Source organism: Momordica charantia (assembly GCF_013281855.1).
Source record: "Momordica charantia cultivar OHB3-1 chromosome 3 unlocalized genomic scaffold, Mcharantia_2.0 BLBB01000003.1, whole genome shotgun sequence".
In the NCBI taxonomy this organism is placed as follows: domain Eukaryota; kingdom Viridiplantae; phylum Streptophyta; class Magnoliopsida; order Cucurbitales; family Cucurbitaceae; genus Momordica; species Momordica charantia.
The window spans coordinates 17,474,426-17,535,843 of NW_028275161.1; the positions used below are offsets into that span (position 1 = coordinate 17,474,426).

At 35.5% G+C, this 61,418-nt stretch overlaps 5 protein-coding genes across 11 annotated transcripts; all 5 read right to left on the reverse strand.

Moving 5' to 3' along the window:
- Positions 1–2,264: 2,264 nt before the first annotated feature.
- PSAF (photosystem I subunit F) lies at positions 2,265–3,706 on the reverse strand. Its single transcript, XM_022286714.2, has 2 exons — positions 2,845–3,706; positions 2,265–2,432 (listed from the first exon to the last, which is right to left on the reverse strand). The coding sequence occupies exon 1, from the start codon at positions 3,537–3,539 to the stop codon at positions 2,859–2,861; it is 681 nt and encodes a 226-aa protein (XP_022142406.2). The 5' UTR covers positions 3,540–3,706; the 3' UTR covers positions 2,265–2,432; positions 2,845–2,858.
- A 1,090-nt stretch (positions 3,707–4,796) lies between these two features.
- Positions 4,797–17,807, reverse strand: LOC111012579 (Cyclin family protein). Of its 2 annotated transcripts, none has more exons than XM_088121574.1 (8): positions 17,650–17,807; positions 17,458–17,522; positions 15,364–15,680; positions 8,758–8,839; positions 7,471–7,605; positions 6,999–7,174; positions 6,799–6,899; positions 4,797–6,410 (listed from the first exon to the last, which is right to left on the reverse strand). In XM_088121574.1, the coding sequence occupies exons 3-8, from the start codon at positions 15,588–15,590 to the stop codon at positions 5,368–5,370; spliced, it is 1,764 nt and encodes a 587-aa protein (XP_087977700.1). In that variant the 5' UTR covers positions 15,591–15,680; positions 17,458–17,522; positions 17,650–17,807; the 3' UTR covers positions 4,797–5,367. The 2 variants fall into 2 exon arrangements, with proteins under 2 accessions (XP_087977700.1, XP_087977699.1); XM_088121573.1 differs by having other exon boundaries at positions 6,748–6,899.
- A 2,458-nt stretch (positions 17,808–20,265) lies between these two features.
- LOC111012580 (Vacuolar sorting protein 39) lies at positions 20,266–30,739 on the reverse strand. Of its 2 annotated transcripts, XM_022286769.2 has the most exons (14): positions 29,370–30,711; positions 28,712–28,987; positions 27,996–28,192; positions 26,951–27,092; positions 25,181–25,453; positions 25,008–25,080; positions 24,366–24,414; positions 23,073–23,349; positions 22,783–22,838; positions 22,350–22,418; positions 22,138–22,249; positions 21,407–21,496; positions 20,966–21,136; positions 20,266–20,763 (listed from the first exon to the last, which is right to left on the reverse strand). In XM_022286769.2, the coding sequence occupies exons 1-14, from the start codon at positions 30,651–30,653 to the stop codon at positions 20,671–20,673; spliced, it is 3,162 nt and encodes a 1,053-aa protein (XP_022142461.1). In that variant the 5' UTR covers positions 30,654–30,711; the 3' UTR covers positions 20,266–20,670. The 2 variants fall into 2 exon arrangements, 1 of the variants encoding a protein (XP_022142461.1); XR_015789874.1 differs by lacking the exon at positions 20,266–20,763 and having other exon boundaries at positions 21,087–21,136; positions 22,327–22,418; positions 29,370–30,739.
- An 874-nt stretch (positions 30,740–31,613) lies between these two features.
- Positions 31,614–53,125, reverse strand: PEX1 (peroxisome 1). 5 transcript variants are annotated; one of them, XM_022286761.2, is made up of 17 exons: positions 52,558–53,123; positions 51,511–51,684; positions 45,871–45,970; positions 44,790–45,272; positions 43,274–44,011; positions 42,741–42,832; positions 40,204–40,277; positions 39,445–39,667; positions 37,883–37,976; positions 37,613–37,767; positions 35,750–35,980; positions 34,715–34,915; positions 34,106–34,231; positions 33,966–34,027; positions 33,644–33,788; positions 32,431–32,715; positions 31,614–31,887 (listed from the first exon to the last, which is right to left on the reverse strand). In XM_022286761.2, the coding sequence occupies exons 1-17, from the start codon at positions 52,759–52,761 to the stop codon at positions 31,849–31,851; spliced, it is 3,426 nt and encodes a 1,141-aa protein (XP_022142453.1). In that variant the 5' UTR covers positions 52,762–53,123; the 3' UTR covers positions 31,614–31,848. The 5 variants fall into 5 exon arrangements, with proteins under 5 accessions (XP_022142453.1, XP_022142454.1, XP_022142456.1 ...); XM_022286762.2 differs by having other exon boundaries at positions 33,644–33,761; positions 52,558–53,122; XM_022286764.2 differs by lacking the exon at positions 52,558–53,123 and having other exon boundaries at positions 45,875–45,970; positions 51,511–51,546.
- Positions 53,126–53,654: 529 nt separating this feature from the next.
- Positions 53,655–57,994, reverse strand: LOC111012738 (alpha-glucosidase-like). Its single transcript, XM_088121501.1, has 5 exons — positions 57,770–57,994; positions 56,262–56,971; positions 55,559–55,789; positions 54,742–55,388; positions 53,655–54,630 (listed from the first exon to the last, which is right to left on the reverse strand). The coding sequence occupies exons 1-5, from the start codon at positions 57,991–57,993 to the stop codon at positions 53,749–53,751; spliced, it is 2,694 nt and encodes an 897-aa protein (XP_087977627.1). The 5' UTR covers position 57,994; the 3' UTR covers positions 53,655–53,748.
- Positions 57,995–61,418: the final 3,424 nt, after the last annotated feature.

Genomic DNA, 61,418 nt, shown 5'->3' on the forward strand with positions numbered 1-61,418 from the left:
TATGTATTTTTCATGACTTGGAATCAGACATGATTTTTAGAGTTTTCCACTATAACTAGGGAGCACCTGCTCCTACCGCAAGGCCCGGATTCAAGAGGCATTAAGAGTTTTTTTTTATTAAACTTACTTGAAAGGTTCGAACTTGAGACTTCTAAATCGGTGTGACCAAGCTCTTGGCCAACAGGGTTGCTCCTTAAAGGGTGATATATTTTTCTTTCGTTTCTTGGATGAATGAGAAAAATAGTTGTTTGTCTTGACAATGAAGTGCATTTCTAACGACAACTCGTCTTGTTTCCATTCCATAACATAGCGTTTGGAAATTAGATATAGTCAAATCTTTTTGCCGCTCTGGTTCAATCTTCATATGCTGTATTTCTCGATTTCTCGTTTGGTAGGGAGGGAGATAGGAGAAAATTGAGGTCAATTTTCATTTTTTGAGTGGCAAAATAAAGCTATCTTTTTTGGAGTAGAAAGTGCATATGTAGTGAAAGTCCTTGCTTGTTCGGAGGCAAAGAAAAAGGTCAAATAAAAGAGGGGAAAAGGTCAAGAAATTTGGCAATGATTTGTGTCATTTCTTGTTATCAATGTCGGCAAAGACATTCATTTTCATGGCATAATTACTGCCATGCCCACTGGTTTTGGTTCTGTGCTTTTGGAATTTGAGTGTAACTAAACAGATTAATTTGGGTGAAATTTTAAAATTCAGAATTGTTAGAGACAAGAGGTCGTGAAGATTTTTTCTTTAGTTGAAAAGGCGGATATTCGAACCTCTGATCCTTGAGTTGAAGATATATATTTTAGTCAATTGAACCATACTCAATAAAGATATACATCTTAACCAATTAAACTATACTCAAGTTGACAAGTTCGTTTGGATAGTATCAAGTGAATTATGGGAAAATGCTTCGAATTTTGATGTATGCTTCATATGATTGTAGGAGTGTGTCATTGAGTTGGGCCAATATTTGAGCCCAAAAATATGGTGATGTTTATGTTGTGGTCTTGCCGTTTTTGTAGGCTATCCTCTAAGAGGCTTTATGAGTATTCGTGGTTGGGTTTGATTCGATTTTAGAACTAAACCACATAATAAAAAATAAAAAATGTTAAACCGAGTTGGACTGCCAAAGAGAGGAAAATCGAACCAACCCGAATCGTATAGGATAGAGTTGTTGTAGAGGTAGATTTTGATGAAGGCAAAGTTCTGATTTAGTTCACGACTCACGTCATGTGTTATGTCACATGTGGAAAATTTTCTGGTACGAAGTGAGTATAGATACTTCTTCCATTCACTATCTACCATATTAATATGATATTAAAAATGATGTGAGTCTACGAACCTTCAAAATTATTTATAAAGTCAAAATCATATTATGAACAAAAGGAGTATGGTACTCTTGTAGTACTATAATTTTTCTATCGAGAGGAAAGCAATCTTTTTTTTATTGCATGACTAGAGCTAAGATATTACAAGTAAATATATCAAAAAGGAAATCGATTTAGTTAAATTTCTAAACCTCCAAACGACCAAATATTTTTGGTTTCTTAAACAAGATGAACTGATTTCCCGTTTAAAACTGACCAAACCAAGAAAACAATTCGATTCAGATCGGTTTCATTGATTTGGTCAATTTTGTTGTGCACCCCTACTAGACTTGAGTTCACGTATTATTTGATGGTATAAAACTTCGAATCATTTATATTTTCAAATTAAAAAATTGAATGGTAGTGGTTTAGATTTAAATTTATATATTATATTTATAACAAGTACAAGAAAATTCAATTTGGATAGAAATGATCTAACATGATTTATAATTAATTAAGGAGAAACTATCGTCGTAAATACAAAATGATATCTACCAAGTTTCATCTTTAGATTGATAGAACTCAAGAGAAAGGGCGAAAAGGGAGTTTGAGGTTTCAACATTTTTTAAAAGAGTAACACGTAGTAATAAACATTTGTAGTCGCACTAAGTTGCAATTCTTATAGTTTAAGGGCATATCGAGATTAACTTTAAGTTCTAACTGTTTTTTTCTTCTTTTTCCTTTTTGAGTACAGTGAGTGGGAGTAGAAGATTTGAACTCCCAATTATACTGAGCTAAGCTTTTGTTGTATTCTAACTAATTTTTATTAGGTCTTTTTCTTTTTCAAAGTTTAGGATTTTAGCATTGTTATCTCATTTCGTAGCATCCACAAGAAGAACTTGAACGAAAGTTTCTTACGGTTAAAGATAATGTTAGAAATTCTAAATACAAAGAATGGGAAGTGAAAAAATAGATTTGCCCTTTATCCAACACAACCAACCATTACATATACTCATGTCAAGTTTCCAAATTAAATACACAAATATTTCACAAACCCCATTCCATTTCCATTTCCATTTCCATTCCTCAACATGGTCTAAAAGCCAATCCCTCTTCCACTTTCCTAATCTCTGTCAAAACCACAACAAAACCATATCAAACAAATCAGAAAACTATCCATAGAAATAGAGAAAATGATCGCAAAGAATTCAAACATAAGACCTCCTTCTCTAATACATGTTAAACCACTATCACTAATTTAAAAGTTTAAGTCGATTGATTATAGTATATTTGATCATTGGTGCATACTTTTAACACTATTCTTCATCGGTGGGCTTCAAAATTACCAAAAAGTGACCATCAAAAGTTTAAGCGGATAGATTAAACATTCAATCTATAGAATTTGTTGATATCAAACAAATCAGAAAGATGTCAATTGAAACAGAGGAAATGCTCTATGAATTTGAACACGGGACCTATTTCTCTGATGCCATATTAAATCATCAATCTTGACATGGTTAAGATAGCAGAGCAGAATAGTACCTGAAGGAGGTGAATTAGACATCCTTGGCAATGAGTTCGCCGTTGACAAACTCTCTGTAAGCAGCAACAGGCCAGCTGAAGCCTCTGAAGACCAAGCTGGTGGCCAATGGCACATCAATGATAATCTCCTTCTGGGTCGGCTTCTTTTCGTCTCTAATGGCGATCAAGTAGCTTCTTCCAACCCACCCAATCCACCCAGCGATGTAGAGGAACAGAAACCCAGGAGTGATGAACTCTCCCCAGTGCCTCTGGTCGCCGCTAACGATCAAATGGGGCAGCCCATCGGCCCCGCACAGCAGCCCCTGCTTCCCGTAGAACGCGAATCGCCTCTTGGTCTTCTCGATTGTGGCGTTGATGGCCAGCGCGGGGGCGCTGTCGGGGGCGTACTTGCTCAGCGAGGACTCCAATTTCTTGATCTGCTGCTTCTCGCGCTTGGCGAATTGCTTGGAGTCCTTGCAGGGGGTGAGGCCGGCGATGTCGGCGACGGCGGGGAGAGGGGCGGAGAGGAGGATGGAGGAGAGGGCGAGGGCGGCGGAGAAGGCCTGGAGAGAGGAGGAGGCCTTCTCGGGGGCGGGGGCGGGGGCGGAGGCGGAGCAGAGGATTGAGGAGGATCTGGCGGGTTTTGCGGCCATGGGAGACCTCAATTTGGGCTGCAACAGGGATTTGGAGAGATTGGTGGGGATTGTGAGAGACATTGTGAGGGATTTTGGGGCTGAATCTCTTCTGGGTTGTCGAGATTTGGGGTGGAAATGGCGGATTGAAGCAGCAGCAGAAGAAGATTTGGGGAAAGAGTGTGGAGGGAACGGTTTTAGATTCGATTGGTGTGTGGAGAATGGAGAAGAAGGTTTTGGATAAGATGATTGAGGAAGCTGAGTTGGAGTTGTGTAATTGGCAGAGCCATTCTCTGGTTTTAGCTTTCTGATTCTCTCTTCTATCTTGGATAAGAGAATAGCCCACTTCATTTGTCTTTCTTTTTTTAATTTCTCTTTTGGGTATGTGAATTTTATTTTTCTCCTTGATTTAACGACATGTATTATGAACTAAAAAGTTGGTGGTTCGAATCTTCACTCTACAACGTATTGAACTAAAGAAAAAAAAAAGATTAATTTGAGTTTTTCTTTTTTGCATGAGTTAAATTGATATTTGTCAAGATAGTCGATCATTGTAACAAGTTTATAGTATAAGTTAAAACTTTATCTTTTTTTTTCTTGGGTATTGTCCCCTTGAGTAAAAGGAAAATCTCTAGAACAGCATAAACACAACTCAACCGTAATTGACATCTACTCCTTTTATTGAAGTAAGAAGTTCAAACTTCATACCTCCAAATTTATTGTACTAAAAAAATGGAATCTCTAAGTTGCATCCAAATTGTAATAAAAAAATAAGAATAAGAATCCAATTAGAGTACTAAAACTTCTCAAGACCACTTATTATAAGGTGCATTGGGCACGAATCCAATAGCTAGTGATCACACATTCTATCACAATCATTTGAAAAAATAAAATAAAAATAAACAAACAAGAGACTAAATACACTAGCAAAAATTTAATTTCTTATTTGCCCAATGTGATATCAAAAAATTTAAGCGATAATCTTAATGATGTATATATATTTTTAAATAAAGATAGCTCCTACACTCTACTTCAACAAGTGTATTGAAAACATTATTTTCATTTTCTTTCTCGATCAAACAATTTTTCTAAAAATAATATTACATAAGGACGGGCATGGATACAAAACTAGTATATACTAAGAGGGAGAGATGAATTTCACACAAATTTTGCCATTTAAGTTTGTATGGTTCCTGTTTTTGTCTTTCCCATCAACAAAAGTTAACTAGCTTTACATGACACATAACATCAAAAATGAGTCCACATCTAAAGAAAACAACCATCCTAACATATTTTAGAACACAAAACTTGCCTGTTTCTGTTGGGTTTATACACCAAAAATTCACAAAATGGGCAAACTCCCAACGGCATGCGTTCCCAGCAAATCCTTGATTCGAATACAATGAGATTACAGTTTTCCTTTTTCAAAGTTAGGCAAAAGATATACTGATAAAAGCTCAACTGACTGAGATACAATTGAATCCTAGACCGAAAATACACATCGAACTAAGAACGAATACTTCAAACCAAATTACATTTATAACTAAGGTAGAAGCGTCATAATATAATGATCCTAGAGTACACAGTTGAAACATAATATTAATTTCGTGGCTTCCTTGCATGAAAAATGGCAGAAGCAAACTTACGTCTGTGCTCAAGTTCTTGATCTCGGCCACAAAGCCTATGAGCTTTACAATGTCGGGAAGTAAACAGTCACCTTTAAGTGGTAAAAATACCCCAGTTCCCAGGTTCATCAGGTGAAGCATCCATCCTTAGTTCTTCATCTTTTAAGGCTCATATTCTGTGGCTTCTGGTATACTCCTCACTGCAATGACTTGTCCAGTACATGGACTACCCAGGTAAAGACATCCTACAATACAATATAGAATTGGATCCTTGATACCTACTATACTTATAAGTGATTCTCATGGGCATGTCTTTTAGGCTCCCTATCTGCATAAACAGACCAGTTCTTGCGGTTTCCATCTTCCAAACCATGGTAATGGTTATTAGGCGCAGGATCGTTCCACTTCTTCCCCTCAGAGTGCCAATCAGGTGACCTTCCAGCTTTTCTCTTGCGGCTGTTCAATGCTGGGGAAGCATCATCTAGCATCTCCCCCTCTTCTACTACTGCATTCTCTGCTTTCGTCCCCCATGAAGTGTGGCTCTTGGTTCCTGCATGATGCCCACTTAACAATTCCTCACGAACCTTTCCGTCGTCTTGATTATCAACCTTAGACCCGCTTTGCCCCCTCTCACGCCTGTTTTTCTCATCCTCTGCTGCCAATTCTATACCATCTTCTAGCTCTCTCTCAATGAGATCATCTTCATCCATCACATCTTTCTTCCTGGACATTTCTCCACGTGACTTTCTTCTTTTCTCAAGTGCTGCCTTGACCTTGTCTCTATCAATCATTTTGATGGCTTCTTTGGGTGACTGCCCAACTGGACCTTCACGAACCTCAACATTTCGACCCACTATACCACTAGACTTGTGAGATACACCATCATCCCTCCATTCTCCTGCTTCTGCAGTCTCACTTTTACTATTATTCTTTTCTTTCTCTTCACCTCCAACGTGCTCCACTACAGGTCTTGTTCTGTCTGAAACATCTCTGCTGTTCTCCTTGTAGGACAATTCGTCGGTATGATGATGACTATCAGTTTCCAGGTCCACCTTCTGACCAGTAATTGCACTACCCACATCTGTAGTAGTCCCGTTGTTCTTACCAAGATTCTGAGCAACTCTTTGAGGTACCCCATGATTGTCGGCATAGGAATGGTCGGGTGCCGAACAAGATGATACTTGCTTTGAACTATGTTCCTCAGTCACAGCTGTAGTTTTTGCTACATTGTGATGACTAGGACCCCCACCAGTGCTTCCATCTACTTCACTTCCCTGAGCTGGTGGCACTCGATTTTGCTCATATAGTTCTAGCATTTGATTGCTTACCTCTGCAGCAAAATATAAACAAATGATTAGTTCAAATTTCTAACTGATCAACTCAAAGACTGCAGAGAAACATCTCAGTCTGAGACAGCTATACTATCGTGGATTAGCCACTCTTAATCTTGAAAATCTATGACCCAAATCAGATGGATAATATATTACATTCTTAATCATTCTTCATAGAATTCAAGAAATGATTTGTGAAAAGCTAAATCATCTGGTTCAGGTTAGTTTTTCACAATTCTAAAGGGACGAGAATTACAAATATCAGAGCCACAAACAGCAAAGGCTGTCATTTTTGGTCAGAGATTATCTCAACTGACAAAATGAAGGGACACCAACCCTCCAATTGGCGAGGGGTGACATCAAATTCTTGCCACCAAACCTTCTCACCATCCGATGGAAGCTTCACTTTGAGAAACTTGGCAGCAAGAAAAATGGCACCTGCTGCGATGTGATGGGGCTTAAACTGCAGACAGAGTGATGTCCTCAACCTGCCCCAAGAACCAATGTAGGAAGAGTGAATAAAGAAAAGAGGCCACCTAATAGGAACTACAAGATTCATGAACAAACATTTTGTCTCTTGATCTTACCCATCATTGACAAAATTCCATGCTACTTGAGCTAGTGCGTTCTGGGCAACTTTAAATTTTTTTATTGCTTCAACAAGTGGTTTATAAGGATGATGAATATTCAAGTCAAATGCTAAGGTTGCAAGCACGACTCTCTCACCAAGTAAAATTAACTCCTTCTGTTGCTCATAAACTTCCTGAATATAAGAGATTAATAAGAAAGTGAGATAACAATATTAACACAATCATAATTCGGAAAGGAAACAAAATGCCATTAACTATGAATTGTGTGAGAGTGTGTGTGAGAGAGATTTCTGCTACGCTGCCAAAAACACAGAAATATTGGGGGAGCCAGTGACAACCTAATAATTATTATTTATTTTGTTTTTCTAAGAACCCGAGCTTTTATCGAAAACCTAATAGTTACTAGGTCGCTATCAACTTAGAAAACAAACAGATTAACAGGTTCTAAACAGCATCAGTAAGAGATGACCTTCTGTTTGATCCTCTGGGCCGCAGAAGGATTTTTCATGTGAATAATCTCATAAGATACAATGATTACATCCTTTAGCGGACGAGGCGTCTCTTCAACCTTCCCAGCAAGGAACATACAGACAGTTGCAATGGTCTGCAGATCATATTTAAAAACATAAGTCTAAATATCCTAATAGTTTTCTCTTTTTTTTTTGGATAAGAAACAATTTCATTGATGGTATGAAATTACAAAAAGGGACCATGCAAGTGAGTTACAAAATAAGTCTCCAATCGGATAAAAGGTTTGAAAAACTATAATGATGGAAAAGGGGAACATTTACACCATGATATAACTAGTAAGACTATATCGCTCCTTGTCTTTGAAGATTAAGTGATTCCTCACCAGCCAAGTATTCCAAAAGAAAGCTCTAACAAACATACTGATAGCCACTAAATATCCCTCCCTGCTTATCATCTACCATTTTTCCTGCTATTACCTTCTACTTGCTATATTGTCTTCTGAAAGACAGAAGTAATAGTCATTTCACATGCTACCTTATCTAATTCTGTTAAATACATTCCATGGATATGAATTATAAAAACAAATTGAGAGCACAAGATTAAAATTTTAAATTCACAAAGGACTTTAAAACTCTCGAACAAATAAAAGTAAAACATATTAATTAATTTTTTGAAAATTATCATTGACTAAAACATATTTATTAACAAATGAAACATCATATATTTTTTATAACAAAATCGTTTTTTTTTTCTAATCTAAAAGTGAACACCAAAGTATTTGTGATTTATTTTTCTAAATTTACTAGAAATTCACTATTTGTAAATATTTGGCAAACTTATTAAATAAAAACCACTTACAAATTAAATGATTGAATCATATGCAGCCTATATGATAAACTACTAACTATTTATGAATAAAATAAATAATTAAAAAAAACAAAATAAAACCAAACACTTGACCCGCAGAACACCATACCAATTACTGCATAAAAGGGCAAGATCCATTATGAAATATTTCAACTAAATACATAATAAATGAGATACACATTAGAACAACAAGATCCTATGTTCATGTAAATATAGCAGTTGTGTCAGAGAATTAAACCCAACCAGAAGAAGAAGAAAAAGAAGCAGCAGCATTCAAAATCAAGTATTAAGACAATAACCATCGAGGTGGATATGTCACCCCCACATAAGCAAGATTTAAACCAATCTTAGATTGACACACCATGAAAAAAATACAGGCACATAACTTTGTTATGATTAATCTAAACAAGAAACATACCCTCCTGTCATTCTTTGCATGGGATTGACGAAGAAAGAATCGATGACAGAAAATTATAGCTGTGGCTATGGTTACTTGAGGCCTGCATTAAATATGATTTTAGAGATATACTAGTTAGGAAAAAATTCAAACCTTATAAATGATAATTAGCCAGTGTTTTCAAGACGCAAGGAGAACCTCAAGGCGACAAGCCCTTAGATTGCCTAAAGGCAAGAGGCGACAAAAAGGCGAAGCTTGGCGAGGTGCACTTTAATAAATTAAAAAAATAAAAATATATATATCGCATAAATTTATAAACTAAACATGGTTGAAAAATGTCAAAACTATAAGAGATCAATACTAAATAGTGAATTCATCAAAATATTAACAAGAAACATAAAATAACCAAATTCTAATGGTTCACAAACAACATTAAGAAATAAGAACAAAAGTAAAATATCAAACAACATTAATGCTTATGTTTTGGCTCTACTCCCATCCTATCATAATTGGAAGATTAACAAAACAAATAAAAGAAAGAAATTAACTCTTAGTGAAGTGATCTATGATTAAAGGAAAGAAATGAAAAGACATGAAAGTGAAAAATGAAAACAGAGGCGACATGACTTCAAAACAATTAAAAAAGAAAGAGAAGAGATGAAAAGAAAATAACAGAGGAGAATGAAACCTTTCGAGGAGTCTAAGAAGGAATAAGACAAAGGTGAGCAATGCGAAGGAAGAAAGAATGCAAAGACAAACGACGGCAAACACGAAGCCACCATCAAAGAAAGTAGTTGCTGGCGATGATTTCTGGCGAAGAACAATGAGGAAGACGCTGGCGAGACGAAGAAAGCAAACGGAACGATGGAGGAGAATCGCGCAAATTTAGGGGTTTTTTTTGTTTGAGGCGGGACTTAGTTTTAAGTTTAAATGATTTTAAATCAAAAAAGAAGACAATGCACTCGCCTTCAACTACGCGCTCGCCTCACCATATGGCAACGGCACACCAAGGCAAGCGGCTGACTGAAGACACTTGCCTGGGCGTTGTTCAAGGCACGCCCAACCCAAAACGCCTCGCCCCTTGCAATAGGCAAGCACCTGGCGCACCTTGAAAACACTGTAGTCTGTAATTATCCATTATACGATGCAACTCTATAATATTTCTTTTGTGTATAATAGTATTAACCCATCCTTTTTATACCCAATCATTTTTTCCTTCAATGTATTAACACAAGAAATATTCTAACTTCTCAGTGAATTCAAAACAACGATGTTTTTGTAATAACAAACACTACATAGGAGAAGAGAAAAGGGATGAAAAAGAAACTAAATTGAACCAAACCAACCAAGAACGTTTGTTTGTCTAATCCACAAGGCCCAACAACACACAGGAAGACCGTCTGACAGAACCAATATTGTTAATTCTCTCATAGACAAACAGCCAAGCAATTGACCTTCTGACAAATTTTAATTTTCCGAAACGAGGAAAATAGAGAAGGAACAAAAGGGCCAAAGGCCACAGAGAAAAAGAGGATATATAAGAGAACCCACCTGAAGAATTGGAGTCCAAATACAAATATCTCCGGACTCGAGACAAAAATGAAACCCATGCAATGGAAAAGTAAAGAAGACACGTCAAAATACTCCCTTTTAAGTCAAAATTGAAAACATATGAAAATGAATCCCAACAAAAGGAACTGGCAGAGTAGAGTTCCCTCATGTAAATTTTAGGTTGTAAAAAAAATTGTAAAAGTCAAGTTGATCTTTCCAACGAGTGTAGGTGGAGTCTTGGTAAGAATGGGATCTTCTCTGCTGGAGCTCCAGGATCAAGTACTCCCTCAACATTTTTTAAGGCCTTACGAAAGCACAAATGTCCTAGGAAATGTAAGGTTTTCCTCTGGTATCTTGAGTTAGATGGCTTAAACACAGTGAACGGAATTTAGAAAAGGAAACCCTACCTAGCATTTAGCCCCTCTTCATGTGTTTTTTGTAAATGGTAAGAACTTGAACAAAGGCACCAACCATCTCTTTGTTTCCTGCCCTGTGTCAATTTGCTTGTGGTCACATCTTCCCACAACCTATCTGACCTTATAGCATTTTTTTATTTCTTTCAGCCATGTAGAATCACAAAATGAGAGGAAGCCAACTTGCCAAAGCACACAACCTTTCCTTCCCAAAGGAGGATAAAAAACAACTTCCTCCATCATCTTACTGATGCTTGACCTCTAAACTATAGATATTCTAACAGTCTGCAACAAACCTTAAACTCTGGGAGTAAAAGGCATAACCATGAAATATGATTAAAATCCTCCCCTTCCCCTCTTGACAAGACACACCAATAGCTTCCTCCATCATCCTATGAATGCTTGACCTCTAAAATAAAGATAAGCTAAAACTTTGACACGGACGATTCAAAACTCAAGGAGTAAAAGGCATATAACCATAAAATATAATTTAGATAATCTATTCGCTCTCCCACAAAACACACCAGTTTAGGCCAAGAACAAGATTGGAGGCTCCCTGCCAAACGTCTACTGCATTAATCCTTAGAAGGGCTACAAGCCAAGCTAAGAACCAAATCTTCTTCAAAATTTTGACTTCCATAAAGAATTATTTTTTAAGAAAAAAAGGTGGGGAAATAGTCAAAGACGAAACCAAACGAAGACTTACAAGAAAAATCTACCAACTCAAGAGACCACCAGTCTCTACAACCAGGAAAAATAACAATCAACTATTAAAAAAAATACTAGAGGGAGGCTAGCACCTTTAATCTCTAAATCATAAAGGGCCCTACCCCATCAAAATGAAAATAAAAAAAGGAGGCCCTCCCCTCAAATGGATGAATAAGGAGGTTGGACAGTTAGGCCATAGAGTAAATAAGTGAAAATGTTTTTCTTATAAGAAACAAAAGATATATTATGAACAAAAAAAAAAGAAGACAGCCTAGAGGCAGGCCGTGGAGCGCCCCCCCCCCCCCCCCCCCCCCCCGAGCTACCGCATTACAGCTTGCCAATCTTGTTGAAATAAGACTATACTGTAATTAAAAAAGAATTTTCCATGAGTAAGGCACCAAGAGGCCGTAGTAATCTGTACGTTCTCACAAAAAATGTTGAAGGATAAAGCGGTGTTGTTGAAGACTCTTTGGTTTCTTTCCTTCCAAAGATTCCAAAGTATCACTCGAGCCACAAAGGTTGTGAAATGCGGATTTAGTGGAGAACATCTTTCCTCCTTCAAGGTTCCACTCATTCTTGTCCTCCCCATTTCCAAACCGAAAGAAAGCCAGCAAATTCACGAGCCGAATCCAGTTAAATAAGTGAAAATGCATATTTGAAGTTAAGGATCATCCCATACTGAACAATATTTCAATCCCCATGTAAAAAAGTGATATAGGATAATAATGTAAAAAGAGTGATATAGGATAATAAAAACTTGAAGAGTTAAAGAGAGATCGTCTTCCTCACGCTTCTAGAAGCGCCCTAAAAGACTTTATAATAATCCCAGTCCTGGGGTTATTCTCATACCAGCGTAAATGACTTTTGGCACATTATTCCTATCACAAGATTGAACAAATTCATTCCTAAGGTCCTTTCTGAAATATCAATGTGTTTTGTCTAACACAATTACTAGCAATCAATATGCCTGTATCTCTAATATATAAATTGTTGATGCCATTGTAATAGCCAACAAACCAATCAAAGATTGAGAGAACAGATCCTCGACACACAATCTAGGAAGAGCCTATAGTAAGGTGGTTTAGGATTCTGTGTATTTTTTTATGCCAAGTGGTTACAACAATAAGTGCATTTCTTACAAAATTTTCAACAGGTCTAATGGCATGCCTAAAAGTGAAGTTCTGGTGGGGGGACTAAGATAGGATGACTCGGTTTCTCCCTTACCCTTTTCTCACAACTGATGTGTTGGGCAACTCAATCAACAGAAGGATAAACATTTAATAGGCACCATAAACGACCTAGGCCAGGATCAAGTTGCCGTAAGCCATCTCCTATGTGTATATGATACAATTCTGCAATTCTTATATGACCCAAGAAGCCAAGATTCATGTCTGCACCCAAGATCCATGTTTGTCCACTAAAATATGGTTCAAGCTCCAGGATGCTCCACTCAAGATCCAAGTTTTTCCATGAAAACTCACTACACGGCTCAAGCTCCAGGCTGCTCCAATGAAGCTCACGACTACACAATTTTGAGTGCCTTTTTTATGTAATTTTTTGGATGAGAAACAATTTCATTGATGATATGAAATTACAAAAAAGGGGAGGACCCCAAACAATGGAGTTACAAAATGGGTCTCCAATTGGATAATAGATTAGATAACTATAATGATCATAGTTTTTATCCTTGAATTTGCATCAAGCCATCAATTTTAGAGTTCTACAAGGAATCAGGGGTAGCTAATGGCTCCTTGTGTGGCCTAGAGATTGCCCTATTTGTCTTTAGAGGTTTTTCCTTTATTATTTTAGTGCTTTTTTGTCGACTTTTCGATGTACATTGTGGGCTATTTAAAGCCTTGTTTTGAGTCTTGTAACACACGTTATTTTGAGAATAAAACTTCACTTACGACCTTACTTGAACAGATCTAGTTGTACCTGTGTATCCTAGAGTTCTAAAGAATACAACTTCACTTTGCCTCCCCTTCCTCATGCAATTCTTGGGTAAGTTTTTCATGCCTAGTGTAAGTTTTGATTGATCACAAAACCTCTAGAGTGTTTCAAACTTAGGATAAAAACTTGTTTCTTATCTCTAACCAACCCCTTGGTTTGTTCTGTTGTTGGGAGGTCTGACGTTTGTGAGTTCAGGGTTCCTAGCTCCAATTCATCAAGATTTTTTTTAAAGGAAAAATCAATCTTTCATTTGAGAAACATAAATGAATATACAAAGGGAGTAAAATAACTAGCCCCACAAGAAGAGCCAAAACCCTAACCAAGCAAAGATGGACTTCAATCCAAATATATTAAGCCCTAACTTATAATTGCAAAGATCGAGAAATAGATGCCAAAACAAAGAGGTATTAAACCTAACAACCTCCTACACCTTTTTTCAAAGTCTTTTTATCCTTCTAAAAGTTCTACCATTCCTCTCAAGCCAGTTCCAAATACCCCACACTGACACCACGACAAGAAAACAAGCGTGCCAGAGGATTATGCACTTCTCTCATAAGGAAGCGTTCGAAAGAACCTCCTCGACCATACAAAAACAATCTCTATTATGCACCTAGCAGATCCCAAAAGTCCCCAATGAGGGATTCCAAAGAGCTTTAGAAAGCTCACACCTCCAAAGGATATGATTAAAATCCTAAGCCTGTTTACACAGAGCACCATTGCATGCCCAACACAAAGGAAGAGTGCCTTTGATTTCTAAATACAGTTCAAGTGTTCACTCTCCCAAGTAATGCCTACCACACAAATAATTTAACCTTCTTGGAGATCTTTACCTTCCAGAGATGGGCAAAAGAGGGCGAGGAGGCTCCCAGGGGGAATAAGGGACACAAAGGGCCTAGAACAAGGAACTACAAGAAAAATCACCAAATGGGTTGGGGTTCAAAAACAAAAAAAAAGAGATTAAAGGAGATACTATATAGAAACTTCAAAGGAAGTGAAGACTTAAGCTACAATACAAGTGCACTACTGCCAGTTTCTATGTAGTATCTCCTTTAATTAGAAGACTATTGTTAAATGGTCAAATGCATGGGAGGCTACTCATCAAGTGAAATAAAATCAAAGAATTTTCTACAACAAGATCTCAATTGATACTTGGGAAGAGATTAGAATTATAACTTCAACTTAGAGTTATCTGTCCCCCCAACCCATTGTTGTAATCATGACAGTTTTTTACTTATTCGGACGCAGATGCTTAGTTTTTGTAGGGTGAGTAAAAAAGCACTTCCAAAAAATGCTGTTTTTTGACTCCTCGGGACAGAGAGAAAGAATAGAAATTTTAAAATTCAGTGTAGAGACTATTTTCCAGATTAGAGAGAGTCTCTCTTAGACAGCTTTGCGAAGTTATTCTTCTCTACTATTTTTTTGTTCATTTTAATTGGGGTTTCCTTTCACAATCCCCTAGCTAAGGGTTTAGGACACGGTGTTCATATCTCCCAAAAAAAAAAGAAGCTACCAGGGGTGTTTTCCCCATCATATTCAAGAATTTCTAATACAAATTTGAAATTACTTGCCTCAATTCGAAAAGCATGAACTTCATGGTGTCACTATTTCCAAAATCTGGCGTGAGAGGAACCATAGACTTTTTAAAGGGACGTTTAACCAAGCAGTCAACTGGAAGATATTATTTTGTATATAGTTTCTAGAAAATAACTTTTACCCAAACTCTTCAGTAACTATTTGACTCTAGTAAGGCGGTAGATTTTTTTTATCTTCCATGGTTCTATTGTATCTTTTCAAATTAACATATGTTTTTAACTTGCATATAGTTTCAAGCTCAAAAATGAGCACTATAACCTATGATATTTATAACCAAACTGCATATGAACAAAGTTATAAGATAAACGAGCACCGAGACACTTAAAAACCAAATACACACTTGACAAGCACAACAAATTCTCCATTTACAATATATATAATATTTAGGTAATACCAAATAGCAAAATCTTACACTTTGAGCCTTATGCCCAGATCTTGCAAAAATGTGCAGTATGACTTCCGTAAATAAGTCTCCTTCTTCAAGTCAATGCCATCTCTTCTTGATGGTGAATTTTCTTCAATTTCCTTTCTGGACATATACCAACGACCTGCTTCTTCTTGCATGTCTTGAGAACCTTTTGAGGACCCGCCATCAGATGTTCTATGATGTGTTGACTCGAATGCTAGAAATCCAGACATGTGTAGCTTCTAAAAATCTAGAATAATGGCAAGTTAATCGAATGAAATCCCTTATGCAGCTATTTCCTGCTATACTTATGCAGCTATTTCCTGCCAACAAGACCAATATGAGTAAAAATTCAGACAAAAATCACAAAAAACCTAAGAATTGACAAAGTAAGTGGGACCCACAAAAAATGCTAACAAATAAGATGCATGCTTATGCAGATTTAGGGGCTGCTTTGAAAACCATTCTGCCTCTGTTTTCAGAAAAGTTAATGAAAGTTGTGATGGAAAGTTAATTTTGGAATGAATGACTTCATTTGAATAAATAAAAAGTCATATGTGACAACACACTAAAAGAAAACAAAGCAAACGCAATTGTTAAGAAACAATTATCCCAACATGAGAACAAACTAAGTTGGGTCGCTATACCCCTAAAATGCCGACAAAACCTGAAAGAAAACAAATTATCACTCCTTCATACCTCTATAGTCCTTTTCCTATGGGTACCTTGAATTCCTCCACTCATACAAACTTGGGGCTGTGTTCTGCCACAAGTAGGGGGTGTAAATGAACTTGAATCCATGACATGGATACTTAGTTGAATCTAAGGGCATCTACCGTGCCACTATACCCAATCCTTATTACTTTCCAAATGCTTCTCCAAGTGACAAGATGTTGAGACCCAGACCATGGTTCCCAATTAGTTTGTACTTCATTTTGAAGTAGTTCAGGAAATATTAGGACTCACTCCTATTTATAATTTTTTTTTTTTGGGATAAGAAACAAAGGGAAAATATTCCAAAAACAAGACCCAAAAAAGGGGAAAGACAACCTAAAGGCAGAGGTAGAGAGAACCCTCCCAAAAAGACTATACAAATACATCTTTCCAATCTTGTATAATCAAGAGAAGACCATGATTACAAAAAACCTTCTTGTGGATAGAAGCACACCAAGAAGCCGAATGCTTAATATTCACACAAAAAGAATCCACCGAAGCAATTTTCTCATCAAAAAGTCTACTATTCCTCTCTTCCAAAGGAGCCAAAGTAATGCCTGCACCATACAATTCCAAAGGATAGAAGCTTTTCCTTTGAGGGTGGTTCCACCAAAACCTTCTAAAATAAAGTCATCAATTCTCCTTGGAGGGCAGAAGGAGATATCCAAAAGGCACGCCACATAACTCTACATTTGAGAAGCAACGAGCAATGCATAAATAAATGGTCCACGGTTTCAGAATTCTTCCAAGTTCCAACATATACCACAAACGTTAGGGGAGAGAACCCAGAAGCTTTCTCTGAACTTTGTCGGCCGTGTTACTACCCCTACAGAGAAGGGTCCAAAGGAACACCTTGCCTTTTTCGGGACCCTAAAACTCCTACTTATAAAATGTAAAAGCAAAAAATCTCATAACGAAGAATAAAAAGCCATGTGCTAGGAAAACTCTACTCGGTAGAACACAACCCAGTCTCCTGTAATTCAGAGGTTTTTTAAATACAACCGAACGCCAAGGAGAATCGTGTTCAACTGGAATACTTCAAAGCCACTTCGGCATATTTTCTTCCAGAATTTATGCTCCATGTACCCGAATATGCTCCTTATCTTTCTTCCATTCCCTAGCATCGAGTTATTATCCTCTGATGAATTTCACAACCATAGGTCATGGATGCGGATAATTAGAAAGCTTACCCAATTTGCAACCCTCTATGGGCAAAAGCCCTTCCAACTCTCCCCTATTCCTTTTTCGCATACTTCCAACAATTTCTTACCAATTAAGCAAAAAAAATTAACTGTGTCTCGAAGATGTAGAGCATATGAAGAGATGGAAAAAAAACCCACTTAAAGAAAAGCCCGAAAGACGAAAATACAAGCTTTCGATCTTTACCTTTGCATTATTCACTCTTTCCACGAGATAAGCTCAAAATTCGCGAAATCTGAGAGCTTTTCTCCCTGAAAAACAGTAGAACGATGCCATGACCGAGACGGAGGAGTGAAATCGAGGAAAACGGATTGAACCCAGAAAAAAAAAAGAACAAAAATTCAAAAACCAAGAGATTAGAAACATGTAATACAATACCGGGAGTGCGCGAGGCGGCGAGAGAGATTAGAGAGAAGCATGAATTTGTGGATGGATTGGGTGGTGCAGAGCAGTGCTGTGTGGTGTGCCCTAGACGGAAGCTGCCATGCGAGAGAGAGATTGAGAGCGGGGGGGGGGGGCAAACACTGAGAACTCTGTCAAGTCCCATATGACCTTCTGCAAATATTATTAATATTTTCTCTCTCCCTCTTTTTTTTCTTTTTCTTTTTCTTTCTTTCCTTTTTTTTCATTTTCTTTTTTAAGGGCAAACAAATATTTATATCTTATTTATTTGTGAAATTTATTAATGGCTAAATATGTGTTGTAAATTATAATCCTTGTCATATTGGGTGCCTTTTTAATTTAACCCATGTTTTTAAAAAATTCCAATTTAATCACTATGTTTTAACATTTTACCTTTTTTTAGGTAATAATATTTTACCATTTAGTTTCTTATTATTGTGTACTTATGATAAAACATGATATTCACCAGAGTTAGAAGAAGAAAAAAGTCACTTAGATAATAAAACTTGAAATTTTTTAATAATTTATTGTAAATTTTATTCTTTATTTTTTCTTCTTAAAACTTTTTTTTTAATTCACTGAGTAACATATATTGGTGAGAGTTCAATGATTATGTGAGTGGTTCAAACACTCTCAATCAACCCCTCCTACGATAGAAGAATAAATAATGACTATTTACATATTTTGATTTATTATAAATTTGACAAGGAAAATTTCGTCGAGTCGCATAGTTACATAAAAATCGATGACCATCAGTTTCAATAAAATAATATTTTCTACCAAGACATTAATCAATGATACATAAATCATTTCGAAAGAAAAGTATTCAGATGAAACTTTAAATGGAAGGATATAAATTAATTTTAGATTATTTATTTATTTATTATAATTTATAAGAACAAATAAATTATGTAAATTTTTTCACAAACTAATTTTAATATAACTTCTAAACTATATAAACGAAATTAAAAGAACATTCATGTGTATGTATATAAATTTAGTACAACATATGGAGGTGAGAGTCGAGCTTACAACCTCTTAGTTGGGCAGAACACACGTATTTTTTTTTGGACTACAAAATATATTTAGCCTGCATTTATTTATTTTAGGATATTTTTATCTTTATAATTATCCACTTTTCTAGCTTGTAGGATAATTGAGAACCAATTTTTAAAAAAAACATTTAAAATTTTATATAGATGAAAGATGAATTTCAAACTTGACACGTGTGAGGCAGCATAATTGTTCGAATACATGCATCTTCAAACTATAAGTCACGTGATCATATTGTAATTCGGTCGATTGTACTTTTCTTGTATTGGATGAAAATCATCCAATTGTACCGCTAACAAGTAAGCAAATTAATCATGCATTGAAGATCTCGCTGAGAGGTTACGTGCGTGATCTCTAAGCTGTTGCAGCTGATTTCTTATCTTTCTTATAAATACCAAAGGCAAGACAAATTAAGATAGGCGCAAATTTAATCATGAAATTCAAATTCTATAAGACTAAAATATGACTCGATGAAATTTTTCTGGATCCAATTTGCATGCTGAAACATATATCATTTAAAATTTTCGGCCTCGATTGATTTGAGAATTATTTATTTTGTTTGTTACGACATCATCCTTTATCTCTTATATCATTTAATTTGTTTGCAATGAAATATAAAATCATTACTTAAGTTTAAATTTTAAATGTATACATATCAAAATACATAACAGTCACATTTTTCTAATGTTGTCAAGCAATTGGTCGGTCTATCCATAGTTTAGTTTTTTTTTTTTTAACAAATATTTATTTTTAGTTTCTAAATTTATAAATTTTACAATTTAATTTAAAGTTTCAAAATTATCTCAAAATATTTTTATACTGTTATTTTTTCATCGACTACAGTAAGAGAAAGCTGATGTGGTAGGAGTAGGAAAATTTTAATTTTTGATTCGTGACATTTATTTTTGTATACTATTTGGTTATTAAATTTAAGAAATTGGTTTAAATGGTTATTTAATTTCCCACAAGTTAACATTAAAGTAAGTAGGTTTAAGTAAGTAGGTTTGGATATTGTTTACACAATATTAATTATGTTGACGTCATATAAGAAATTATTTTATATTTCATTACTTGTGTGTGGTAAAAATGGTCTTTCTTTTTACCATTCAATATTATGAAGTATGTCAAACAAACCTCTTAATGTTTAATTCCTTAAACCTAAATAAATTACAACCATAATATACTATTAATTGAGTTGTTTTATTTCAGACAAGTTGATTTTTTTTAGCCATGTTAAATATTGATTAGATAAATTACAATCATAATACACTATTAATTGAGTTGTTTTATTTCAGAGAAGTTGAATTCTTTTAGCCGTGTTAAATGCTGATCAAGTTCATATGCTGAACTTGTTAAATGCTGATGAAGTTCATATGATATTGAATTGAGTTGAATGTATGTATATTAGACGCTGAGATATTATTGGTCAGTTTATTATTTTTCTAAGGTCATCGTGAGGAACTAGATCATTCTAAACTTTAAATTAGATTAGAGTTTACAGATAAGGACTATATCATTCTAAACTTTAAATTAGAAAAATTAAATTAAACTAAATCGTATTAAATTTGTAAGTTCCAGAACCAAAACATTACATATTCGATCCAAATAACGTTAGTAAAAGTACTGAGTTCCTCAAAGCCATGAAATTTCTCACCAAATTATGAGCTTTATGAAAAAAAATATACATCTCAATGCGATTACAATCTTAAGAACAAGTGCAACACTGAAAATCTTTCATCATTTAGAAGAAATTCAGATGTATGCTACAAGATCATAAGCTGGCAGGGGAGGATCTTTTACTGACGACAAGCTTTATAAATATGCCTCTTAGTTATTCTCTTGAGCTCCAACATAATCAAAAATTGATTTACATTTCCAGCCTCACAGGCTTTGGACGAAGGTAAATGACTGCCTCAGCCAGCGAGTTTCGTCCGGTCTTCATCGTCATTCCATTACAAGCCAACCGGGTTTGATCAAGATATCTTGCTTGAAGTTGCGGCCTGTGACCGAGGTGGACTCGCCCTGACGACGGTAGCACTGCACGAGGAAAGAGAAACGTATTCATATGCGAAAAAATGCAGCTCTTCAAGACTCCAAGAAAATAACAGGTTCTGTTTTAAGATTGGAGAGATACAAGAGACAGATGGTACTCGGCGATCGTGTGCAAAAGCTTTCAAAACCCGAAATCTTACTTCTTATATATACTTCTAATAGATGGCAGAAGAGCCGTGTTACCAACCTTATAACAGACAATTGTGTCATCTGGGTACATTGCAAACAACTTAGTTCCAAGGCGTGCATGACAAGAATCGCAGAGGCTCTCATCATTGATCTGCACGTGTCTTGATCTTTCCTCCAATCTAGCCAACCTTGCCTCGATGTCTAGCGCACGGGAAACATTATGTACAATCTGAAAAAAGTGAGAAGTAATTAAGCTTCTGATCATATATTGCAGGGGTGTAAAACTCACAAATCAAGTTGGTCCACTCCACTCAGATTGATTTGTAAGGTGCCAGTAGTTCACAAATTTTTCAAAATTTATTGATCAATGCATTATCGAAGAAATCGTCACCAGAAGACAAATATTTTCGTGTTCTTTCTTCCTTGAGATACAACAAAAATATCCAAAGGAGTTGATCACCACTTTTTTCAAAAGATATGATAGACAGAGAGAGAGAACCTGTCCTTGACAGTGATGATGTAATCGAGCTCTCAACATTCTTAATATTGTCTCTGAAGCAATTTGAAGTGGTACATCCGAGGACAAAGCCTGCACTTGAAACCAAATTTTGTTAAGAACACAAAAAGATATAATATAATTACTTACATACCATCAGATGGGGAATAGAAAGAGCATTTACAATGGGAGGAGTGAAAATCAAATGGGTACAAAATACAGTTATTTTCACAGGATAAAATGATTCATAACAAAAAATCCTCAATCTAATCTTTTTTTTTCATTTAATTTTTTAACTCTCTGTTTTTGAATTTTGGTTTTTTAGGGAGAAATAACATAATGATACAGAACAAAAATACACTAAAGGGGGATGGTTAGATGCCCTATCACCTCTAAAGGACAAAGAAAATAACAAACCAGTGACATTAGATATAACAGCTGGATATCTCTTGAAGAATTCTACCATTTATCTCTCAACTCCCAAAAAGTAATAAATTACGTTTAGCTTTGCTTATGAATGAATTCATTGATTCGAGGCCAAAACAGAGATGGTAAAGGAGATCCATTGTTTCTCAAAGAAATTACCTTGGTTTATAAAAATGTATTCAAACCACCGACCTTTTGGTCAAAGGTATATATCCTAATTAGTTAAGTTATGCTCAAGTTGGCATGTATGTATATAAATAAATAAATAAAGGAAGAGGTGCATGCTTGAGGGATGGAGTATCTGATACCTCTAAGACTTGCAAAGGATCCAATGATTCTCCATGGTTGTGAAGAAGGCGAACAGCAGCTTTGAACATAGGCTCCTTACCATTTTGAGGATCCAAATACATATCGAGTAACCTACAATTAACATGTTGATCATACACGTCATTGAAATTGGAGAGTTTGGGCAATGAGAAACTGAGAGCGCAACAGACCAAACAAATAGAAGGAAATTAACTGCATGTAGGCATCTGATCTGCCAATTTCAGCACAGTACTGCTCAGCAGCTTCACTGTCTTCAAGTTTCCTGACATGTTATACAATATTCTGTGAAATAACTGATTATGTTGACGTAAAATATATATTCCATAGGTTGAATGATGCTCCAGGAGTTTGTACATTATAAATTCACACGAGAATATATTCAAAATGCAACAAATTTAAGCTTCCAATTCCCCAATGAGAATCTTAGTTTAAGAACTGGTAAAAAAATTAGATTAAAAAATTATCTAATCGGAACGGTTATAAATGCAAATAATTTTGTCACCAGGTGATTATAAGAATTGCAAAATCTGTCCTGCGATGCCCCCAAACTACATTCTGGATTAGTGATTCGTATTTAACATCTTTTTAAACTTATATGAACTGTTAGAATCCCATATGAAACTTACAAGGCTAGAATCCGGAGCACTATTGCCTCTTGCCCTAGTTTCCGGTATAGAATAGCCTGTCCAGTCATACAGAAAAAAAAAGCATTAGATGAAACACAGACATAAGTAAATAAATGCCAGCCGGACATAACCGTACATTGGAGTAAAGTCTGGCATCTAACAAAGTTTAGAGCTTACTATGGCATCATGCATAAAGATTTAAGACAGGCACGTGTAGAAAAGGAATTGAAAGAAAACCTCAAATAGAGAATCCATATACAGGATAATCAATAAAAGAATATCAAAACGACCTTTTCCAACCATAATTCTGATCCTTCAATCAAGTCTAAAACCTCTTCTGGGTCATACAAATCCGAAGACTGTAAAAAGATCTGTAACCTTTCATGGATCGGCTGTTCAAAAATTGATTTAGTTCTCAGATCATAAATTTTTGTGTCCTCTGATCCTCCTGGATCCAGGTTTTGAGTACTTTCAACTTCGATTGCTGATTTAGCCAATGAGAGAGCATACAGTGAGTGGAATTGAGGATCGCAAGATTCTTGGTCTTCAATCAACCACTGAAGATACCTAAACACATGTGGATATCAACCAGAAAATATTTTTATAAGAAACAAAATATGACCAAAAAGAATATACTTTTTTTTTTCTGTTTGAGCTCGAGTTCTATTTGATCTATAGTTTAAAAACCAACCATTCCACCCATGTAGTTTAGTAAATAATCGCTTCTTATCAATGTCATAGTTGAAAGAGGTATTGGGTGATTCTTGTCCATCATATTCCAAATTCCTGAGAGTTTTAGGGTTCAAGTATCAAGGGGTAAGAACAACTCACATTAGAAAAGCTTTGCTTTCGAAAGGGAGTATTCTCATCCAAGTTACCTTATCTAAAAATTCCTATAGGTTATCTTTCCATCTTTAATGCTCATTCAAAACCAGTGCTACAAGAAAACTTAGGCCTGCATTTTCAATGTGGGAGAGAGCAGACAAGTAGAGTTGTGGGAAGACCTCCAACTGCATAACAATGACTTTTATCTGATGTATTGTTTTCCTTAGGTTGTACACCCTTGTTGGCATCCATATTAAATGCATACACAATGCTTGCTAGATTTTGAGTTTGAATTTTAGATCTTTTAAGTGATAGAGCAATCATTTCGACGTCAAAAGTCAAAAAATTATAAATTGTAGGTAGAGCCATCTTTTAAAATTAGAGGTGAACAAGATAGGAACTTAACTTAACATGTTTCCTCGATCTCAATTACTAGAGATTAAAGGAATACTTCCACTTTTTAAATTCTAGATTATTATGGGCCAGGTTGGGAATGGATCTCTTAGTCCATCTTTGCAGCTTCATCTTTTCATACAATTACATGAACTCCTAACTCAAAAAAACCTTTCCTAACAATTCACCAACCGAATCCACAAACCCATGGCAAGTCATCTCATTGCATTGTACTCTATGAGAGATGATTTTCCATCAAACTTTCCTAGATTAAATATCTCATGAACCACCCTAAACAGAATCAGGACAAAGAAGAAAAAAAGTACTTGCAAAATTATTGATGCTGAAGTAAATTTAAGACACACCTTTGAAGAATTTCTACCTTCCTGGGATCAATAGCCCTTACTATGTCATCTGAAATTTAGGGGAAAAAAGGGATGCATTAATAGATTTAAAACTATTACATCAGAGATAATATATAGAGTTAAGGATGCAAGTGAATAGAAAAGCTATCTTTACAGGTAGGAAACTTAAGGATGTTCTCTCTTGGCACTCTTGTATCCCTCATGCCTCCCTCTCTTGTATGCCTTAATGCAAATTCAAATATGCAAATCTATTTTGGGCGATGCTCTCCCTCTCTTACATTCAATGCTATAGGAGATGTTTGTGCAGATTTTAAAGATGTAGCTCAGGTGAGGTTAGTCTTGACCAAGGCAACTATTAAGGTTAAAGGTTACTACAGAGGATCTCTATTGGCCATGTTACCCTTGTTAACAGTGGTGGTTCACTGATGGTAATTTTTCATTGCACCAAGCAGCGGTAAATGGCAGGTCAGAAGAAGTGTAAGGTTGATGACGCTTTAGAATACATTACCTTCCTTAGCTAACATGGTCTTAGGTTGTTTTTCCTCCATTCTAAATACAGTCGGTTTCTTATAAAAAACAATATATATAAAAAAAGTGTTGTTTTTTGGAAAAATATGACTGACTTCAAGTTTGCAAAAATACCTGGTGATAATTGAGATGATCTTTTTTCTGATGTCAAAATCTGAATAGCAAAGTGCTGGTTGATGTCTGCAATCTAATAGAAGCATACGGTTCAAATTAGCAAAATATTTCATGACGCCTCAGCATTCTTTGCAAATTTTAGAAGTCCATAAAACAGTAGAGATGGCATATACCCATCCGAGATGCTGAAGAACCAATGCTTGATCAGATGATTCCTCGAGAATCTTCGATGCCTCTGCTGCAGCCATTTCCTTACCAGATATATCTACAACATTGTTGTCTAGAGCACCTTCATCCATAGAGGAGTCCTTCAAAAGATGAGATGAATAATTTCTTCCCAAGATACGCCAAATAGCAAGAGCCTTTGAGCTCATCCCTTTACTTGCATAAAGGAAAGCAAGAGTACGCAAATGTCCAGAGTCATCTAATAATGTTTCCAACTCCTCCTGCACCGCCGATTGAAGTTGTCTGTTTTACAATGCATAGGACCACTAAGGTTCTGCAATTACCACATCCTCTAATAGGGCATTTTCTAACTAAATCTATCTTCTATGAATGGAAATATGTTATCTCAGTGTACAAGTTTCTTGTATACTTGAACTGTGCATCATTAATAATTAACTTTGTGCTGAATAAAACATGAGAAAGAATAATTTTTTTTCGTAAAAAGCAAAACTTACCAAAAAAAGAATTTGCATGAGAACTTGGCGTAGTACATGAGGTAAACTTAAAAATGCAAGATTGTTCATTTTTAATACAAGAACTTTTTTTTAATTATTGTACATATGATACAAGAACATGGATTTAGGACCCCTCTAACGAAGTGTCTTCATATCTTCCTTAACTTCCTTGTTTCCTGAACTTTAGAATCTGATTGTGCTAGTTTTAAGATGACAATAATTTTGCATGCCCCAGAATTACAGTCGTCAGCTTATAGATGCTTTTCATCTTTTTATTTCAAAAGAAATGGTAGAACCAGACAATGAAAGATAAATGCTTATCATAGAACACCTATATGGCTATATCAAGTAGTTATCAAAAGTTCCATTCACTCCCTCCTGTTACTTGCCATCCAAACAACTAAAAGTTTCTCATCTACTATTAAAGCAAAATTAGTACGGTGAAGCATCAAGATGTGGCGAGTCCTTAATAATTTTAAGTCCTATTCTCTGTTATATTTTATTTTGATTTCTGGTCCAATCAAGAAGCTGTACATTATAGTTGGTTTTTCTATTTCTGTAAGGGGAAATAGTAAAAGATTAAGTAAATCATGCTATGGAAAGATTTTTGTCCAAGATCCTAGTCTACTTCGGATGGCAGACCCTTATCCATGGAAGTTTGAGTATTCTCATGCATGCTTTCTTTGACGGTCATCCTCTCAAGAAGGAGAAATACAATCTTTGGGTTCAAATCATTAGAGCCTTCTTGTGTACTCCTTGGATGGAAAGAAATAATAGAATCTTCAACAACAAATGTCTTCCCTTTGTGATATTTCTAGAATCAGTTTTAGTAAAGGCTATTACTTGGTGTAAATTTTTACTCTCCTTCCACAAATTATACCTCAATAATCTTTTCTTGAACAAAAGCCTCAGTTTCTCAGGATTTCCCCCCCCCCCCCCCCCCCCCCCCCCCCCCTTTCTTTGTATGTTTCATCTCATCAATGAAAGATCTCTCTCGTAAAAAAATTGCTATGGAAAGGTGTCTCTTGCAAATTAAATTTGTGGAACTAGAACTGATCAAAAAATAATTGGTGGAATAACCAACTACTGATTATCAAAACCTTTTTCCCGTGTCTATTTTCATGCCGAAAAAATTAACAATGATAGTAAATTAAAAAAAAACAGCTTCTTAAATGCAACACACGTGATATAAGTATAGATATGGAAGAGCACATGTATGCATTTTTATAACAGAAGTAAACAAAAGAGAAGGGAACTGCATACCACAACGCAACTGTTTGCGGATGATGCCAGTTTCTCCATCTTGTCAATAGAATTTAAAGTTCTATATAGGCACATTAAAAGAGTGTCAACTCCCTCTCTAACAGCTGACATCAAATCTTTATGGCGGGAAGCCTCTAAGTACCTATATTGACAGAGAGAGAGGTTACTTTTTTTTTAAGGAAACAAAACCTATTACTGAATTTGTGAAAGCTGAAAAGTTAGGGCCATCATGATATTGAAAGAATGAGATATTACTACCAATCACAAAAGCGAACAACTCAATAATTATCAAGAAGTAACCTACTGCAATAAAAAATTTAGCTCTTCTCCTTTCAGAATTCATTTATAAGACAGATTAATATAATATTAATGAAAAGGAATTAAAAAATGAGAAGAAACATAAGGTCCTCAACACTACTAACTACTAGTAACAAGAAACCCAATCTCATAATTCCTTCATAAAGAAGAAAATATTATATGTATATGTATCTCCGTATGTATGTATGTGATAAGAAACAAAACAAATCATTAGGAAACAAATGGAATACTGGATAAAAGGCCAGAGGGAAGAGGAAACCCATTGCCTGGGAAGTTATAAAAATCTTCTCCAGTCCAAGTTAATAAAAAAGCTGCTCAAATTAATAGAGATACACTCCAATTTGAGACGAGGGCTGGACATTTAGCCAAAAATCATTAAATCTCATAAAAGCATCATTTTTTTTTTTTACGAATCGGAGCGACGAAGAGTAAATCTCATAAAAGCAAAATTAAAAGTCATATTTCTCGTCTCTAACCACAAGGACCAAAGTAGAGCCTTTGTTAGACTGCACTTTTCCTCAAAACTCTAGTTGTGTGCCCTTGAACCACACTGCTTGAAAGCAGAAAATTATATGAATCATGTAAACCAAATTTTGACCCAAAAATAGCTATCCCCCATCACACTTTACTTCAAAAGAAATTCAGAAAAAATCTACACAAATAAAAATACCTAACAAATTTTCTTTAATCTAAAAAGTCAATAAATCAATAAATAAAATAAAAATACCTGATAATATGTTTTACTGCTGACTCTAACAAATCAGACCTACTTGGTGGATTCAAGAGAAAATCATCATTTACTGCAGTTTCTACTCCTACTTTTTTAAGAAATGTGGCTCTTTGGATGGCAAGCAAACCATCGTCTATAACATCTTCAAAAGGAGCAGGGGGAGGATGCATTGCCCAATACCGATTTCTCGGAATCTGAAAATTCAATATTGAAACTTTAGACCTACGATATTGATTTTTTTTTAGTAGAAAAGAAACCAATAAATAAATTGAAGATATTTCAAACTCTTAAATAGCGCATCTAGAAATAAAGGGGACAACAAAATGTTTCGCATTAAGATTACAAGGTAACAAAATAATTACAAAAATATACAAATTAAATACTTTTATAGTATTAATGAAAGTTTTGCTTCTAAGAAAAAATACATACAAACAGTGAGCAGTTCTTTTTGTTTTTTTTTTTGGACAAGAGCAGTTTTAGACCAGCAATATATAAAATTTTAACTTATCCCTACCATTATCAACATCTTCATTTTTCTCTAACGAATTATCTAGTTCTTTTCAACTAGCCAAACATAAAGTTGAGCTGCAGAAACTTTTTCTAAGAAACAATTTCGTTGATGTGAATGTCAATGAAATTTAAAAGGGGCTGACAGGATCGAGTTATTGGACAACCAACGTGATGCAATAATAATTAACGTAAAGAGAAAGTACCAGCAGGGACCAACGATTTGGGTCTTTCATTACAAATGGAAATATTTCAGAAGGCTGCATTGTCTCAGATTGCAAAAAGTGATTTACTGCTTCCTCAAATTGCAAGTCAAAAAGCAAGAGAAATCCAATTTGAGCATGAACAAAGTATAGCATATCCTTGGACATTTCACCTGCACACTCTAGGTCCTCTGCCAAAGAGATTGCTTCCTTAAAATTCTTCCTTCTTAGCAAATCTTTAATTTGTTCATCACAAGGCAATTTTTGATAGCACATAACCTATGATATTCGAGCCGGACAATAAACGTTAACACCAAGGTTATTAAATAACAATTTAGAACTAGCTGAGCATCAAGAAACAGTTAAACAAGCATCAGTCGTGAAGATATACATATATTCTTCCATAACATGCATATCTCAGTAGGCATTCCAATATATTAAAACAGCAAATATAATCGCATGCCTCACATATATAAAGTTTCTTTAGGATCAAAATTTTCATGTTAATACTATTGCTCCATATTCAACCATTCCAGTTGGAACCTTTCAATTTGAGCATAATATTCATATTTATCTACTGAATTTGTTATTCCATGTTGCATTACAGACACTTGCAATACAGGACAAATAAAATTTGCTTCGACTTCATAAATTGGTATACCTTATTAGTCACAGCAATGGCAATAACATCCCCACTACCATCTTCCTCATCTGAAACGATGCAAGACTCAATTTCGTTTCCATTAAAAGTAATTTTTTGAATACAGCTACCAGTATTCCTATGATATAGCTTCAGCCGTCCACTGCTTGCAACAACTACATACGCAGATATCTCAGCAACAGAAGTTGGGATATCATGAAACACAAGACTCCCACCAATAGGTTGACCATAAGCATCAACAGTAATGCCTACTCTATCCACCAATAATAGCACCTTCCACTCTTTCCGCAACAATTTAAGGCATGGAGGACTCGAAAACTCTGGTAATTTAAATATTAGACTATTCTCTCCCGTAACACATGAAACAAGATAATACCCGTTAGCAGTACCAACAATTATTGAATCATTGAGCCACACCATTGTTGAAACTCCTTCATTACACGGTACTTCTTTCAAAATCAGAAGGGACTCGTTGGCATCACCAATATCTCGGTCACTTCTGCCAGTTGGACGACCTAAAACAACTTCGAATAGAATTAACCTTTTACCAATTAAAGCCGCAAAAACGCAATTACTTTCTTCACGTGGCGATTCTGAATCTTTGATTTTCAAGCCATTTGTTCGTATCCCACCTCCCAGTCTCTGCAAAAACCTTTGACCTGAGCTCGTAAATCCAGAATTACCATCCACCCTCTCATACAGGTTAGAACACTCGGACTCACTACTCCGAATTCGCTTCGCAATCAAAGAAACTCCTTTCAAACTCGTCAACCTCTTCGCTGGCAGTAAAAGAAGCGAATCAACGATATACAGAAACCCATCGGAACAAAGTACTAAAACCCTTTCAATTCCACGAAGCACGTGCAAACGGACGACTGGGGAAACGCTAACCGCAACACTCCTCACAAGTGAAACTCTCTCCGACGAAGAGACAATTCTGGAAGCATCCGAGTCAGCTGGTTCAGAACCGAAAGCGCAAGAATTTGAATATTTTGGAGTTACAGAGAATAGGATAAGTGCTCCAGATTTGGTTCCGGCGTAAATTAGGGTCTCGGAATCGGAGACAGTGGAGAGGGAGAGAGATCGAATTGAAGTACGAAAATGATTGGAAATATCGAACTCCTCAGCCAGTGGTTCAAGAACAGCCCAAGTCCTGCTGTTGGGCTTGGCCATTGAGTGAGCGAGAAGCAAATTGGTTCTCCGGGATGCTACCTCGGAACCGCCATTAATGGAAGATGAAGATGGAATTGAAGCAGCTGAATTGGTTCTCCCAATTCTCAACATTTGTCCCCTCTCCTGCTAAAGTTTTGCTGCAGAATAATAAATAGTCTTAAGATTTTTGTTCTCTCTTAATTAGACAAACATTTATATAATCTATTAAAATTTTTAAAAATTCCCCAAAAATCACCATTAAAACTTTTAATTTAGTCCTCACCTTCCTAAATTTGTTGATTTTTTTTTAAAAAATTTTTAGTACATTAAATTTTTTAAGTAAATATAGTAATTATATAGAATTTTAAAATTACAATATTAGAGGTAGAAACACTTTGAATTTTTAGATTGATGCTAAGTTGACTATTCAATTTAAGATTTGATTACAACGGTGCTATAATTTAAAGATGTGATCGTCAATTCAAGAGTGATCTGTCGTGTGATGTAACAATATCTAGAGTTCATGGGGCAGATTTTGCAATTTTCACTTTTTTTTTTTTTTTTGGAACCTTGGAGGATGTTATTTTTAAGATGTTTGTTTGTTTTAAGAGGTCAAAAATCAAAATCTTTCAAGATTCAACAATGGACTCTATCCAAACAAATAAATAATCACCCAATCCAATATATATATATATATATATATATTTTAAATCAAAGGTTTAAATTTATTTAAACAGTTGTTAGTTTCTATAATATTTTGAATTTGAGAATATTTTATCTACAAGGTTTTTTTCCCTCTCTGGTTTGAATCCTATTTCATTTTAGTATGGCTAATTCAAAACTTTAATTGAATAAAGACGGATTTTTTTTGTTTTTTTACAAGTTCAGGTGAGATGGATCTTTATCATTCAAACAATCTGTAAAATGTTGTGGCATCATTTTATTATCTAAATTGAATAATATTAATATTATTTACCAAATATATGATTGAATGCTTGATATTTTAAGGGTAAAATTGAAACATAAAAAAAAATGCACACATTTTGAATAATCAAATCTATCATATTCTACAATGAATTACTAACTTGAACATAGTTCAAAAAGTTAGACATCTATAATCTTTTTATTGGTTATAAGATCTAATTCCGACCCCTATTAAATTTTTGTTTCCTATTTGTAATGTAATATTTTAAAATAAATATGTTGTATAAGAATAATATGGTAACAATAAATAAACTAGTTGAAGATAGAAGGTAAGTGAGTGGAAGCATATGTATATATATATCTATTTGATGAGCAAAATTTAGTGATGATGCTGCCCGTGTCCTTAAGCTAGGGTTGCCCGCTTGCCCTTTGCATCTCTAGTCTGAAAGACAAACCATATGCAAATTAAATATATTGAAATTGAAGGATTTACTAGTTATAAAAAAGGGAAAAAAAAAACAGAGAGAGAGAGATGATATCTGGGTGGTAAAGATAGAAATAAATTTGGAATAAAATAGAACTTTGGTTCATACCATCTATAAACAATCCTAGAAGATTTTCCCAAAGTAAAAGCTAAAAGCAAATTTTAAATGCATTTTTCTAGAACCTATCAGCATATAGTGTAACTATCACTATATTTATTATTTTTTTTTGATATTTGTAAGTGTCCAGACCAGCTTAGTTTTTTGACCAATCTCATGGGACAACAGCTTGACCCGACAATATTTGGTGCCGAGAAACACATAGGAATTGACAACCCTAGCCCTTTTGGACCAATGGGCCACCCATGATAGCGTAAATATCACTATTACTACTATTTCAATGATCATTCAGCCGAGATATAGGAATTGGGAACACTTTGAAAAATGCATACTATCAAAGTGGTGAGAGGAAAGTAAAGAGAGAGAAGGAAAAATGGAGGTACCTGCATGGAGACAGATTTTTTGGAATCCAAGAACTGTCTGTAAATGCCGTACAGCCTCTGCTTCTCAGCATCTGATACTGATGGTCTTGCCTTGGCTGTAGCTGCCTTCAAAATAGCATCAGTAATGATAGGCTTTTGAGCTGGGTCATTAGCATTCATGCTATCGAGATGCTCGTGAACCGCTGCAAGTTGAGCATCTGAGAGTAGAGCTTGAAGGTCGGCTCCACTGTATCCTTCTGTCATATAAGCGACCGCCTCCAAATCAACATCACTAGCTAATGGCAACTGTATCCATCCATTATTCAATTAAAAACATTGTCATTCAACTTCTAAATTCATCCATCAGTGAGACTAATATGGTTCAAAAAATTGCGAGGAAAATATATAAGAGATTAAATATACTTTAATATACCAATAACAACTTTTGAGCTCAATAGTAATTTAGTTCAAATCCATGTAATATCACTTCTTCCCCCATTTTTATCAATAGTTAATAAGCTGGGTTTTCATAAATCAAATTAAAATTTAAGCCTACTCATGAGAAGAGTGTTAAGTGTTAAGAATATATATAAGAGATAATTAAATATACTCTAATCTATTAACTTAAGCACTTAAGCTTTTGAGGTAAGTGATAGACTTCATAAAAATAGATGCATTGAGGTAAACTCGCTAATATTCCTAGCTAAGCTTTTTCCCAACCAAACAACGATCTAAGAATTTTCTAGGTCCAATGGATTTGAACTTGGAGGCTGTACCTCTTGGACAAATTATAATGCTCAATGACAAATGTGTTCGTGTAATGGAAAGAAATTGATCTGTATATTTTAGTTAGCAAACTAGTTAGTTTAAAAGCTTATTTTTAACTTAAAACTGTCTCCTGCAAATTTTACCATTGTGAAATAAATAAATAAACAAAATTTAACCATGCGTTGTATTCATGAAACTATGTATGTGTATTTATATTTACGTATATCAAACTCTCTACTACCTTAAACTGAAAAATTATTCTAATGGCAGAAGCAAAATAAACGGAATAAAAGATGAAACAAGAAAATGCCTATCTACTGGTGTCATGAGCATAACTGAAACCTTTCAGCCATTAATAGACGTTGGTCCCAAGTGGGTAAACTGAAAGGTGACGTTGATCCGTAAGCCATAAAAGCCAAAAAAAAATGCAAACACAAATGAATAATTAGAGTTCAGAGACACCAACCTTTGTGGAAAGAACTTGAAGAATATTTAGCCGTTCCACTGGAGAGGGGAAATCACAAAACAGAAGACGATCTAGCCGGCCAGGTCTTAGCAGTGCGGCATCAAGCAAATCTGGTCTACTGCTTAAAATGAAAAACGAAATACAACTAAAGAAGAAAAAGAGAAGCCGGGGAATTGAAAACTAGTCAATTATTGAACATAGTGGAATTTAGAAAAGAAAAAAAAAATTATGATAGAAAGCAAGCAATCACGAGATAAGCATGATTATTTCAGCTATTGTTGTTGTCGCTGGCCCCCATTTTTTTAAACGAAGAGATACTAACCTTGTTGCAGCAAAAACAAATACACCGGTTAGAACTTCAACACCATCCAATTCAGTTAGAAACTGCAAGCAGGGAAACAAAGTAGTCAGAAAATAAATGAATCCAAAATCAATACAGGGTCAAGTTAATAGGATACCCACTTGATTGACCACACGATCAGTGACTCCAGTGTTATCGTGCCCTCTCTTTGGGGCAATTGAATCAAACTCGTCAAAGAAAAGAATGCAAGGTGCTGCTGCAGTTGCTTTCGAGAAAATATCCCGAACCTGAGACCAATTGTTGAGATTCTAAGCAAAAAGCATTCATTATATCTAAATCTTTCAAGATATTTCCTGATCTGAAAGACATAAAAAGAATTTAACAGAACAAGACCTCAACCTTCGTTAATTACTTAATTATAGACCCCCAGATTTAACAATCTGTCCGAAACAAGGGACAGGTATAAAAATTTTATGCTTGTCAATCAATTCTTAAATTGAGACCGAGAGTAAAGAGAGGTTTAGCACATAAAACTATAAGAGAAAACCACACAAGCCACTTGATAAAATCACAAGCAACACACTGGCCATTAAAACGTTCGACAACATTATAAGATATACAGGAAGCACGACATTTTCAGATTCCTGGCATTAATTTGAACATACTAAGAAACTAAACTTTAACGGTGCTAAACAATATCAATCAAAGGATCATATCACATGCACTTTAAATTTTAAAAAAGTGGTAAGCAAGGTTAGTCAGTCTCTCACAGCTTGCTCAGAAGCGCCAATGTATTTGTTTAAAAGTTCAGGCCCTTTCACTGATATAAATCGCAAAGAACAAGCAGCAGCAGCAGCACCAACTATGTGTGTCTTGCCACAACCAGGGGGTCCATATAGGAGAACATTCGACCGTAACCTTAAAGGAGCTCGCGAAAAGATATTGGGGAACTTTGAAGGCAATACAAGCATCTGCAAAAAGATATCGGGAAACTTTGAAGGCAATACATGCATTTAATACATAAATGTGTAGGAAAATATTAAAAATAGAAAGCTCTAAAATAATGTAGGACATGGACGGGAAAAAAGAAAATATATACTTGAATTAATTAAGATGCATTGAATCAGAATTCAATCTTATAATGGTACAAATGAAGGAAACGGCATTCGAACTATTTAGAAAACATAATGAAAATTAATGAGTAAAATAAAGTAACATTTGTCTGATACTTTACAAGTAAAAAAAGAAAGTAACTGCATAAATAATAAAAGATATAGGGCATAAGGAAGGATGTAGAAGGACAAATATAAAAAACCAAGATATACTATTCAAGGATTTCGTCCTTCCAGATGACACCCAAGCTGGAGTATAGATACTGAGCATTTTTAGCCTGATGACTAGATGGAAACATCAACGTAACTTGATTCTTTGTGGAAACATGAAAAGAATCCACTTGCTCTTCATCCGCCTTCTTCTTTATGAAGTGTTTGGTCTATTTGCACATGTTTTGATTTAATCAATCTGGATGGGATTGTAAGTTGATACTTATACTAAGCCTCACTGTCATGTTTTGGATAAGAAAGAACACCTTCCATTGATGTGAGAAAAGTACAAAAATACAAACAGAATGTACTCTGAGGAGTCGTGGAAAAAGATTTCCAATTGGTCAACAGAAAAGAGGCAATTATTTAAATAAATAAATGATAAAACTTGAACTTTAAAGCCCAAAGTCCATGTATCACCAACGCAGACATAAAAAGCTTCAACATAATCCAAATTCTCAAGAAGCCAAAAGAAAATTATACCTCTTTGATAGAATTCTTAACTTCAACTAAACCGCCAACATCATCCCAGCCTGAGCGACCACCTTCTGCAGCTGGTTTAGTAATATCACGCATTGAAGCTGGAACAAATTCGTTCATAGCCAGAGAAAAATCATTTTCGATTAGAGTGGGATGTTGCTTCTGGTTTAGAGCAAGATGCAGTGGGAGAAAACGGCTAACGGCAGCGTGGACAGCTCTATCAACCAAAATTTCCTGAAAGTAGAATTCGAACGTTTTTATGCTTAAAGATGAACATGAACGTGCAAATTTGGGGGGAGGAGACATCACGCTTGTCTAAGTAAATCTATAACACATAATGAGGTGCAACTAAATAGCTTGATTTGTTAAATGACAGACTATTGAAGTAAAACTTTTGATTTTTTAACTTCAGACACAGCATCAAAGCAGGAATGAAGGCAATGGTAAAAAAAATAAAAATAAAAAAAAAACCAAAATAAAAAGGAGAAAAAAATGGTGTATAAATGTGACGAGGAGCAAATTCTCAAAAAAAAAAAAATAATAATATTAAACACGACATGAATAAATATTTTTCCATTTGAAGAATAAAACAATATCCATTCCTCCACTCCAAAGTAAGAACTTGCAAGCTAATTAAAACAAACAATCCACAATTAGCATTTTAAGTTGGGAAGGAGTCAATCCTTGGGTCATTTCATTAGGACACCACTCTTGATAAAAAAAAGTTGCATTTCTAGATTATCATAGCAAACAATAAAAATGTTTTTTTATAAGACAGAATAACAACAGAACAATCTACATTATTAACTTAGTATAAACTCACAATAATGAACTATCCTAAAAACCTCCTCCCATTCCATTCTAACCAAAAACCAAAAAAGTGGTGAATAGCCTTATCCAAATTCAAAGTATCCTCATTTTTTAAAGGAAAGAAAGTAATTTGACATTTATTCCAAAAAAAAAAAAGAAAAAAGAAAAATCCCCTTACGATTAAGGATCAAACCAACACCAAAATTGGAAAACCCTACATCAAATACCATAGAACAGATGGTCGTGAACCAACAGATCCTACTGTTATGAAGTATCCTTACACAAAATATACCCACCAGAGTTGGAAGTTTACAATTTTGGACCTCTCATGGAGTAATTCCAAAGAATTACCCCATTTATTAGCCATAGTCCAAGAAGAAAATCTCACTTTTAGGTAATTCTGCTTTTAATGTGGCATCTTTGGTTGGAAAGGAATTCTTGTGTTTTTGAAGATAAGTCCTCTACTTTTGACATTTTTTGTAGGAATGTACAGTTCACCGTCTTCTGGTGGTGCATCAATTATAGGAAATTCTTTTGTAACTACAACCTTTCCATGGTCTTTAACAATTGGAAAGAGATTGTCTAGTTTCTTAGGTGGGGTTCTCTCTACCCCAGCCCTTAGGATGTTACCTTTGTTTTTTATGAAATGAAGAATGTTTCTTATCTAAAAAAAAGATCCTCAATCGTGAAGAATGACGATTAAAAGGCTCCCCCAACAGAAAAATAAAAGCCTGAAGTATGACCAATATGAGACAGAACCAGAACAATACTTGCCCTCCCTATCCCAAACCCTAAATTAGGTATAATTGGAGCTTAATGAAGCAACAAAGAAGAGTTCAAAGTAATCCCTAGTATGTATGTATGTATATATAAAAGTTACGAGAACCCTATTTTTATATTGATTTTTTTGAACAAGAAACAAACTTTTGATTGATATATATATATTAGTTACAAGAACCCTAATTTTATATTGATATCAACATTTGAAAACATTTCCATGAAATATTTATAAAAATGAACGTAACAATTACAACAAAGCAAGAAATAGCTATGTACCAAATCATATGCATCATAGCCATCACATTTTGAGGCAATTTCTTGTAAGGTCACATCTGAACAATCTAGGGAACGTCTCTGTATTTCATGCTTCAAAATAGCAGCTCGTTCTGATGCAGCAGGAGCAGGCAATTCCATATGAAAGTCGAATCTTCCTGATTTATCCAATTGAAGGAAAAAACTAGATTTAAAAATTGAGAAAAAAAATTATAGAAAAACTGGTTAAGCACATGTGCAGCCATCTCCAGCTTAGTTGGGAAAAAGACAAACCTGAAGATCTCAATGATTGTGGTATTTTATCTAGAGTCTGCACGGAAGCCACAAATGCAATAGGACCAACCTGACACGAGCTTTTCCTCTTTTCCTGTCAGTTTTGATGAAAGTGGACCAAAACACTAACATTATAATCATAATGATATAATTTTAGAAAAATCTGGCTTTTTTTCTTTTAATCAAGAAACAAAAATTTAATTGATGAATGAAATTAAGCAAAAATGTTCGATGATACAAACTTCAAAATGAGTTAGAAGAAATATATATGAACAAGAAAACCAAAAAGCTAAGTAATGAAAGCATCCCAAGAACAGCAAATAATACTTGAAGAATAGTTCGAAAATAAAACTGAGAGTGAAAACCATTGAGAAGCCTTGAATTTTGTTAGTTCAGAACACTCTATCCATTCTTTGCCCTTGTCTGGTTTCCTTTACACCAAACATCTGATAATATAGCTTTAACCGGATTAACACAAACTAATAGGGTTTTGGAGAAAGGTAAAATCTGGCTTATTGTCAGCAACATAATTAAATTTGCTTCCATTACATCAATATGGAAACGTGAATCAGAAATTTAAATATAAGTTGTGCAAATAATTTAATAAAGATCAATTCCACTAGTTATTAAATAAATGTTTTTTAGAATATTTGTGCTTACACTTCTTATGATCCATCGTAGGCCACATATATGAAATCTATCACACCAATCTTGGATCATAAGAAGAACCAAGCAAATCAAGCCCATGTCACACGTACAGAAGAATCTACCATTACTGAGTCATAATTGTTCAGCAAGGAGCAACTGGAGCTTCTAAAAAAGACAATGAACTAATCACAATTAGATGATCCAAACTTGACAGTAGTATTATTGGCACTGGACATGTGGCACACATTGTTTACGGGATTTAAATGCTAAAAACTGATACTTGAGACTAACATCTCATCAATTAAGGAGCACAAAACCACATGAACAGAGACATCAATTTTAATGCATTGCAAGCCTTGTATTTGTAACTTTATTGTTCAGATCGAACGTTATACAAAGTGCCAAAAATAACTCTACAGCCCAGGACTTGAACAAAAGCTAGCCAAAAACTTCTCTAAAACTAGCTTGTTTTCCTTTAACACAAAATTACACATTAGAACCAAGTTTTCTCCGTGATAAGCAAGAGAAATAGTACAAAAGAAAAGAAAAGATTTTCTTTTGATATCCGTTGATTGTCCAAGCCAACTTGTGCATACCTCGACTATTCTCACGAGACAACTGTCTGACCCTACTACATTTGGTTACTAAAATAACTCGTAGGATATTAAATCCTAAGTAGGTAGTCATCACTTTGAACTCATTTCCTCTAAGCCCTCTATTATTTAGATTGATCCTTATTAACCACTAAACTAATCCACGGTGGTTGAAAAGAAAAGATTTGATCAGAGAATAATATGTTATCAAAAGTTTTAAAAGGTTAATAAAGAGCAAGATTTTTAGAGCTACATAAAACCATAATATAGAACATTTGCCTTCCGTGCAAGTGAACATGGAAACCACAATAAAGTTATTACCTCGTATTCATCTATCATGTCAGTGAGAAACTCTGACATTGCAGACATTGATGTGGATGGCTGAAATCCTTCTGAGTCAGATGTTGACAAAATAATGCTATCTAAGTCATCAAAAATAATGAGAGAAGGTGCATGATCTAAAGCTTCTGATATATAGCTCAATAGTGACTGGCGAATAGTCTGGACTTTTTCAGAAGCAAGTCGAGAACAACAAACAAAAACCCTGCAAGAAGAACTAGGATTAATGAGTATACAGAGTTTCACTTGCAAGGCCTCACTAAATAAGAACTCCAGGTGGCGTGCCACAATATGCATCGATGTACTGGCATTACTTTGCCTCAAAATAACAAATCTGTTTATGAGCCTATGGTTTCGTCCCTTCAGTCCTCCAGCTTCATGCCAGCCTTTTCTAACCTTTCCCATTTTCCCTACTTAAGGATAAATCTACACTTAAAATATTATTTGTTGGATCTTTTCTTTAATTAACCGTATGCCAAAGTGGAATTAGCAGCCCTAATGAAAATATTAAAAGGAAATAAACGATTTACTTCTCAACCAGCTTCACTTTTTTTTCATTCCATGCCACAAAATCTAAAGCAGAGTCCAAATAAATGAAATAAACCTACCATCATAATTTTTTCCCCCAAGAAGAAACAGTTTGAATGAACAAATTGCGAGGAAGAATTGATATTAAAATAAAACCAATAGATCAAATCCATGTTCTATAAGAGAAAAAGAGATCGTCATAATTATACATACACGTGTGCTAAAAGATCTTCGTATTCCTGAAGGAATTTTGCAGCAGCTCTTGCTAATAATGTCTTTCCAGAACCCTGATATCAAATCAAAAATATGCCGACCATTAAGGAGTAATAAAATTCTACATCAAATATAAAACATTAACTAATAGAAAGATCAAAGATGTCTGCAGTAACTGCTAATCAAATTTTCCATAAGCATTTGCTCCTTAGTAGTTAGTGGCTCTATCCCTACGTCATCACTAAAACATAAAATAATCAAAAAATATTTGCATTATTGATTATTCAAACTTTCCAAAGGAATTTTCTCCTGATAATATCTTCCACCATTCAATATATGCAGAACATTGCTAATCTCAATATTCGATAAGAGATTTCTCTCATTTGTGGAAATTCATAAAATTGAACTTGATCTTGGGTCCAGCGGGTTGTGCAACCTTTCCCATAGAAAACATAAAATCCAAGCCAAAGATTTCCATCCAGCTACTCCAATTTCAGAATTTGCCTAAAACTCTTCATAAAATTTGGCTGGACAGTACGAGAAAAAAAACATTTGAGTGATAATCATTCGACTCCTTTTCAATCATGTCCACATAACATATTTTACCCAGAGTTGCCATATATGGGAGAAATTTCTTAACATCGGCAAAATTACTTCTCAGGCAGAACAAAATTTCATTCTCCATGCCAAAATAATCAGCAAAAGCCGGAAGAAACGCATCCTCCATGTTAATCAGCTCTATTTGACCATCCCATCATAAAAATAATCAACAAAACTGAAGAAAAAAAAGCTCATCTTGCAGAAGTTTTGGCCTTGTCGGAAGGGCAAAACTAACAAAGAAGTCTTCTTCATGCATAGTCAGTCAAAGGTCGACCAAGTCCAAGGTGCTTCTTGAAAAAAGTTTCCTATCATGCCATCTGTAATAATGCCATCAACTAGCTCTGATCCTTGTGGCTAAATTAAGTACTTTAGCTGGTTCTGAACCAGCCACTTCGATCAATTGCCCATTAATTGCCGGCCTTCTCAAAATATTTTCTTGAATGTAAGAAGCTTCAAATCCATGCAAATTTAAGTTGGTTTTTTATCCATGCGCACAATTTCATCTTCAAAGCAATGCAATCGTAAATCAAACGTATGGTTAAGAGATTTTCTAAAAGAATTTGCATTGGATTCCTCTTCGATCAAACGTTCTTGAATTCCTGTAGCCTTATGTTCATTTTTTCTTGGAAGCCCATCAGGAAATTAAATCTTTCTTACCTGAATTTCATGATCGAAGATCCTTCAAACCAACTCAACCTTTCTGTGATCAATTTGGTTATCAAAACAACCTTTCCAATAGTCATTTCTATGACCATAGGCTTCTTTGACTGCAATGCCCTTTTTTTTCTTTTCCAACGGCCATAGAAAAGAGTTGGGAAAATCTCTCAGCAATGTTTGGCACCATATTGAGATTGTCCCAACCATATCATTGGATTCCATATTGAGATTGGAAGGATTGTACAATTTTAGAATATGCATCCAGGGCTTCTACTACTAATGGAGCAACATTTATCCAAGAGAGACCCCAAAGCTTAGGCTTCTTCATATTTACTAGATGACTTGCTTCCATAAATCTTTTGGACCATCGTAAAATCTCCCCAACAACTTTGAAAGAAGAGCCTAATTTGTCTAACAATACCAGGTCTCTGGGAAGAGTGACTAGGTTACATCTTACTTGATGCCAATTTCCACAAGGGCAAGCACCTTCCCAAAAGAAATTTCTTATAATCTTGTCCCCACCAATTGGAAATAAACCTGTGAGCTAAGAAAACAGATAAAAGAAAAGTTGGGAGGCTAAAGGGATCTGACGCAAAGAGGGAGAAAGAGGAGGAAAGAATTTCTCTCAAAAGGAAAATTTTCAACCAAAGAGAGGAAAGAAACCCAAACTTCTCTTTCCTACAGCAGATACTAAGAGTCTGTCTTTCCTTCCATTTTGAATCTATCTTTGTGTGAGTTGTTTTGTTAAGTAGTTTTCAGGATTAGTTCCTTTAGTTAGTTACTACTTGGTAAGTACTTAGTAGGCCACCTTTATTAACAGAGGAAGAGGAATAAACTCTAGCGTCAACTAATTTTTGTATGGATAAAGATTTTCTCGAGTATTTTGGAGTCTAGATGCTAGGGTGCATCAAAGGGTTTGTTTCTTTTTTAAAAAAATAGGAACACAAATAAAAGCAACTTTAACCATCATGGTTAGTCAATAAGGGTCAATGTAAATAATAAAGGCCTTAGAGGGAATGAGTCCAAATCATGATGACTACCTACCTAGGATTTAATATCCTACGAGTTTCCTTAGCAATCAAATAGCAGGGTCATGTGGTTAGATTAGTTGAGGTGTGCGCAAGCTGGCCCATACACTCACGGATATTAAAAAAATAATAATAGCAACTTTATCATGCCATATTTTTTATTTTCATCGAGCTCTAGTGGGCAATAACCACATTTAACCTACTCCAAGAACATCACATTATGGGATTAAATCTAAAAAGAAAGGAACGTACTGGAGGTCCACATAAGAGAATATGTCCAGGAAGTGGAAGATTATGGGTCCCAAACCACCTCCCAGCTGTTGGAGATAATAATACCTTTATCCCTGCAGCAAATATGACTCTAGGGTCAAGGATACTTTAGGCATCAGCATGGTCGAACAAAAAGAAGAAAACAGAGAGGAATGTGAGGCCTCAGGGTATGGTACACAACAATAACAGCAGAAAACTGCTTCTTGAATAAGATAAACAACACATAACAGCAGGGTCTACTACAACTCGTAAGAATTCAACATTTAGCAAGATACTAAACTTTTCTCGAGTCAAAACTAACACGATTAAGTATGAAGAGATGAATCATAAAGTTTTGAAGTTATGTTTGTGATTATGCAGCTATGACTGGAACCCGTATGTCATGGAGATAGTTTTCATTAGGATTAACATACTTCACTGAAGTGCATGCTGCAAAAAATGTAACCCTATTTTAGTATAACGCTATCAAACTACCAAGGCAGCTAAGTGAACAAATCATTACAGAGAATACGTACTATTAATAACATCAGGAAGAGACGCATCCAACCAGCTCAGAGAAGATACATCCAAGCTATCACCCTCAACATAAGTCTTCTCTTTGATGGTTGAGAAGGATATAGGGTCACCCAAGTGCAACTTTTCAGACAACTCTGCACTTCCCAATTTAATGACGCACTTATTTAGATCATCGAAAGAAAGTTCAAATGCATTACTGCATACCCCTTGCAACGGCTCTTGCAAAATAGTCATAACATACAGGATCTCAACTGTCTTAGTTGTGTCTTCTGAAGCATTAAGAGGTGCTGAGTTTATGTTTCGAGTCCCAGACTTCAAACCATTGACTTCAAAGTGAAGCAAGCTTTGGTTTCCCAGACGCATTGCATTAACTTTATTTCCTACGCTACAAGCCATGGCATTAAGATGTGCAAGGAACCATTCTTGAAGAAGAATTTGTAATCCTTTTTTCACACCTGACAAACAGCAAGAACCCTCATCCTCACTACCAGGAGATTCGTGAGAGAGAACCTCAACAACTTGGTCATGAGCTGATGAGTTAGCAACGTCCATATAAGACCATGAGCTAGTCTTGAACATCATATTTTTCCTCTTGACGCTTTTATGGCTGTCACTTGCCTTGAGATCATTCTTAGCAAGAGTCATGTCATCGTCAAGTACTTTAAAGTAGCAAAGAGAGAGCGAAGCAGAGGAGAAACCCTCCTTCAAATTAACTTTGTGTTGCTTTACAAGAACCCCTGCAAGTATTCAGACATTCCCTTGAGAATTAGAAATCATTGTCTAAATTAAAGCATAAGGTGACAGAAGGCATCATCAAGATAACCTTCTGATAAATGTTTGGATAATTAACATAGGCAGCTATTCCCGGATTGTTTACTATTTATAACTTAATGGAATAGTTATTTGGAAGCTGAAACCTGGTGCTGTTGCCTGCTAATTGAATCTGGATGAACTTTTTGAAGATATTTGACATTAATAAAGCTTGATTTATGAAGCGTTGGGTTAGAAAACCTGAATGTGTATTTATAGTTATAGAGATAAACAGAAAAGGTTACAAAAGAACTTGAACTTAAGACACCAAGATTGATTCAGCAATGAAACCAAAATTCCTAAAATTATACTTACAAGGATATATGATTTCTTGCATAAAATTCAGAAGATATTAATAATGCATATCGCAAACAAGTTTTAAACATAGAAGGTACTAAAACACAATCTGTTCTGTAGTTCGTGAATCATCTCCTTTAATCAATTAAACAAATTAGTTGACAGCCATCAAATACTTTATTAAGAAATGGAAATGCGCTGATCTGAAATGGTGCAAATTACGAAAAAAAAAATTTAACTTAGAAAGCTACCAAACTCGAATCTGTTTTGTGGTCTAAGTGATATTTTCTTCCACCAATTATTCCATTTCCTAGAAACATGACCAAAATGAACTTCTGCTTCTGTCATTCACAGATAAGAATAGGGAAGTTGAATATTTTGTTAGGAAATGCAAATAAACTGACATACATGAATGCAAGTTGATTCTCAGATAAAGTCGAAGGGAACGAGCGATCATTATATGCCCTTCATTGACCAAATTTGAATTTAATAGATAAATAACAGCCTGGCGACTTTCCTCTCCATTCGTTCTTTCTCCACTATTCGTTTCGGCAGTTGAACTTTTCAACTTCCTCAAATCATTGATCTCATTATGGTTCCCACTCTCTTTCCCTGATGATCTAGGCAATATAGAAACCAACTCAAGAGAGTTCAATGAGAAATTTTTAGCCGTTTGTGGATGAATAAAGGCAACAGAAGTTGGCACTACCCGAAGCTCAATGCCTGCAAAGGTACTATTGCAAATCAATCTCTTGTCCAGGTCTTGAACTCGCAGCACAGCTTTTGCCTGAACCATACAAGAAGATTGTATGGGCGAACCCTCTCTAGAATCCAGAACTTTCTCACGTGTCTTTGGAGCAACTACTACCTTAGTTCCTTGCACAAGTTTCACTGAAACAGGAAATATTTACTTTTCACAAGACCACTTAAAATAAAAGAAAATAAATGGCTCAACCTGACAAGAGGAACGTAGTAAATGAAGGGAAAGAGATATATGCATACGAGCATACACAAATGGAGCAAATAATGCGTTGAAATATGATAATTGATGATTCATAAGTAGAATAAAATAAAGAACGGTATATCTGCAACCTCCAGGAATGAATTATTCTTTTGATTATTTTGGAAGAATTCGAGTGTTCTGCTGACATATGCAAACATCGTGATCTTACAAAACTATTGGCTATACCTATAGCAATGAGTTTTAACAATTTCCAGTCTTGAATATTCCGTATTAGGTCTTCATAAAAAAATAATAATAATAATAAAGAATCTTGTACGCTTTTATACCAGTCAATCAATATTACAAAGCAGATAAATATCATATCCATTCATTAAATAGGAAAAACAATATGGTTACTTGGACCCTGCTTTAACAAAAAAAAACCAATATGGTTACTCATAAATGACTAGAATGATTCTACAACTTTAACTGGACTCAATTTGATATCCCATAAAAATGAGACCAAAGCATTAGACATCATCTTACCCACCGCGCGCTTAGGAGAGGTAGAAACCACAAGGAATGTAACAGCCGTCCGACCATGCAACCACAAAGGAAATCTCATTCCTTCATGAATTATTCTAACCTGCATCATATACAATTTTCTTGAATTTTTTTCATCCTTATAGACAACTTATATCAACAGCTCTGATATGAGATATGGTTATTATTATCTTCTGTTAGCTTCCTTCAATAATATATTAATCATCATCTAGATTTCAAATTACATAAGATACTCTGATCAATGAACTTGTTACCATCAATACTTGTTATTACTGGCAATAAGAGTAGAAGAAAGAAAACCCTCCAACATTTTGGTATACCTAATAACTATGTAATTAAATTCTTCAACATCTTGGAGCATCGCATATGTCATCATGGTTTTTAAATGTAAATATCATAAACTAAATAAATTTTTAATGTGAAAATTATTGAAATCCAAGAAATTTGAAATATATTTAAAAATATATACTTTAAAAAATGTGTCCGTACCAACCACAATTGATTTGCCTATTGGTCATTGAGGCTAGGTAAAAAGAAAAAAAGCTTTAAAGACAATTAATTCAATCCACGTGGCCACCAACCTAATATTTAAAATCTTGCAAATTTTCTTGGCAACCAAATAAGGTCAAACGATTATATCGTGAGATCAGTCAAGTTATAGCTCAAAAATTTACAGATATTTAAAAAATGAATAAATAAATGAAGCATCTATATCTTTTTGGAGAAAAAAAACCAAACAATTTCGTAGCTGATATAAAGCTGGACCCCGGTTTTGTTTTGATGGAATGGAATGGAATTCTCTTAGTCATCAGGACAGTCTTGACTTGGAGGCTCCCTTCAGTGAAGAGGAAGTGCACGATGCTATCAGGAAACTTGGCACCCTCAAATCTCCGGGCCCTGATGGGATGACAAATGAATTTTTTAAAAAGTCTTCGGAACATTTTGAAGGCCGACTTAATTAGAGTGTTCCAAGACTTTTTTCAAAATGGGATCATCAATCGGAGAACAAATGAAACTTATCTATGTCTTATCCCAAAGAAGAGAAAAGCTAACAAAGTTAGGGACTTTCGCCCCATTAGTTTGGTCACTTCTCTTTACAAAATTATAGCAAAGGTCTTGGCCGAAAGACTAAGAAAGTACCTCCCTTCTATTATTAGCAACACCCAAGCAGCGTTTGTTGAGGGCAGAAATATCCTAGATGCGATCTTGATTGCCTCCGAAGGGGTTGGTGAGTGGCGAGCTTCCAAGAAAAGTGGCTTCATCCTCAAGCTTGATTATTAGAAGGCTTACGATATGGTGGACTGGAATTTTCTGTTGGCTGTTCTAAAGAGGAAAGGCTTCGGTACGAAATGGTGCAGTTGGATCGAAGGGTGTATTGGATCGGTGAACTTCTCTGTTCTGATAAATGGGAGGCCCAGAGGCAAAATCTTTGCCCAGAGAGGACTTAGACAGGGCTGTCCTTTGTCTCCTTTCCTCTTCACCTTGATTGGAGATGCTTTTAGTCGTCTTGTGCACTTTTGCCATGAGAGAAGAATACTGAAGGGTTTTCTGGTCGGGTCTAAACAAGTCCCCCTCACACACCTCCAATACGCGGATGACACCATTATTTTCAGCAAGGGGAGGGTTGAAGATCTTCTGGATTGGTGGGGGATAGTATCCCTTTTTGTCTATGCTGCAGGTATGTCTATGAATGCGGATAAAACTTCTCTGATAGGGATAAACATTGAGGAGGGTGATCTCCTCTTAGCGGCAAACATCATTAGGTGTAAAATTGAAAGCCTTCCGTTCAACTATCTGGGCTTCCCTCTAGGAGGTATGCAAACTCCATCGGCTTTTGGGAACCAATGTTGGAAAAGTTTAGATGCAAGATATCTAAATGGAAAAACCTCTCCCTTTCTAAAGGAGGTCGCCTAACTTTGGCCCAATCGATCCTTAGCAGCTTACCTCTATTATCTTTCTTTGTTGAAAGCTCCCAAAACGGTGATTAAGACCATGGAGAAGTATGTTAGGGATTTCTTTTGGGACGGAGGTACTCACCACTCTTGCAGCCATCTAGTGAAATGGGAATGGACCTCTCTGCCTCTCTCCCACGGTGGTCTTGGAATAGGATCGTTCCAGCAGAGAAACAATGCTCTTTTACTTAAATTATTGTGGAGGTTTACTCAAGAAGAAGATGCTCTATGGAGGCGTGTGGTGGAAAGTATTTATGATACTCTTCCTCATGGTTGGCTCACAGCCACTCCAAAAGGTGCAGCAAAAGGGCGGCCATGGTTTGCGATTGCGAATAACACAAACCTTTTCCTTAAGTTTCTGTCTTTCAAGGCAAATAATGGGAAGAAAATCAGGTTCTGGAAGGATCTTTGGATTGGAAACCAATCGTTGGAGATGACCTTTCTTGACCTTTACTTACTCTCTGTGAGAAAGGAGGACACCATCCACGATTGTTGGAACACCGAGCAACAAGACTGGGACCTAGGCTTTCGAAGGGGGCTTTTCGACAGAGAAGTCAACAGTTGGCTAGGTATAATCAATCAGCTAGATACGGTCAGATTGGGAGAATCCATAGATGGGGCGAGATGGAAGATAGATGGTTCAGGTGTGTTCACTACCAAGTCCACTTTTTTCCATCTTTCAAAACGATGTAAGATTATCCAACCCCCCCTTATCAAGAAGATTTGAAAGACAAAGGTCCCTAAAAAGATTAAAGTCTTTCTTTGGTCGATGGCTCACCGTGGTTTAAACACTCAGGACTGCCTTCAAAGGGAGTGCAGTACTTGGAGCATGCTTCCCTCTGCATGCCCCTTGTGCCTTAAGGCAGAAGAGACCATTGATCAATTATTTCTCCACTGCACACTTGCCAGAAATTGTTGGTCCCTAGTCTTTTGCCATTTCAACATGAGCCTTTGTCTCCCGCAACGAGTAGATGAGTGGCTTCTTCAAGCCATAGGGGGTAGCGGATTCAAAAATGCCAAAGGAACCTTGTGGACTCTCGTGGTGGCAGCAGTTATGTAGAACCTTTGGCTGGAACGAAAAAAAAGACTCTTTGATGATTTTTCTTTAGATTTTCACGTTTTGTGGAGTAATATTCAGCTCACTGCTTCTAGGTGGTGTCATAGTTTTAGTAAATTCTTTTGCAACTACTCCCTTCTTTCGATCCTTCACAATTGGAAGGCGTACATGTAGTAGTTTTGTGTTGGGGAGGGGTTTCCTCTACCCCTTGCCCTTAGGTTGTTCTCCCTTTTGTGATTAATACACTTCTCTAAGTTTCTTATCAAAAAAAAAAAGGAGGAAAGTCAAACCCCAAGTCAAAAAAGTTACAAAGAATTCTTTCAATTAGCATATAGAACATTTAAAATATAATTGTTAAAAAGAGCATATAATTTACAACAAGAGGGGCCACAAAATAAATATTATCTAAAAAAGTGTCAACAGTCTTCTCTAAGCTAGTGAAAGTTTTGTTGGTCCTTCGAGCCGCAATTTCCAAAAATAAGCTCTAATAAATTGTAGCCAAGAACCTTCTATTGCCAATGAGAGCCTCAAGTTAATTAAAGGAGGTGAATGAGCAACTCCATAATCTGTATGCAAAAGAACTAAGGAAAGTGTGACTTTGGGATTTCAGTAACTTCTTTCAACATGATACACCAACCCAAGGATAGAGCAAGGGAAGGATACTTCCTCCCATATCAAATCACGGGTATACACTCTCGTGACCAATTTACCACAAGAATAATTTTACCTTTTTAAGGTACCTATACCAACTATGCCAAACTTCTAAACATAATGAGGGACATGATGAAGCATCTATTTTTGTCATAACTGTGAAAGGGACAAAATAGTGATGGATCCAACTGCATCCAGAAGCTAGCCATTGTTATTTGTCAGGGCAATTCGTGAAATGGGCCACAGGGAGAAAATCAAGTAAAGCTGCCCACTCTTGAATTTTATTATCCGCGAAAGGCCTACTAAAATCAATTCCTTGGTAACATCTGGAAGAGAGGGTCATACCCAACCCATCTATCTAACCATTGCCCAAAGATTGCTTGATCCTGGAAAGAATACGCTGCTGACATTTGAAAATAGACTTCCATGGGCATTTGGAAAAGTGCATAGAAAAATCCCCATGTGAAGAGCTTAAGTTGATGGAGCTATATTTGGCAACAACGACCTCCACCAAAGGGCCTCTTTTTCCACTAAAAAACTCAAAATCCACTTTGCGAGAAGAGTTTGCTTTCTCTGTTTAAAGCTACTGATGACAAGGCCCCTCAATCAATAGATCAGTTGAACCGGACCTTCCTTTAGATCACAAGATGACATTAACCCGAATTGTTTGCTCCTTCCCAAAGAAAACCCCTAAAAAGTTTCCCAATCAAATTAATAACTTGCACAGGCATATAAAATAAGGACATGTGGTAGGTGGGAAGGTTTTAGAGAATAGCTTGAAGAATAGTAAGACATGCTCCTTTTCAAACGTGTGTATTCCTCCTTGTATGAAGCTCTATACTCTACTACAGGAGCCCAAAACGATACCTGGTCTTTTAGAAATTGATGTGCTGTCATGTCCATATTGTGTTGTATGCAAGTTCCACATCCATATGTGTCTCATTTTCATGAGGGGAAAAAAATACTCTAAACCAACTTTTTTCTATGTGTTTGGTTGGCCAAAAAAGTACTTGAACTCAAGATGCCTTCTCCCAAATTTCCCGTGAACAAGGACACCAAAGAAAAAGATGTTAAAGGCTTCTCCCACTTTTTGCACAAAAATTACTAGCTAGAAGCAAATAAAGTTGTCTTGCCCGAACTTGAACATGAGTATTAACTATTAAGACATGCCAAGATAAAAAGACAACAAGAACTTGATTTTGAGTACTGTTTTTTTTTTCTATCTGAGGTTTTTACAACTCAAAGCAAGTATTTATCATTCCTGAAATCTCTTATTTTATTCATATTAAAAAATAATAATAATAATTCTGCCAAAAGCTTCAAAAGATGCTTCATAAAACTGGACAGCCAGGAAAAATCTTACCGTTGAAAAGAAAAGGATCAAGAGTTATTCACTTATTCCTATCTAATCACAGTCTCACTATACCTACTCTGTACTCGTTATTCAACTTGAACCTTAAATTTTTTGTTCTCACTGGATAGTGCAATACTGCACAAAATGCCCCAACTAGCCATCTCAATATGAACAAAACATCTGTAACAATGAGGAGAGGAAAACTAGGGATAACTAGAGACGCTAATAAAAGTGAAGCAAAAGAACGGAGCAACAATAAAGAAAACATGATGGGTGCCCCAGGTATAGGAGAGCAAAACTCCGACTCCCAGTTATCAGAAAAAATTAAAAAAAATGAAGAAAACATGGCAAATAAGTAATAGTTATTTGATAGAATTCACATAATAATTTGAATTCTACTCCGGGATGAACCCAAAAATAATATGATAACCAAAACCTTTGACGGCACCCATTTATCTGTTACAAAACCACATTTTTTTCCTATTATTTACAAAGACAAACATAAGCAAAATAGATTTAAACCCTCCCTAAATCAAAGCAGTTTTACATCCATCTTGGATGTGTGATGAGAAAGGGAAATTTAGAAGATAGGGATGCATATAAGGGACCTGGTTCAATGTGGCTGCCTCAGCAAGCTCCGCATTTAACTCTAGAACCTCCCAATCATCCTCACTATATGGCTCAATTGAAACTTGAGTAGCCTCTGGCACATAAGAAGTAGCTCGAACTTGAACAATGATACAGTCTGGTAAAGAAATGCAATCTGCAAACTGCTTGGAGACCTACATTAAATTTAAAACTACATGTTGAGTGAATAAGAATTTAATATGACAAAATTCAAGAGAACTCTGTAATACATCCAGAGACCCACATACTGCTTAACAACAAAAATAATTATGGAGTATGAAGAGAAAGGGAGGGGGATTAAAGTTTATGGTATCATTTTCCTTAAAATGCCAGCAGGATATAGCTAGAAGTAACCATGTTAAATAAATAAGACAGACAGCATATGATTTGGTAAAACTTAACATATAGATGGCTAATAACAGTTAATAACGAGGCAAAGCTACACCTAGAAACATAATCAATCAACCGCCCACTTTGCACAGCCCTTTGACTATACAATGCAGTTGCAGTTGCAAGATAATCCTATATGTTGCTGGGTCGATTTCGCTATACTACAACAGTAAAAGTTCACACTTCTACAAGACTCCTTATGCCCATCCTCAACTTATCTATATCAAATGTACAAGTCATACATCAATGGAAGATAAAAGCTTTACTAATCGGAAAACTACTGATACAAGATAAAAGCTTTAGTCATACATCAATGTACAAGTCACACACAAGATTCCGAACTCTAGCAGCTCTGCTAGCAGAAAACTACTGACGAGGAAGTAACACCAAAAAGGGGCAAAATGGCACAGCAAATGCATTCAATTCTATCGGTTTCTAAGCACAGCCTTAAACTAGCGACTATCTTTTCTAGAAAAGTCGTCCTAAACGCTCATACTTCAAGAATGGTGCTTCAGACGCACACGTCGATTGAGAATTAACATTCACAAACTAAAAAAAATCGTTCTCAGTAGTCACCATAGCCATTATAGAAATCACGAAGACAGAGAAATAAAAGCAGGTTTAACACGCAAAGGTACCTCAATTGCAGAAGAAGACGAGGTAGCGCCAGACCAAGAAACCATCCAGACCTCATCGGAAGAGGAATCCCGAAGTTCAAGAACGAGAAGTTCAGGGAGACCGTCCATTGCCGAAGACCGCCTCTCAAGAGTTTGGATGAGAAGGAGAGGAAGTGATACGAAACAATCCTCCATCCCTCCCACAGTCCTCACCTCCAACTCCATAGTATTCAAGAATTGAAAATTTACACAACGAAAACCGCAGCAGAAGCAGAAACGACTGAATCAAGTCGGCCGCGTGTAGTGAAAGTGAAAATTGAGAGCCGCCTCCGATGATAGTTATGATACCGGCGCCTTTACACCGACCAAAAGAGAGAGAGAGTTCCGGGCGCTATCCGATTCCGACTTCCTCCGGCACTGGCACTGGCACTGGCAATTGCATGAGCTGAATTGAAGTCGCGCCGGTTTCAGTTGTTGATCGTCGTCATGTAGTCGTCGGGGTAGAAATTTCTTGGTGTTTTCTGCAACCTTGCATCCATACGATTGCGAACTTCAATGCGCGCGTTATCTAACACTGCGAATATTGTAATGAACTCATGAGACTTATTTATTTTTTCCAAATTTTAGGTTAAACAATGTATTAGATCTAAAATAATTTTTTTTATTATTAATTACTCAAATAAAATGTGTATTTTTTCCTTCGAAAAAATAAATAAATAATATATCTTTTAATAAATATTAAATGCTTAATTTAATAATGGGATTAAATATAGTTTTCTTTGGCCTTATTTAAATTGTTAAAATAATTATTACTATTAAAGTATATTACATGGGCATTATTAAATCTATATTTTGTTTGGTACTACACCCTTCCAGGTATATGAATCGTTTAAAAATACATTTCTTTGATTCCAAACTAGAAAAAAACTAAACTAATTAAGAGAGGTAATTTGAAGGATTTTGTAATATTAAGATTTTTTTTTAACATTAATAATCTAGTGGGTGAATTATTATTTTTTTAAATAATATGTCAGTATCTAATCATCGTCGATTTGAATCCTCACCTCACATGTCGATATACTACGAGATAACAAAATATATGTAAAGGGATAGACTGATTGAGGAGATAACTTTTTTATTTTTCACTTTGATTAAGATAACATATTACAGATGAATATGCCATAATGTCACCACATATCACTTGGAGCAATATTAAAATGTCAACTCCAATTTGAATTCTTCCCAAATAGGAATTGACAGTGCCGAGATTTCAACATTAACAAACTTGCCAGAGTACTCATACGTCTTTTTGATGGCTGAGTTTCCATTCAAGTTTGCTCCTTTGCTTATCTTTAAACCAAACCCACCCATTTTCTCATGCCTTTCAAACCCTATAAAGGTCACCTTGTCAATTATCAGTTTTTGGGTCAAAGCAAATCCTCCATTTACAACCTCAGATTTGATCAGTAACTTACTCCCAACTGCTTCACTATGAAATCTTACCAGGCTCCAATTCCCTCCCTCTTCTCCCATTTCCACCACTCCTCCATCATCCAAGAAAACCTCTCCATCGCTGCTCTGACCATTGCTGACGACTACCAAAAGCTTGAAGGCGGTTCCTCGAGCTGCTCGTGTTGTCATCGCATCCCCATGTAATACTAAAATATTTCCTTCCCTGACATGGACGTTTATATGATCAGCAGGTGCATCAAGAGTGACTTGCTGCCCTGACTTTACACTCACCGACTCCGAATAATTGAAGAGGCTAAACCAGTTTCCTTCCGGGAAATATGCATCAACAGAAAGAGCTCCCTCCTTCAAAACTGGGGAAATCAATACACCTTTGCCAAGTAGAAACTGGGAGCTGATTTCATAGGTCTTGATATCCTGAGGGAATGAGAAGAAGAGAGGACGTGCAATGGGTGTTCCCTTTCTATGTGCCTCATACATCAAAGTGTAGAAGTAAGGAAGTAGGCGATAACGAAGTGCAAGGACCTTCCTGGCTGTTGCAGCGACTGAATCCCAAAGATAGAGCTCTCGACGAATGTAGAATTTATCAGAATGACCTCTGGCAAAAGGGTAAAATGCACCTAACTGCAAAAGTTGAACAAGTTTTGAAAAAGGCAACTTCAGTGTTTTGGAAAAGGCCATTTTCCAAACACTGTCTATAATTAGAAAGAAAAAAAATGATGAGCGAACTTTTACCTGAATCCAACGTCGACAAAGTTCTTCGGTCGTGTCTCCAGCAAATCCACAGATGTCAGAACCAACCATTGGAATTCCAAAGAGCCCAAAGTTCAAAATGGATGGGATTGTGTATCCTAAATCATTCCATGTTGCATCATTATCTCCAGTCCAATGTGCCGTGTACTTCCCAGAGCCTACAAAAGTTGATCTTGACACAACAAAAGGTCTTTTGCCCGTTACTTTCACTAAAGAGGCATGAGTAGCCCTTGACTCTAGGAGACCATATAAGTTATGAGTATTATACTCTGTCAAGTTACCAAAATGAAGACTTGATGCTGGCACAGTATTATTGTTAATGGGACGTAGTACTGCAGCATTGTTAATCTTGTAAGGAGGGTTATCAAGGTTAGAAAGTGGGCTTGTAGAAGAAGTTATAGCATTTGATATCTCATTCATATCAATCCAAAGACCATCAAATGGAACAATATCTCGAAATAATTTAATCTCGCCACCCCAAAATATCTCACTGTTTGGATGAACAAAATCAGGGAAGTAAACAGGTCCAGACCAAACCTCGCCTGAGTATGGGACCCCATTGTATTTTATAAAGATGTCAGCTTTTGTTCCTCGAATGAATGTTCCATATGTCTTATTTATACTGATACCTGCAGAAAATTAACCGTGTGAGAAAATAAATCAGTAGTTGCATTGCGTGTGGGCTGGAAAAATGCCCAGAAACTTGTCACGTTACATTCAAGAAATATATACAGAAGAAATAAAATAATGAAAGAAATATTTCCACATGGAAAAACAATTGAACTGCTAAAAAACACACCGGGATCCAAGATGGCCACATATTTTTGTCCATTTTGGTGAAGATTATCAACAAATATCTTCATCTTCTCCGCTGGAAAATTGATGGGATCAAAAGTAAAATCCTTATACCCATCCATGTAATCAATGTCTGTCCACATAACTTCAAGAGGAATACCGACTTTGGCATAACGAGCAACAACATTCTCAACGTCAGAAACATTCTTGTAGCCATAACGACATTGGTGATATCCTTCACATGAGAAAATTTAGTTTCCTTGTTACTTCTGGCGTAGGATGATTAACAGATAAATGAATATCTCAACTACATGATAAATTTGAGAGTCAATTTCAATGAATGCATGTGCTTTCCTTTCAATAAAGCGATTAGAGCAAGCAATTATAGCTAGTATTATTTTACATATGTCAGAATTTTCTTACAATGTTAGCAATATCCAAACTAATCATTTCTTACAAATCCAAGTCAGATTAGGAAAAACTCGATTAAACTGTATTAAAATGTAGAAATATCAGTTTCCATTCAAATCAATTATTTCTGTAAAAGCTACAGAATCAAATCATTAACCTGATGTCGCAAAAATCTAGAGGAAATAACGTGAATAAATCACCAATTCTTGAAGTCTTCTATTCTATTAAGTGCTCCTAGAAGAAATCGATAATCACACAGATAGTAACATTGAGAAAATAGGAATAGGAAAACTTACCAAATGACCAGTAAGGCACGGGTGCAGGCCGCCCAATAAGCTCAGTATACTGATCTATCACCGATACTGGCGACGGACCCGCAAAGAAGTACAAATCAATAACTCCACCAATAACCTTATACGTAATCCTATCGCCAGAATATATAATATCCATGCCATTACTGTTCAGCAACAGAACTCCGTGCGTCGTCCCCGCCACTACTTTACCATCGCGAGACGGCGACCGGACGTCAATATAGAAAGGATGCGAACCGTATAGGTTCACATCAACGATGGCCCTGCCGATATCGGCGTTCCAAAGCGTTAGGGTTTTGCTTTTATTCGACACGAGCTTGAACGATTCCCTGGTTTGCTCGCCAATTCCAAAGAGAGAGGATCTATCCTTGGGGAGCGAAGAGGAAAGTTGAATGTATTGATCCTTGAAGACGAGAAAAGTCCCCGGATCTGACAAATCCGGAGCCGTGTCGAAGAGGACATCGCCAGACGACCGTCGAAGAACGGAAAACCCGAAAGGCGTGGTGTTGCGGAGGCTCAAAGCGAGGTCGGAAGCGGGATCGGAGATGGAAGCGGTCGCCGGCGAGTCAACGTGGCTCTCCGGCGGGGAACGGAATCGGGAGTTGGATCGGCGGGGAATTATGTTGTCCGGAATCTCCCATCTTTCGCGGGCTGAGTCTGTTATTCGTATTCTCAGCCGGTCTTTCGTCTCCAAACTGCAGGCTCACATCAAATAATTATTATTTTTGCATTTTTGTTTCTTATGAGAAAAAAAAAACAAAAATGTATTTTGTAATTACTTCTTTTGAAAAATAAAAATAAAAATACGATTATTACTTCTTTTTTAATCTAAAAAAAAGTAATTAATTAAAAAATTAAAGTTTCGCTTGAACTTCTTTTTTAAATCCATAATTATTACATCATTTAAATTTTTTATATTTATTAGCATCTTATTAGTGAAAAATATGTGATAAAATTTTATTGATGTCATAAACATTTGAGAATGGTAGATAGACTACGAACTTTTTTAAAACAATTTATAAAAGTTGTTCTTGAATATGAAACATGAACATTTACCACTATTCTCTCGTTTAATTGAGTATTTTAAATTTAGCTGATCCAATTATGATTCAATAGATAAAATACATATTATTATTTCTAAATTGATTGGATTTTATTCTTGGCGCTGTTGAACCCAGAAAATCAAATTTAACTTTAGAATTTAAACTTGGATTGAAAGGGCTAATTAGAATCAATTATTCAGATAAAAGAGAAAAACTACCAAACTAGGGGAAAGATGTTTATAAATATACATTAGTCAATGAAATGGGAAATCACCAAAAGAATGAAATTCTACAATGTTTGAAGTTGAACAGATGAAAATTATTACAAAATTATTTATTTATTTTTGCAAATGTTTTTGGCAAATAACTGATAAAAAAAGGTCTTCAGAAAAAAATATATATATATATTGTAAAGTAATAAAAGAAAGAGTAGTAGAAGTAGAAATGAACCTGGCTTGGAGGGTGAGTGTGTGAAGATCGGATCCATAAACGGAGGAACTTCTGATGAGGGCAAGACCGGCGGTCAACGACTTTCCGGTGGGATCAACGTGCGCCGATCTGATCCGGTAGCCATATCCGATAACAGGCGACGGTTGAGGTTCTGCGAGAGAGAAGAAGAAGCAAACAATGAAAAGAGAGAATCCAAATAGGCTTCTGGTTGCCGTCTTCGCCATTGTTATGGAGCTGCAAGTGAGAATGATGCCTACTGGACCTCTTCTTATCTCCTCTCTAGAATACTATTTTAGTCGTTGTTGGAGGAGTGATCATTTTAGTCATTCTTTACAAAATATTAACACAAATTTTATACATAACAGAAACTATTTAGTATAAACTATAAAGTAAAATTTACATTCTAAAAAATATATTAACTTTAACGTCGTTTTAAAATTGTGAATGAGATTAAGAATAAAAGTAATAGATCAAAATGGTTATTTTTTTTAAGTACAGAGACTAGAATTAACCAAAATTGAAAGTCCACGAATCAAAACGACCATTTTGAATAGAAAAAGAACCAAAACTAAAAGACGTGAACAAACTACTATTTTAACTTTTTTTTTTCTTTTTCAATTGGCAAACGTGGTATGTATTTTAGTCAATGGCTGGGCAGCTTCTTATAGGTGTTCTTATTACCAAAATAAAAAGAAAGAGGTAAGAAAAGTGAGGGTGTGTGTATCCCTCTGTCACTCTTCAAAAGGTAGAAAAAGAGAGAAAAAAATAAGAAACAGCAGCCGAACAAGAAGAATAACTATTATCGAGCGTAGTCAGTACACAAAAGCTAAAAAGCGAGGCTAGACTTATGAGATTTGTTTAATGAAAAATACTGACCTTAGGAGGGATCTTATCCTTACTACTATTAAATGTTTGACGACTAAGAGAGAGAAATGTAAAAATAAAGATTTTTTATAAAAATTAACGAGTTATCAATTTCTCAATTGTGACGAGGACAAGACAAGATTTGGTCTTATAGTTAAGGAGCAAGTATTCTATTTTCTAAAGTATTTTGTCTCTTTCCTTAGATATGAAATCCTTGATTTTCTTACCAAATGAGGACCATTGGTTTATTATAAATTTGCATGAACATGGAAAGATATATGCGGCATCAAATCTCTCACACATGTTAGCTAAATTGGCTAAGTCTACCAAAAAAAGGAAGAAAAAAAAACCTTTTCATGATAAGAAAAAAAAAAACCATTTTCATGTTTCTCTCCGGAACCAATATTTAAATGAAGGTATAGTCAGAAAAGGTTAAAAAAAATAAGTTTTCCAAGAAATCGGACATCTGATTTGTCAGTGTGGTCGATGTTGGTTTGAACTCAAAACCAACACCTACCAATGTTTACTCTTAGTAGGAACCTTTTAGAAGATTATCAAATTAGAGTAGATTTGTGTGGCTAGTTAAGGCACGTTTGGAAGTGATTTCAACGCATAGCTAGAATCACTTTTATTCATGCAAATTTCACTTCCATTTTAAAATATAATGCTTGGTAAAGATTTATCTAAACTTCGAGTGATTCTCGATCAATCACTTGGAGAGTGATTCTGATATAAACTTATAAGCCTACCATCAAACTCCAATGAAGATGCAAACTTGACGAAGATGTTAATTTCATTTTAGTTTGGAGCTTAGTCGATTAGACTTTAATTTCTTTATTTTAATCCAAGTATTGGAAATATTATTCAATTATTTTAGTTAGTTATTTTATTTATTCATTTATTTTTACCAAAATAAGTTAGGATTTTAGTATTTGATGCCACCTAGGTTATTCTCATCAGTAAGCCATATATAGTTCATCATTTAGGTTCTAAGGGGAAAGTTCAGTTTTAATAGAAATTTCAAGTCAGCCAAGAGTGTTTGAATTTTGCAATTCTTGATCTAGGTTGCAAACTTGGAACATTCAAGATGAATTTGATCAACCTCCCTTGTGTAGTGTTCATCCTCGAGTAGAGAACTAGTTCTCCTTACCTCGTGGTATTCGATCAATAAGGTAACTTATTCCAACTTTTCCTTAGGGTTGTATTAAAAGTGATTGAGGTTTCAGTGTTTGTGAATTAGGAGTCCACCTATCAAAGGATTCCTAATTCTAATTCGTTAGGGTAATCAGAACAAATGCTCTAGATTGGATATATCAGTATCTGTGATTTTTATTGAAGCAGCTGAAACTAAGTTTGTCAAATAAACAGCTCAAAAATAATTGAAGCAAGGTGGTTGAAGTTGTTTGAACTAGGTGACTTGCTTCCCTTAAGTGATCTTGGTGAATGGATATCATTGAGGTAGCTGAAGCAAGTACGTGGAATTAAGCCATTGAAAATTTTTTGTTTCCAAGTTAATTTGTAAGATCAAGCTATACAAATCATTCAAGTTTTATCTTGCCAATTTTTTATTTTTTTTCATCCGGGAGAATTTGAGTTTTGTTGCTTCTTAATTTTTTTTTCCTTGTTAATTTTATTTTAACATTCTTATCTATTTGTTTGCTCTTTTATTCGTCTTACATAATTCTTTGGATTTTGAGTCTTAATTCCATATATCTTATTTTCATTGTTTTGTTTTTATTCTAGTTGGTTGGATCTTGAATATTAGATTCTTGATTCTTAGCTTTCTTATTTTATGGATTCTACTCGTTTTTTATTTGAGTTTGACACTTTATGATCATTCCTAGCTATTTGAATTGTTACTTGGTTGCTTCCTTAGCTTCTTGGTTGCAAACTCTTGGCTCATCATGCCATAATTGAGAGAGATTGCATCATTGTGAGAGAGAGCATCCATTTTTAGAGTGTAAACACAAGCGGACCACATACATTAAGTGAAACATTTGAGGGAGTGAATTGTGAGACCCACCTTTTTCTTTCACTTTTGTTTCTTTTGCCGTCATGCCTCGACAAAGAAGAAGATGCATTGAAAATAGAAGTAGAGATACAAGACTTAGAGAGGTTATATGATAAGAAATTGTAGAATTATGCCAATCTCCAAGCAAATTACTTTACTTATAGATTCAATCCAAGAATGGAGATTGACATGTCAAGTCTCGACGAGACAAGCACACTCACCAGAACATCAACTGGACGATTGGTCACCTTGAGAAGAAGTAGATCATCCAATGATACAAAAGGAAGATTTAAATGGTGATGTTTCAATAGGTGAAGGAAGGAGAGCCGAAGAGAGTACAACAATACATATTGTTCAATTTGAATTAGAGATAGAGAATGAGAAGATTGAGATACTAGAAAAAGACCGTGAGAAAGAAGAATTTGAGAGTAGTGCACAAAGTAGTGAAAAAGAGTATGAGAAATCAAGAGATTACAACACTAAAGGAGGAGGAATGCCACCGTCCATATCTGAAGTACAAAGCAAAGATGTTTCTTAAGAAATATTGCTTCAAGCTTGATAATGAATCCAACAATGTGCAAAGGTTTAGAATGAATCCAAAAAAAGCTAGATCGTTGACTTCTCATAATAACAAATTTGCTCTCCAAGGTGATAAATTGGAGACGATGATATGAACTTGCAAGTCTACCATCAAACTCTAATGAGGATACAAACTTGATGATAATGTTAATTTCATTTTAGTTTGGGGATTAGCCAATTAGACCTTAGTTTCTT

What these genes read in the sequence shown, in the direction of transcription:
- PSAF (XM_022286714.2), bottom strand. Translation starts at nt 3,539, where the DNA reads ATGTCTCTCACAATCCCCACCAATCTCTCCAAATCCCTGTTGCAGCCC.
- LOC111012579 (XM_088121573.1), bottom strand. Translation starts at nt 15,590, where the DNA reads ATGTCTGGATTTCTAGCATTCGAGTCAACACATCATAGAACATCTGAT. An exon ending in CTGGGCATAAGGCTCAAAGT is followed by an intron (nt 8,840 to 15,363) that starts GTAAGATTTTGC and finishes TATTTAATGCAG; the next exon opens with GCCTCAAGTAACCATAGCCA. An exon ending in ATGCAAAGAATGACAGGAGG is followed by an intron (nt 7,606 to 8,757) that starts GTATGTTTCTTG and finishes TATGATCTGCAG; the next exon opens with ACCATTGCAACTGTCTGTAT.
- LOC111012580 (XM_022286769.2), bottom strand. Translation starts at nt 30,653, where the DNA reads ATGTTGAGAATTGGGAGAACCAATTCAGCTGCTTCAATTCCATCTTCA. An exon ending in AGATCAGATGCCTACATGCA is followed by an intron (nt 22,250 to 22,349) that starts GTTAATTTCCTT and finishes TGTTAATTGTAG; the next exon opens with GTTACTCGATATGTATTTGG. An exon ending in ATCCTTTGCAAGTCTTAGAG is followed by an intron (nt 21,497 to 22,137) that starts GTATCAGATACT and finishes TTTCAAGTGCAG; the next exon opens with GCTTTGTCCTCGGATGTACC.
- PEX1 (XM_022286761.2), bottom strand. Translation starts at nt 52,761, where the DNA reads ATGGAGTTGGAGGTGAGGACTGTGGGAGGGATGGAGGATTGTTTCGTA. An exon ending in GAGAATCAACTTGCATTCAT is followed by an intron (nt 44,012 to 44,789) that starts GTATGTCAGTTT and finishes GAATACTTGCAG; the next exon opens with GGGTTCTTGTAAAGCAACAC. An exon ending in TTAAGAATTCTATCAAAGAG is followed by an intron (nt 34,916 to 35,749) that starts GTATAATTTTCT and finishes ATCTTTTTGCAG; the next exon opens with ATGCTTGTATTGCCTTCAAA.
- LOC111012738 (XM_088121501.1), bottom strand. Translation starts at nt 57,993, where the DNA reads ATGGCGAAGACGGCAACCAGAAGCCTATTTGGATTCTCTCTTTTCATT. An exon ending in CGTGCCTTACTGGTCATTTG is followed by an intron (nt 55,790 to 56,261) that starts GTAAGTTTTCCT and finishes TCTCATGTGAAG; the next exon opens with GATATCACCAATGTCGTTAT. An exon ending in TTTGTCGACGTTGGATTCAG is followed by an intron (nt 54,631 to 54,741) that starts GTAAAAGTTCGC and finishes CAACTTTTGCAG; the next exon opens with TTAGGTGCATTTTACCCTTT.